The 72,089-nt window shown below is 38.6% G+C and overlaps 2 protein-coding genes across 2 annotated transcripts; both read left to right on the top strand.

Moving 5' to 3' along the window:
* Nucleotides 1-26,428: 26,428 nt before the first annotated feature.
* Nucleotides 26,429-46,191, top strand: OOSP1 (oocyte secreted protein 1). Its single transcript, XM_058438217.1, has 5 exons — nucleotides 26,429-26,527; nucleotides 30,832-31,013; nucleotides 33,775-33,872; nucleotides 36,330-36,458; nucleotides 45,910-46,191. The coding sequence occupies exons 1-5, from the start codon at nucleotides 26,452-26,454 to the stop codon at nucleotides 45,914-45,916; spliced, it is 492 nt and encodes a 163-aa protein (XP_058294200.1). The 5' UTR covers nucleotides 26,429-26,451; the 3' UTR covers nucleotides 45,917-46,191.
* A 5,280-nt stretch (nucleotides 46,192-51,471) lies between these two features.
* Nucleotides 51,472-57,752, top strand: OOSP4A (oocyte secreted protein family member 4A). Its single transcript, XM_058439616.1, has 5 exons — nucleotides 51,472-51,538; nucleotides 52,972-53,150; nucleotides 54,510-54,607; nucleotides 56,562-56,696; nucleotides 57,460-57,752. Exons 1-5 carry the CDS (start codon nucleotides 51,472-51,474, stop codon nucleotides 57,533-57,535), a joined length of 555 nt encoding a protein of 184 aa, XP_058295599.1. The 3' UTR covers nucleotides 57,536-57,752.
* Nucleotides 57,753-72,089: the final 14,337 nt, after the last annotated feature.

Below are 72,089 nucleotides of genomic sequence, written 5' to 3' on the forward strand. Positions count from 1 at the left end.
TGTGTGTCTGTGTCTTCACGAGGCTGTGCTCCTTCTTCTTATAAGGGCATCAGTTACATTGGATTAAGGGCCCACCCTACTCCTGTATGACCTCATCTTAACTAATCACATAGGCAATGACCGTATTTCCAAACAAGGTCATATTCTAAAGTACTAGGGGTTAGGACTTCAATATATCTTTTTGGGAGACATAATTCAATCTATAACACCAAGTTAGATCATGGCATCCTCTGCAGAATACCCCTCATTCTATATCTATCCAGCTCACAGTAAAAGTCATATAGTCTTTATTATGGCCCACAAAGCCCTAGCACTCTGTATTGTCTCCCAGGGAAGAGGGCTAGAAAGTGCCATCCCTTATCTACCTTGCTGCTCCATCCTCCTAACTCAACTTTAATTACCTGATGTCCTTGCCATTCATTGAATGCATGCTCCTGCCTTAGAACCTTTGCATCTGATGTTCCTTCTGCCTGGAATTCTCCTTGGCCCTCTGTATTAGTCTATTTTCATGCTGCTGATAAATACATACCTGAGACTGGGCAATCTACAAAAGAAAGAGGTTTAATAGACTTACAGTTCCACGTGTGTGGGGAGGCCTCACAATCATGTCAGAATGTGAAAGGCACATCTCACATGGCAGCAGACAAGAGAGTTTGTGTGGGAAACTCCCGTTTCTAAAACCATCAGATCTCGTGAGTCTTATTTACTATAATGAGAACAGCATGAGAAAGACCCTCCCCCGTGATTCACTTACCTCCCACCAGGTTCCTCCCATGACACTTGGAAATTTTGGGAGTTACAATTCAAGATGAGATTTGGGTGGGGACACGGCCAAACGATATCATTCCACCCCTGGGCCCTCCCAAATCTCATGTCCTCACATTTCAAAACCAATCATGCCTTCCCTACAGTCCCCCAAAGTCTTATCTCATTTCAGTATTAACTCAAAGGTCCACAGTCCAAAGTCTCATTTGAGACAAGGCAAGCCCCTTCTGCCTATGATCCTGTAAAATCTAAAGCAAGTTAGTTGCTTCCCAGATACAATGGGGGTACAGGCATTGGGTAAATACAGTCATTCCAAATGGGAGAAATTGGCCAAGACAAAGGAGCTATAGGCCCCATGCAAATCCCAAATCCAGCAGGGCAGTCAAATCTTAAAGCTCCAAAATGATCTCCTTTGACTCTATGTCTCAAATCCAGGTCACACTGATGCAAGAGGTGGGCTCCCACAGTGTTGGGCAGCTCTGCCTCTGTGGCTTTGCAGGGTACAGCCTCCCTCCTGGCTGCTTTCATGGGCTGGCGTTGAGTGTCTGTGGCTTTTCCAGGTACACAGTGCAAGCTGTTTGTGGATCTAACATTCTGGGGTCTGGAGAATGGTGGCCTTCTTCTCACAGCTCCACTAGGTGGTGCCCCAGTAGGGACTCTGTGTGGGGGCTCTGACCCCACATTTCCCTTCTGCACTGCCCCAGCAGAGGTTCTCTATGAAGGCCCTGCTCCTGCAGCAAACTTTTGCCTGGGTAACTAGATGTTTCCACACATCTTCTGAAATGTAGGTGGAAGTTTCCAAATCCCAGTTCTTGGCTTCTGTGCACTCACAGGCTCAACACCACATGGAAGCTGCCAAGGCTTGGGGCTTGCATCCTCTGAAGCCATGCCCAAACTCTGCATTCAGCCATGGCTGGAGTGGCTGGGATGCAGGGCACCAAGTCCCTACACTGCACACAGCATGGGGCCCTGGGCCCCCAGCCCACAAATCCACTTTTTCCTCCTAGGCCACTGGGCCTGTAATGGCAGGGGCTGCCATGAAGTCCTCTGATGTGCCCTGGAGACATTTTCCCCATTGTCTTAGGGATTAACATTTGGCTCCTCATTAATTATGCATATTTCTGCAGCCAGCTTGAATTTCTCCCCAGAAAATGGGATTTTCTTTTCTATCACATTGTAAGGCTGCAAATTTTCCAAACTTTTATGCTGTGTTTCTGTTATAAAACTGAATGCCTTTAACAGTATGCAAGTCATCTCCTGAATGCTTTGCTGCTTAGAAATTTCTTCTGCCAGATACCCTAAATCATCTCTTTCAAGTTCAAAATTCCACAAAGCTCTAGAGCAGGGGCAAAATGCTGCCAGTCTCTTCGCTAAAATGTTAAGAGTCACCTTTGCTCCAGTTCTCAACAAGTTCCTCATCTCCATCTGAGATCACCTCAGCCTGGAATTCCTTGTCCATATCATTATCAGTATTTTGGTCAAAGCCATTCAGCAAGTTTCTAGGGAGTTCCAAATGTTCCCACATTTTCCTGTCTTCTTCTGAGCCCTCCAAGCTATTCCAACCTCTGCCTGTTGCCCAGTTCCAAAGTTGCTTCCACATCTTCAGGTATCTTTTCAGCAGTGCCCCACTCTACTGGTACCAATTAACTGTATTAGCCCATTTTCATGCTGCTGATAAAGACATACTCCAAGACTGGGCAATGTACAAAAGAAAGAGGTTTAATAGACTTATAGTTCCACATGGCTGGGGAGGCCTCACAATCATTGTGGAAGGTGAAAGGCAGGTCTCACATGGTGGCAGGCAAGAGAAGAGAGCTTGTGCAGGGAAACTCCCATTTTTAAAACCATCAAATCTTGTGAGACTTATTCACTATCACGAGAACAGCACAGGAAAGACTTGCCCCCATGATTCACTTACATCTCACCAGTTTCCTCTCACAACATGTGGGAATTGTGGGAGTTACAGTTCAAGATGAGATTTGGGTGGGGACACAGCCAAATGATCAGTTCCCTTGACAATTAAAGAACTCTGCTTAAATTGCAGCTTCTTAGTGAGACCTTCCCTGACTAAAAAAATTACTTAAAATCCTATCCTCTGTACCACATTAAACTTTTCACCTACCTTATTTTTTCATAGTATTTATCACCATCTAATGTGATATATAATTTCCTTATTTTTTATTGTCTGTATTCTTTCATTATAATGTCACCTACATGAGATTTCCAGTGCATAGAACAGAACTGGCAAATGATATATTTCATCCATTCTAACATGGACAGTTTTTTACACAGTAAAAAAAAAAATCATAATTCTAGAAAGTTTATAGTCAGCTATATATAATGATTGGTCAGTGGACAGGAATGCTGTAGCTGTCATCATTTGCACATGGAGAACTTGGTCTGAAACTTTCTGTTGGCCCCTTTTGGTAAGGTCAGAGAGTGCTGGCATGAAAATTTGAGAAATAAGTACCACCAATTGGCATACAACCTGGAGAGAAGAATGAAGCATTCTTTCAAGAGATATTGCATCACCAATGGTGGTGATGGCTCAAAGAGAGATATATTTGTGGATATTTGTGGGGAAACAGGAACATTGATGACTGTGATCCAAGAAGTGATTTAGAAGAGTGAGACTTACTGTAAAAATATTTTAGGGTTACTTTAACCAATTAATTTTGTTTATACTTGCTTTTGTATACAGCACAAGACTGATATGATTAAAAATGTCCATAAGAACTCTCTCAATTTTTATAAAATGATTCAAAGCCTAAGTAGTAAATTGTGCCTGATTCATTGGTAGTTTCTTTAATCTTTTTTTTTTTTTTTTTTTGAGACAGAGTCTCGCTCTGTCGCCCAGGCTGGAGTGCAGTGGCACAATCTCGGCTCACTGCAAGCTCCGCCTCCCGGGTTCACGCCATTCTCCTGCCTCAGCCTCTCCGAGTAGCTGGGACTACAGGCGCCCGCCACCACGCCCGGCTAATTTTTTTGTATTTTTAGTAGAGACGGGGTTTCACTGTGGTCTCGATCTCCTGACCTCGTGATTTCTTTAATCTTAAAGATATAAAGTTTCCTTAATCTTCGTATGAAAAATAGTGGTATAGTTAAAGCTTAGATTCAATGAAAAATCGGAGGAGATGCTCAAATATTTGTTAGATGAGTGAAATTCACCCCAGACTCTTTTTTTCCTTCCAAAGGGCTCTGTGGCTTCCTTCCTCTAAACCCATTAAACAGTGCCATCTGCAGGGAAGGCAGCTCATGACATCATGTTTAAATATTAGAACATTAACAAGGTAAAAAAATTGGCAATGCCACCATTCAACTCTCTGTGTCGCTTAAAACTAGAAGTTTATTCTGACCCATCCATGAGTCAGATCTAAGATGAGCAGTTATTATCCTTAGGCAAGACTGAGTCGGCACATCAGATAGATAAAGGAAAGAGAGAGAAAGAGTTAAAATATTTGTCCAGCCTGCATTTTTCTGGCTAACAGCCACTAGGAAAAGCTGGATTGAGAAAGACCTACATTAATTTTCTTGTGTTCTAGTAACTACACTTTTGGGCAAAGCCTAAGAGTATCCTGTTTAAACCAACTGTTTCTATCTAGGAAGAAATTATAATGATACGGTATGATGGCAAAGCTATTTTTGAGGCCTGGACTCTCCAGTAACCACAGCAGTTTAGCAGAGAACAAGGTCTCTGCCACAATCCATTATCCTAAATTAGCACGTGAGTGTTGGGGATGGGGGATGGCATGACAGCTCCATATGAGTATTAGGGGTTAATAAATGGAAAAGGCTGCTGCTGCTAAATCTAGCCCTGTAATTACGTTTTGGTCTCTGGGTCAGTTCCAGGTCACTAGCATCTCAACTAGCCTAAAACCCATATAATGCTTATTTGTAATTTTAATTTTTAGTTCCATATTAATGGCATTTTATATGCCCCCCAGTCATAATGGAACAAGAGTGAATTTGGGCATCAGAAATGCTGATTTTACTACTGATAGAATCTCAGGCCTAAGTGCTGTCTGAATGCTCATGCAGTTGTTGTAGATACTGTACTTTACCTTTTAGATGGTGAGGGTGTTGAAAAGGTATTTTTTTCATTTCCATATAGATGCTCTTATGACCATAAAATCAGTTTTATAATTAAAGTGATGCCTAGATTCCTGCAGTACATCTCTTTTCAAGAGCTTTGTTTAGTAATCTCTACATGCAATAAAGGAATTGCATCTCTCTCTTTTGTGTCTGTCATGGACTTTCTTCCTTCCCCTGGTGCCCTCTGCTGCATTCTTCCTTCTTTGACTGCCAGTCCTGGTTTCTGACAATGCAACCTTGGCTGGAACTTAGGTGATGATTTTGCTTTCCTTGTTTGGTTGAGTAAACTTGTAACCCCAGGAACATGTGGAAAAAAATAGGTATAAAGTGTGCATGTTGTGTTTATAGGGATGTGGTGAAACATTTTCCAGTCATTATGCTGCTTTATTGGTGCTGTGACTTAAGATGCTTAAGGGGATTTGAGCTACTAAATATCTAAGTTTCAGTTTGTATTTATGAGTGTGATTTAAGTCATTGGGAGAGTTTATTCTAATTAGTAAGTCTGCTTTGTTAGAAATTTGAAACATTTGAGAGAATCAGATATATTAAATATGTAACTATACTTAAAATATCTAAGGATATTGACATTAAATCACATCAAATGAGTAGGGAAGATATCATTTGTAAACTTGGATTAATTGTACATTAATCAAAGAAAAAGTCAAAAAACGTAATGATTTTAATACTTGAAAAAGTAGGATTTATAGGTTGAGATACTTTAAAAAGTTTTACATATGTTTAATCAAAATAATACTTATTAGAACAAAATAAAATTAAATTTTTCATGCACAGAAATGCCTTTAAGATAGTAAAATGTCAGTAACAAATATCACATACTTAAAATTTAGTTTCATAGAAATATGTGATCTGGGAAACTGCAGTTTCTTAACCAGCCTGTGCTATCTTGGAGAAAATGTTTGTCTAAAAGGTAATAGCTTCATGAAGGAATAAAGGATTAATACATCCTGAGTATGGAAACAGGACATTGATAGCTAGGAACACCTTCTCAAAAAATGATGGGTATCTTACGATGCCTTTGGGAAAAGGCGTCTACTGAGGTGGCCGTATGATTATTCTTTTTTTTTTTTTTTTTTGAGACGGAGTCTTTCTCTGTCCCCCAGGCTGGAGTGCAGTGGCACGATCTCGGCTCACCGCAACCTCCACCTCCTGGGTTCACGCCATTCTCCTGCCTCAGCCTCCCGAGTAGCTGGGAATACAGGCGCCCGCCAACACGCCCGGCTAATTTTTTGTGTTTTTAGTAGAGACGGGGTTTCACCGTGTTAGCCAGGATGGTCTCGATCTCCTGACCTCGTGATCCGCCCGCCTCAGCCTCCCAAAGTGCTGGGATTACAGGCTTGAGCCACCGCGCCCGGCTATGATTATTCTTTTTTATTCTATTTATAGTCACTAGAAATTGTCATAATTTTCACTCGATATTGAGGCCTAGATTGTTATTTTTTAAGTCAGCATTTTGAACATGAATTTTTTTCTACTGTTCTCCCTATTTCCTTCTGATACATCAGCCTTCATTCTTATTACTCTACTATTTGTAATGTGTCTGTATTAGTCTGTTCTCACACTGCTATAAATAAGTATCTGAAACTGGGTTACTTATAAAGAAAAGAGGCTCTGCAGGCAGTACAGGAAACATGACTGAGAGGCCTCTGGAAACTTACGATCATGACAGAAGGTGAAGGGGATGCAAGCATGTCTTATGTGGTGGGAGCAGGAGAAAGAAAGAGTGAAGTGGGAGGTGCTACACACCTTTAAACAACCAGATCTTGTGAGAACTCACTCACTATCATGAGAGCAGCAAGGGGGAAATACATTAGCATGATTGAATCACCTCCCCACCAGGCCCCTCCTCCAGCCCTGGGGATAACAATTTGACATGAGTTTGGGAGGGGCCACAAATCAAAGCCATATCAGTGTCTTTTTAAAAAAAGCTCGGGAATCTTTATATATTTCTTGCTTGCAGCAGGAAAATTGTCTTTGTACTGGCACTTTAGTTGCACCTTGTGTAGGCATTGCATTTCTCCATCAGGTGGGCAGCTTCTGGATGGTATGGTTTATGATATGACCTGTGGAACTCTTGATCACGTGTCCTGCCCTGCAGTTCTTGTTATAAATGAGTCCATTGGTCTAGCATGATGTTATCTGGGATCCATGCTGGTGGTGAATTAAATACTCTAAACCCTTGGATAGTAGTGTTGACTAAGGCCCTGCAGGCAAACCTATAACTGGTAGGCATATGATGTGGTCAAATTGTCACCAAGTTGCTGATTGGTCTCTTCCAGTGATATGTGATCTCAGGGCCTTAGGGTTATTGTCAGGTTGGACATTTGGTAGCAGCAGTAGCTCGATTAGTTTTAAGTCAGAGCCCATGCTATTAAGCCAGATATAGCCTCTGTCCTATTCTGTTCGTGTTCTCTTGTGCTAACGGTGGCATGGCTAATGACAGAAACTGGCCAATGTCAACTGGCCAAGTCATTTTGTCCACCTATTTGTATAGAAATTCTTCCATGGTGGATGCTCCCTGGTGGATATTAACAAGGGTTATGCTTTCATCTTCATGGTGGGAGATGCAAGACACAATTATTTGTCCTTTACAGGAAATGTCCCAGCATGTTCCAGACCACTGGACACAAAAATTTCCATCTGTTTGCACCTCTGAAACTTTATAGGGTTTATCTCCTCTCTTTGGAACTCAGGTGTCTTACCAATTCTTCCAATGTGCCAGCTACTTCTTGATTATCCAGCTCAGTTAGTACAATATTGTCAGTATAGTGTGCCACTGTGATATTCCTTGATATGTTCACATGGCCCAGGAATCTTTGGAATATATTATGGGAGGGGGTAGGAGTGTTAATATATCTTTGAGATAACACTATACATGTATAGTGTTGTCTGTTCCAAGTAAATGCAAACAGTTTCTGATTGACCAGATCCAGGCAGCAGCTGCATACTATGTCATTGAGTTTGGGGTATCATCTCTAGCAGATATACCACCCTTGGCACAGAGCTGCAGTATGTATTGAAGGTGGTATTATTTCCAATCTTCAGATGTACAAGGTCACTTTTAAGAAGGACTGCAGTTTTCAGGTGGGAACTTGTGAGTGTTAGAGCTATGGCTCCAGAAAGGTTTAATTCTTGCCTTAGCACTGGGAACTGAGCAAATGGGTAACCAAAGTATCACTCAATTAGAATCAGGGACAGTAACTAAACTAATAAAAGTTTTTTGTGAGCATGCAAATTTCTATTTCATACCAACATCCCAACCTAAAAGTTTCCACCAGGCAGATTTGTTTGGAGAGGCAGTGGAAGAGGAGGGAGAGCGGGTAGAGAGAGAGTGAGCTTTTACTTGGGCTCTAAAAGGAAAAAGATTGCTCAGGTTTCTTAACACAAGGAGACAGATGTTAGAGAGACAGGTAGAATTTGGTTGCCTATGCTATGACTCCAAGCCTTCCCAAATATACCCCAAGGGGTTCTCCCTTGCAAATGTGACAGGTATGTGCCAGTTCTAAGTTGGAAACTTTGGCCTGGCCTATAAAGTCTTTGCTCTTTCATATGATGTGTGTCCCCTTTAGTGACTTTGAAATGGGGAACTCTTACGTTTTTTTATTATGGACACTTTCAACCTTATAATAGCCTACATTTATGTATTGAATCCCCGTATACTTATCACCAAGCTTCAAAGTTAAAGTATATCAATATTTTACCAGCCTCGTTTTATTCTTTCCCCTTTGCAATTTTATCTCTTATGCCTACTTCTCTCTGTAGCTGCCACAATATTTTCTTTCCTCCTGTTATAGCTACACTACTCTGAATGTTGCCAATGCTCTTTCCAATTCCTTTCTTCCCCTTCTCTCTCAAACTCATTTCAATTGGACTTTCACTCCCACCCTGGACCCAAACTGCTTTTTATTAAAATCACCAATTGCTCTCCACATTGCTTCACCAATTACCCTCCACATTTGCTAAGTCCAGGAATTGCTTTGCAGTCCTCATCTTGCTTTATCTATCAGTAGCACTTGTCTATTTTCACTACTAGTATTCTATCTTGACTTCCAGGCTGCCACACTTTCTTAATTTCCTCCAGTATAACCTCACTGACTTCTTCTTAGTGTTTGCTGGTTCCTCTTCATCTCCCTGACCCCTAATATTAGAAGGCCCCAGAGCTCAGCCTTTGACACTTAATCCAACTTTTACTAAATTATAGACAGTAATGATAGACATCTAATGAGATAAAATAAACTTTATTCATAAACATTGTCTTATATAAAGTTAAAAATGAAGAAAGTGCCTACTAAAAAGGGATTGTGAAAAGATACCTGGCTATTGGGAGCAAGCCCCCAAAATCTGGCCATAAACTGGCCCCAAAACTGGCCATAAATAAAATCTCTGCAGCACTGTAACATGTCCATAATGATCCTAACACACAAGCTGGAAGGTTGTGGGTTTACAGGAATGAGGGCAAGGAACACCTGGCCTGTCCAGGGTGGAAAACTACTTAAAGGCATTTTTAAGCCACAAACAAAAGCATGAGCAATCTGTGTCTTAAGGGCGTGTTCCTGCTGCAATTAATTCAGCCCATCCCTTCATTTCCCATACGCGATAGCTTTAGTTAATTTAAAGCTATAGAAACAATGCTAATGACTGGTTTGCTGTTAATAAATATGTGGGTAAATCTCTGTTCAAAGCTCTCAGCTATGAAGGCTGTGAGACCCCTGATTTCCCACTTCACACATCTATATTTCTGTGTGTGTGTCTTTAATTCCTCTAGCGCCGCTGGGTTAGGGTCTCCCTGACTGAGCTGGTCTCAGCAAGTGGCATCTAACATGGGGCTCGAATCCAGGTCAAAGGGTCACCTGAGTGACGGTTGGAACGGAAGACACCCAAGTACTCTTAAAGCAATCCCCATAGTGAGTAATAAGGGGAGCTCGGAAGCATCAGGGTAACAATGGGACAGGTTTGGGGTCTGGTTTGTTCCACCTTGGAACTTTTTCACAGTGATGAGGAGAAAGAACAAGAGTATAGTGCAGTAACAGAAGAGGTTACAGAGCATGTTTATTTGCCAGCTAAAGCTAAAGTGGCAAAGGACGGAGAGGTTCATCCCTACCCTTCTGCACCCCCTCATTATTATTTTGAAGAAAATGACCCCCGAGATCTTTCTTTTCTGGAGGACACTGGGTGAAAAGTAGTTGCCCCGGTGACTGTTTGAGCAGCGCCTCAAGCAACGGCTCTTAGTTCTATTCAGGCAGGAATTCAGCAAGCTAGACAAGAGGGTGACTTAGAGGCTTGGCAGTTCCCTGTTAGAATACACCCCCCCGATCAAGAGAGAAATATTACAGCTACATTTGAACCTTTTCCTTTTAAATTAATCAAAGAATTAAAACAAGCTAAAATGAGTATGGACCAGGTTCTCCTTTTGTAATGGGACTGTTAAAGAATGTTACTATTTCCAGTCGGATGATTCCTACTGACTGGGATGCTTTTACTCAAGCTTGTCTAACTCCTGCTCAGTTCTTACAATTTAAAACTTGGTGGGCAGATGAAGCTTCCATTCAGGCTGCTTGTAATGCTCAGGACCAACCTCAAATTAATATAACTGCAGACCAACTTTTGGGGGTTGGCGGCTGGGCTGGTTTAGATGCACAACTCGTCATGCAGGATGATGCCATAGAACAGATATAGATAGAACATAGCCATAGAACAGAGTGTGCATTAGAGCTTGGGAAAAAATCACTTCAGGTGGGGAACAATACCCTTCCTTTAGTGCTATAAAACAGGGACCTGGGGAACCATATGTTGATTTTATAGCTTGGTTACAGGAGTCTCTTGAAAAGATGATTGGAGATTTGGCTGCTCAGGATATAGTGTTGCAGTTATTAGCTTTTGACAATGCTAATCCCGATCGTCAGGCTGCTCTGTGACGTATTAGAGGGAAAGCACATTTAGTTGATTATATCAACGCCTGTGATGGTATCGGAGGTAATCTGCATAAAGCTACTTTGTTGGCACAGGCAATGGCAGGACTGAGAGTGGATAAAGGAAATGCTCCATTTCCTGGAGCTTGTTTTAACTGTGGGAATCATGGTCATACTAAAAATAATGTAGAAAAAATCAGCAAGTCAGGCTTCCAGATAGGTGAAAAAAGAAAACTTTTGAGCCTGAAATATGTCCAAAATGTAAAAAAGGAAAACATTGGGCTAGTCAGTATCACTCTAAGTTTGATAAAGAAGGGAACCCAATTTCGGGAAACGCCATGAGGGGCCCGTCCCGGGCCCCATTCTAAACCGGGGCATTTCCAGCTCAGGCCATTCCCTCAACCCATGCAGTATCTGTCACCTGCCACAGCCGGCAGTGCCACAATAGATTTACGCTGCACAAAAGCTGTAAGCCTTCTGCCTGGGGAACCCCGGCAAAGGTCCCAACAGGAGACTGTGAACCCTCGCCAGTGGGGACAATAGGATTACTTTTAGGAAGGTCTAGTTTAAGTTTAAAAGGCGTACAAATACATACAGGAGTCATTGATTCGGATTACAATAGTGAAATTCAAATTGTCATATCTACTTCTGTTCCCTGGAAAGCAGAGCCAGGAGAGCCCATAGCACAGCTCCTGATTGTGCTGTATGTGGGAATGGGAAAAAGTGAAATTAAACAGATAGGAAGATTTGGAAGCACAAATAAACAAGGCAAAGCAGCTTATTGGGTAAATCAATTACTGATAAATGTCCTACCTGTGAAATAACTATTCAAGGAAAGAAATTTAAAGGTTTGGTAGATACAGGAGTGGACATTTCAATCATTTCTCTACAACACAGGCCGTCCACGTGGCCAATTCAGCCCACTCAATTTAACATAGTTGGAGTTGGTAAAGCTGCTGAAGTATATCAAAGTAGTTATATTTTGCATTGTGAGGGGCCCAATGGACAACCTGGGACTATTCAACCAATTATAACTTCTGTACCTATAAATTTATGGGGAAGAGATTTATTACAACAATGGGGAGCACAAGTTCTAATTTCAGAATGATTATATAGCCCTTAAAGTCAAAATACAATGCATGAAATGAGGTATGTCCCTGGTACGGGACTAGAAAAAAATTTGCAAGGTTTAAAAGAACTGCTTCAAGTGGAAAAACAAAGTTCCCACCAAAGATTAGGAAATAATTTTTGATGGTGGCCATTGTTAAGCCTCCAGAACCTATACCTTTAAAATGGTTAACAGATAAGCCAATTTGGATAGAATAATGGCTACTAAGTAAAGAGAAACTGGAGGCTTTAGAGAAATTAGTTGCTGAACAATTAGAAAATGGGCACATAGCTCCAACATTTTCCCCTTGGAATTCTCCAGTTTTCGTAATTAAGAAAAAAATCAGGTAAATGGAAAATGTTAACTAACTTAAGAGCCATCAATTCAGTTATACAACCTATGGGAGCATCACAGCCAGGATTGCCTTCTCCTGCTATGATTCCAAAAAGTTGGCCTTTAATAGTCATAGATTTAAAAGACTGTTTCTTTACTATCCCCTTGGCTGAGCAAGACTGTGAATGGTTTGCATTTACAATTCCTGCAGTAAACAACCTGCAGCCTGCTAAGTGTTATCATTGGAAAGTGTTGCCACAGGGCATGTCAAACAGCCCAACAATTTGCCAGACATATGTGGGGCAAGCAATTGAACCTACTCGTAAAAAATTTTCACAGTGTTACATTATTCACTACATGGATGATATACTTTGTGCTGCCCCCACTCGAGAAATATTACGCCAATGTTATGATTACTTGCAAAATTTGATTTCTCATGCTGATTTAATTATAGCTCCTGACAAAATTGAGACTACTACTCCTTACTCCTACTTGGGGACCTTAGTATATGACACTACCATTGTGCCACAGAAAGTGACCATAAGTAGGGATCAACTAAAAACATTAAATGACTTTCAGAAATTACTAGAGAATATTAATTGGATATGACCTGCTCTAGGCATTCCTACCTATGCCATCAGTAATCTGTTTTCTATCCTTAGAGGAAATCCTAGTCTCACTAGCCCTCAGCAATTAACAAAGGAGGCGGAGGCAGAGTTAAACAACTGATTGAGAAGCAAGTCCATAAAGCTCAGATAAATAGAATAGATCCAGAGAAGACTCTAGATTTGCTCATTTTTTCAACTCAGCATTCACCTACTGGTGTTACTGTCCAAGAACAGGACTTAGTATACTGAGTGGCTTTTTCTTCCACATACTAATTCACGGACTCTAACTCCTTATTTAGATCAAATCGCTACTGTGATAGGGATTGGGAGAACTCGGATTGTTAAATTACATGGATATGATCCTAGAAAAATTATTGTCCCTCTCATGAAAGCACAAATACAGCAAACTTTATAAATAGTCTTACTTGGCAAAAAATAGCTGACTTTTTGGGTATTCTCAATAAACATTGTCCTAAAACGAAATCGTTTCAGTTTTTGAAATTAACTAATTGGATTCTCCCTAAAATAACTAAATTTAAACAAACTGAAGGTGCTGAGAATGTTTTTACAGGTAGGTCTAGTAATGGTAAAGCTTCTTATTCTGGCTCAAAAAATAAAGTTTTTCAGACGTCCTACACTTCAGCTCAAAAAGCAGAGCTTGCAGCTGTAATTGAGGTATTGACTGCTTTTGATACGCCTATTAATGTGATTTCTGGTTCTTCATATGTGGTTCATTCCACACAGTTAATTGAAAATGCTCAGTTACGATTTCATACAGATAAACAACTAATGATGAAAACAAAAGAGGAGGAAGAATAGGGATTACAGGACAGCCCATACACAATTGAATCAGCATTATTTGGTGAAAAGATCCAATAACAAAAAGTTGGGAAATAGGTAAAATAATAACTTAGGGTAAAGGTTATGCTTGTATTTCTCCAGGCCAAAATCAACAGCCGATTTTGATACCATCAAGACACCTCAAACCTTATCATGAGCCAGATGCCAAAGAAGAGATTCCAGGAGGTTCCCAAGGACCTCCCGGTTGCAGCCATGTTGAGACTGATGCTGAGGAGGACCCCAGCTGTCAAGAGCAACACCCGTCGAACACAGCCACCCACCTGGGCACAGATCAAGAAGCTGTACAGATGACAGAAGAAAACCTGAGGAAAGCAGGACAACCAGTCACAATGAATAATTTAATGGTAGCTATGATAGTTGTTATCACCACTGCCGTTAAGTATTCCTTCATTAAGCACTGGCAATAATGCCTGGATGCAATCACTCTATGACACAGTTACACACGCTTTCTGATCTCAGTATTTACCATAATAAATCTGCTCCTATAATTGAGGCATACCACCCTCAAAAACCCACTTGTAAACAGGATTGGACCCAGTAAAAAAAAATGAATGTACTCATTTAGGAAGATTGCTTTGCAGAACAGGCAGAGGTGCTGCACAATGATTCCTATGGAATCATTATTAATTCGTTCCCTAAGGGGATGTTTAGCTTGAATTGCACCTCTCAGTCTGCATGCCACGGTCACACTATGTTCAGATGATCTGAACAAAATGGTCAGATGATAGCTGTAATAAAAAGTACAGCAAAAGTTCCTATTATCTGGAACCATGGCAATATAGTGGCATCTCAACCTCAAATGATATGGCCTGCTCTAGGAGCTAAACATAAGGATTTGTGGAAACTATTAAATGCTCTTAATAAGATCAAAATTTGGGAAAGAATAAAAAAGCACCTAGAAGGACACTCTACAAATTTGTTTTTGGGTATAACAAAATTTAAAAAAAAACAAATATTTAAAGCATCCCAGGCACACCTGACCTTAATGCCAGGAACTGGAGTGCTTAAAGGAGCTGCAGAAAAATTAGCAGCTAGTAACCCATTAAAATGGATAAAAACACTTAAAAGCTCTGTGATTACAATGATAATGGTGCTTTTAATCTATGTTGTTTGTCTTTATATAGTCGGCAGATGCGGATTCCGACTCCTGTGAGAAGTAGCTCACCATGACAAAGCGCCCTTGCCTTTATCTCTTTGCAAATCAAAGAAGGGAGACATGTTGGGAGCAAGCCCCCCAAAATCTGGCCATAAACTGGCTCCAAAACTGGCCATAAATAAAATCTCTGCAGCACTGTAACATGTCCATAATGGCCCTAATGCCCAAGCTGGAAGGTTGTGGGTTTACAGGAATGAGGGCAAGGAACACCTGGCCCACCCAGGGCAGAAAACCACTTAAAGGCATTCTTCAACCACAAACAAAAGCATGAGCAATCTGTGTCTTAAGAGTGTGTTCCTGCTGCAATTAATTCGGCCCATCCCTTCATTTCCTATAAGGGAACTTTTAGTTAATTTAATATCTATAGAAACAATGCTAATGACTGGTTTGCTGTTAATAATTATGTGAGTAAATCTCTGTTCAGGGCTCTCAGCTCTAAAGGCTGTGAGACCCCTGATTTCCCACTTCACACCTCTATATTTCTGTGTTTGTGTCTTTAATTCCTCTAGCACCACTGGGTTAGGGTCTCCCCAACTGAGCTGGTCTTGGCACCTGGCCATCTAATTTAAAAGTAAATTATTTTCTCAAGTGGAAGACAGCCTATGGAATAATTAGTCCCAGCTTCCTGAAAATGACTAAGTAGCTCATCTGATGCATAATCCTTAAGCAGTGATGGAAATTGGTGTCAAGGTACGATTTGGTCAGAGTTGTATCTTAAAAAAATATGCAACGATGTTTTGGAGGGGAAGAGAGGCAATTGGTTAAGGGAGCCCAGTTAAGAATGTGTGGTTGAGATACCAGCAATGGCAAGAGAGTGTCATGTGGAAGAGCAGATAGTCCAAGGATGACTTGGTAGGAAATTTTAGTAGCTGACAAGTAGGAAAAAGTAGGAGGAGAAGAGGAAATACCAGTTCTGAGAAACCTCAGAGAAAATAAGAGAAACTTGAGTGGAACACTCTCTTTCACTCAATGGTATTAGCTGGACCCCAAGGGGAAAAAAAGCATAGGACTAAGAAGAATAATTGAGTTCCAAACCTTTAGGATGGAGCCATCAGGTTCTAGCAACTACAAGCCCCATGACTCATGGTCACTGAGAAACTACCCCTTCAAGGCACCATAAGTCAAGATCCACTCTTATACCCTGCCCAGAACACATCCAAGTCAAGGAAACAAGTAGAAATAGCAGTCCTCCTAATACCGCCAGAGTCTTCATTATGCTGGATCATGGGCTAAGACCTCTTGAGGCAACAGCAGTTGGAAGGTGCTAGAAAGCCTGAAGTGTTTTTAGAGCCAGTGCCACACTCAGATGTATTCAATTAATCTAATTCAGAGACAAGAGAGAAAATCTTTCACATATTGTCAACTCCACCCCCTAACCTTTTCTTGATCACTTTGGTATAGGAATCCATAGTGTTATAATAAGGGGACACAACAAAGCATTATGTAGTGCCCATAGAACTGTTATTTAAGCACTTTTGAAATGCCTAAATAGATGTCATTTGCTGGCCAATTTTTAATACTATATAAGCTCATTCAGAGATGCAACAAAACTTTGACCTGATGATGTACTTGTACTTCACTACCCACTGCTAGAGCCATTTTTCGCAGTCTCTGAATTATATTGTATCTATCTCTATAATGATAATATATATTAATCTTACATAAACACCTCCCCTGTAAGATTAAGAACTTACTTAGAGGCTGGGCATGGTGGCTTACGCCTGTAATCCCAGCACTTTGGGAGGCTGAGGCAGGCGGATCATGAGGTCAGGAGATCGAGACCTCCTGTCTAACACGGTGAAACCCCATCTCTACTAAAAATACAAAAAATTAGCCAAGCATGGTGGCGGGCACCTGTAGTCTCAGCTACTTGGGAGGCTGAGGCAGGAGAATGGCGTGAACCTGGAAGGCGGAGCTGGCAGTGAGCAGAGATTGCACCACTGCACTCCAGCCTGGGCGACAGAGCGAGACTCCATCTCAAAAAAAAAAAAAAAAGAAAAAAGAACTTACTTAGAATGCTAGTAGTAGCTGCACCAGTAGCTGCAGAATTTACCTAATATTTGCAAAAGTCCTCCTTGAAGAGTCCCATTCACTTAAGTGATTTCTGAATGTCCTCCTCGAGTCTAACCCTTAGATTTCTTTTTCTTTTCTAAAAAGGATTTACACATCCAAGAGACACTGTGGTGTGCGAGAGACACTGATGGATGCTTCTAGGTGAACAATGTGTATCTCCTGAAGAGTCTGTTTAATCTGAAGATTCTCAAAATTCCTATTCTATGAAAAGCTTAAGTTTCCTTTAAGTTGATTCCTGTGAAAATATTTATTAATTCCTCCAGTAGTGTTCCTTTTTCTACACTGAGATTTGTACAGGCTCAAGAATATGCTGTCACTGTGTTTGGGGATCTTTGGGGTGTCAATTTTATTTCCAGAAATTTCTGTGGCCGGTGGTGCCTTTGCCTGGGTTCTTGTCCTATATTGAGGAAGAATGAGGTGTGCAGACAAGTGAAGGGTGAGGAAGACCACAGGGAATTTTATTTAGTGTTAGAACAGCTCAGTGGAGACCGACAGTAGGTAGCTCCCCTCTGTAGGCAGGCAGGTCATTTGTGGAGCATTCTTCTTTCAGCAGGGAGGGTAGCTTCTCTCTGCAGCTGGTCCTCTGGATGGCTACTGCTCTCAGCAGAAAGGAGGTCCTGGAGAGGGTAGCTCCTCTTCACAGGCAGGTTGTTTGGTTGTCTCTGCAGGTCTCTGAAGCTCTCAGCAGAGAGGGTAGCTCCTCTCTGCAGCTGGTCATCCTGTGTCTGTTCAACTCTGGCTGAACCCAGGGCTTTTATGGGCCTCAGAGGGGAGGAAGTACATGCCAGTTGGCCCATGGGTGGCTATGGGTGGGACTGGAAAAGGCACCAGCTCCCTCTTGGGTCTGTGGGACTGGCAGCCTGGCCCCCAACCTTCAGGCCCTCCCTGGCCTGAAGGAGGGACCTTACTGGAAACCCACCCCCTTCCACTTGGAACTCCGTCTGCCTCCTGCTGTTCATGGTGCCTGGGCTTGGCCTGACTTTGCTCTGAGATTGGAGCAGGTGCCAACAGCAGGGATAAGCCAGATGGTGGGGGCAGGCACTTTCGAGCCTGTGAGAGCAGAGTGGGGGACCTTTCTCAGACCCCAAGAGTCAGGCATGCCTGAGGCTGCAGCCACAGTTTGGGCAGTTGCAGTCCCACCCAGGAGGGCAGGGCTCCTGCCTGCTGAGTGGAGCATGCAGCCCTGGTTGTGCCTCCCTGCTGTAGCCGGGATGATGGCAGGTGAACTGGAGTGGCTGCCACCATCAATTGTACCACAATATAGTCAAAGAATGGATATGGCAAAATTTCCCAGAGAGTCTATTAAGAGAGTTGCTTAATGACTCATTTGGACAATTTAAAATGTTATTTAAAAGGTAAATTAAAAGGATGCTGTTGTAGAAAGGAAAGGAAGATGCCGATGAATAATTAGAATAAAACTGTATTTTAAGCCTGCTGCTTCCAGCTATAACCCTATACACTATGTTGTTTATCTTTTTTCATTTCAGAAATAGTTAAAAAGCATCAGATAAGTAGATCTGAAAATGTCCTTAATTTTAGAAAATGATTTAAAAGCTATATCAGGTGAAGCAAATCCAGTACCTAAGTTTTAAGTATATTTCAGTCAGAAGTTGGGGGCAGGGGAAGTACTATTGAAGACAGGTGGCTTTAAGAAAATTCATGAAATAATATAAAATGCAAACAAGACAAAAATGTTAAAGATAAAAAATTAAAGTCTCATCTAATACATTCCTTGGTGATAGCCATTGTGATAAATTTTTCTAAATGTTTTCATAGTGTATGTATGCATATATATGAAATTAATATAAATTTATATATAAGTTATATAGACTAATTTATATATTAATTATATTATATCTTCTATGTTAACATTTAATATATTAATATTCACTATATTATATATAATAAATTATATGTAATATATAATATATATAAAATTAACAACATAGCTCTTGCTAAGAAATATGTATACATACTGTAGAAAACTTTGTATATATCTGTGTATGTGTACTGTATATATATGTATACTATAGGTATGTGTGATAGGCATATATGTTATATATGTTATATATATACTGTAGGTATATAGATTTACTTTGCTATTTTTAATTGCTGAATATCAGTGCATTGTATTCATATACCACAATTGATTTAACTCATATCAAATTATGGATTGTTGAGTTGATTCTATTTTGCTAATATTGCAAAGAGTACAGTAATTTATATCTTTTAAGATAAACTGTTGCAATCTCATATCAGTATTTCTATGGGACAAAATAATACATTAGGAATTGCGAGAAAGAATAAACATACTAAAAACAGTATTTATTGCTAAACTGTCCCTGGAAATTTATCAATTTACTTCATCATAGGAAGTAAATGATATTATTTCTTTTCTAAGAAAACTGTCATGACTGAATGTTAACAAACTTCTTAAACATTTTTCCTCAGAAGGGTGCAAATGATACCTATTTATTTAAATTTGATATTTTTTTGCCTATTGTTTTTGCTCAGCAAGTTTTTTTGTAGCACAGATCCGTTTCATAAAGGCAGACCCATCCCTGAGTTGTTTTTTCCTTATGGGTTTGATTTTCATGTCATTGAAAATGTTCTTCTCCAGTTAATTTATTAAAATAGTCATTGGTTGTTTTTAGGTCTTTTTTGTTACATTAAAAATCATTTAGAGGTAACTGTAAATTCATACACAGTTGTAAGAAACAACACAGAGAGATCCTATGTACTTTTCACCCAATTTTCCCCAATGGTAACATCTTGCAAAACTAAAACACAATATCACAACCAAGATATTGACACTGATACAGTCAAGACACAGAACATTTCCATCACCACAGTGATCCGTAATATGACCTTTTAAGAGCTACATCTACTTCCCTCCTGTCCCCATCCCCTCTTAAACCCTGGTAACCACTAATTTACTCTGTTTCCACGTTTTCATTTCAAGGATGTTATATAAACGGAATAGTATAGCATATTACCTTTTGGGATTGTTTGTTTTCACTCAGCATAATTCCATGGAGATTCATGCAGAATGTTCCAATAAAGCAATAATTTGTTCTTTTTCTTGCTAAATAGTATCCCATGGTGTAGATTACTATAGTTCGTTTAGCCATTCATTAAAAAAAAGGGCATCTAGATTGTTTCCAGTATTTTGCGACTATGAATACAACTGCTAGGAACATTGGTGTACAGGTTTTTGTGTGAAAATAAATTTTCATTTATTTGAGACGTGCCCCTGACATATCATTTGCATAATAGATATCTTTGAATAATTGAATTAATAAATTGTGAGAAGAGAATAGAAAACAAAGTGTACCACGTGTAGTTATTTTTATTAATTTTCTAAAATACCTGTTTGTGAGAATTTACTGTTCCATTAAAGAGGTCATTAATAGGTCACATTTCTCTATAAAAACACGAATCTTATCACCACAGTTTGTATTCTCTGTGCTGAAGATCCCAAAGGCACTGCAGTGAATGCACAGGGGTACCAGGGGATATTTTAAAAATTTCGGGGAGACAGTGAGTGATACTTGATAACTGTCAGACATGATGCAAATTACCAGCTCAAGGTAGTCCACAGTTCCACTTTGGTGGCACTACATTATTTTCCATTAGTCCACAACTTTGTGCAGCTTGGGATCTAGTGGTTGCTGTGATGAAAAGCCAAAGCAGTCACTGTGGGAAAAATCCATGTGGAACAAGAAATGAAGATGGTGATGTCCAGTCTGATTTCAAGAGCTGAGATGCTGTGCAGTGTCAAACAGTCATACACATATTATTAGTGATTGTGGTTATTTAAAGAATAAAATAAAAATATTTTCTTCCAATGTATGTGTTTCAGTGTTTTCAAATGGCTACTAAGTTGTCAGCACAAAAATACTTAAGTTATTTTGATGTAACAACATAATAAATGAAGCTGTTATGTATTTCTTTTGATGAAAGGATGCCACAAAAAACAAACAAACAACAAAAGTTACTGTATCATTAAGAGAACTATGTGAATGTTTGGAACCCTTTGCTATAACTAGTCACATACCCTAAAAATTTTCTAAGGGAAATACTTCTTTTTGTAAAAAAAGAAAATTTGGCAAGATAGAAGTGTAATTCTCTAAACCTAAGGCAAGAAAAGAGAATGCAGATGTGTATAGGAGAATTACCCAGTATCTTCAGCCTCTGAAAGGGAAGGCTGGTTGAGCCCCGGTCCAGAGATTTATTGAGAGTGAGACTGAAGTATCCTGTTTCTCTTAGTCAGGGAGACACTTCTGTAGGCCAGACCATTGAACACCTTAGCTAGTGAGAGGATTCTTTCTTATTTTTTTCTGTCTGAATAAATGTGTAAATGGGGACATAACTGCCATATTTTAGTGTTGCTAGCCATTTAACTGAGAGTTAATTTGAATCAGTTAGGTGTCTGGGGATCCCCCTGGATAGAGACAAACAAATGACACAGTTAGTAGTGAATTATCAGCCCTGTACTGGTCATTCTCCAGTCGAAGTAAAATGCTCAATGTGTATTTAGCCTGCTTGTATTAATTATTGTATTAAATAGGTGTAAGCGAGTCTGTTGTAATTATGACTCAAGTTCCAGAAGCAATAAGTAAAATGTGACCAAATAGAATCTGAAGCAAAAATTAAACAAACTTTGATGGCAAAAATACCACAAGCAAAATCAAAAGACAAATGACTGCCTAGGAGGAAAATATTTGCACTTATATCACAGATAAAAGGATAATCTCCCTATAAAGAGCTCTAAAACATAGAAAAAAGTAGGCAATGGAAAAGCTGTAGAAATGTTCTTAAGATTATAAGATTTTTAACTTCATTTATTCTTGCCAAAAAGGTTTGAGTCTAATTATGAGGAAATAATCAGATACTGAATGAGAGTCTTTACTCAAGATAGCTAGCCGAGACTCTTCTGAAAAGACATTTCCATACAAAACAAAAGTCATGAGGTATAACTCAATAAGATGAAAAATAACTCAATAAAAATGAATACAATGTTTGAATAAATACTTCCTTAAAAGGATATGCACATGGCAGGCCGTGCACAGTGGCTCACGCCTATAATCCTAACACTTTGGGAGGCTGAGGCAGGCGGATCACCTGAGGTCAGGAGTTTGAGACAAGCTTGGCCAACATGGCAAAACCCCGTCTCTACTAAAAATACAAAAATTAGCCAGGTGTGGTGGCAGGCACCTGTAATCCCAGCTACTTGGGAGACTGAGGCAGGAGAATTGCTTTAACCTAGGAGGCAGAGGTTGCAGTTAGCTGAGATTATACCACTACACTTCAGCCTGGGCGACAGAGGGAGTCTCTGTCTCAAAAAAAAAAATAAATAAAAATAAAAAGAGAATCATATGAAAAGTTGTACAATATCATTAATTATTAGGAAAATCTAAACCACAAAGGGAGACCACTACGCACCTCCTAGAATGGCAAAACTTAAAATGGCCCACAACACCAAGTGCTGGTGATGATATAAAGCAACTGGAAATTGCCATGTTTCTGGTGAGATTCCAAAATAATGCAGTCACTTTAGAAAACAGATTAGCAACTACTAAAATTAAGTATATATAACCCAGCAATTCCACTCCTGAATATTTACCTAAGAGAAATAAACACATATGTCTATACAAGGATCTATATATATACAAATATTTATAGCAGCTTTATTCTTAAGGGCCAAAAAGTGGAAACAGTCTAAATGGCCATAAACTTATAAGAGATTATACAACTTGTGGTACAGCCACACAATGAAATACTCTATGATAATGAAGAACAACCTATAGTTACCCCTAACAACTTGGATGAATCTCAAAAGCATTATGAAACCAAAAGAAGCCAGATACAGAAGTCTACACATTATATGATCTAACCTCAATGACATTTTGGAAAAGAAAAATTATAGACACAGAAAACATGCAGTTGCTTGGGGCTGAGGATTAGAGAACAGGTGACTACAAAGAGACATGTAGGTACACTTTGGGGTGACGGAAATGTTCTATATCTTGATTGTTGCAGAGGTTAGGTGACTGTATACATTTATCAAGATTCATGGAACTGTGTACTTAAAAAGAGTGAATTTTATTGTTTGTAAATGATGCCTCACTTTAAAAAAAGTAAAAAGAATAAAAATTCACACTGGAAAAGGAAGTCGGGTGTTAGATTTTAGTATGTTATTGAAAATTGAAGTGATATAATAACTGAAAACAACGCATGAATCTTTATTGTAGTCAGAATAAAACAAATAACAGTAAATAGTTATTAAAAGACTGGTGGGGGAGGAAATGGGGACAGGTAGGTCAAAGGCTACAAACTTGCCATTATGTAAGATGAATAAGTCTAGAGATCCAATGTACAGAGTGAGGAGTATAATTAATAACATTGTATATGTACTAAAAATTTTCTAACAGATAAGATTTTAGGTGCCCTCCCGACAGACGAGGTAACTATGGAAGGGGATGGTTATGTCAATTTGCTTGTAGTAATCATTTTGCTATGTATATTTATATCAAAACATCAGGTTATATACCTTAAATATGTACAATAAAAAGAAGGCATATTGAGAACAACGGGAAAACCTTAAATTTGGTTTTTATATTAGATAATCACCACCCCCCAATAAATCTGGAGGTTTCTAGCATTTCAAAGTTGGAAAAGAGGGGTAGGTCCTATCTTGACTTTCAGCTATTTCCTATGCTACCTCTTTTTTTTTTAACAATTTTGCTCCAAAAATTGAAATATTTTTTCATTAAAATATATATTATTAATGGATTTAGTGTTTGTAAGTATTTAAAATGTAGTTTAAAACATTAAAAAAGTTTATTTTAAAAAGAAGACTTTTTTTCAGGACATGAAAGCAATCATAGATTTATTATAAAACAAATTAAAAAAAGATGAAAGCCTGAAGACAGAGGTTTGTCAGGTTCACAACTACGCCAAATGTCACGTTGAGGTCTGAAAGGAGTGGGTGGATGAGCAGAACACTCAGGGGGGCTGTAGGCAGGTGAAAGATGATTTTATTTAGCAGCAGCTCTCATCAAGAGCTTTCTCACACTGTCTGCCCTGTCTCGGCTGCTTGGTCCAGAGGCTTCCACACAAAGGCGCACGACTGGCTCTCCCTTGCCTTCAGGGTCAGCTTAACTCTTTGTCTGGGCACGAGCAAGCTGAGCTGTGTCCTGGCTCCCCTCTGTCCATCTGCAAAGATGGACAGCTTTGGTTCTCTCTCTTTCTCTGGGTGCCAGCACGAGCAAATGTACAGTGTTAGCAGGGCAATTATACCTTTTACAGACAACAGTGGCTTAGAGCCAAGTGGTGGTCTTCCCATGTTATGGCTACATGGCTGTGGTAACAACGGAGTTATACACCTGTGCCCTAAACTCGCTGAATCACGAAGGGTGTTAATATCCTACCTTGGCTTATCCTTGACTAAAGCACTGTCATGTTCCTTATAAGGCTCATGGGTAGAAATAAAAAGGATAATAGAACTTTGGGCAACCGCCTCTTCAATGCTTCCATCCTCACCTTGAAAGTATTGCTCTTCCAGTGATTTAACCAGGTAATTTTAAGATTCAAACCACCTATTCTTTACTAGTTTATTGACAATTTGATAACAATAGTAGTTTTGCAGATTGTCAGATACAGGAGGCTAAGACAGAGTGGCTGAAAGTGGGAGACATTGCCTTGTGCATCCTTAGGTACCTGTGGACAAGGTTTTGACATTCATTTGGACTGAACCTTAGCACTGTCCACCTAGATAGCAATATATCTGAAATGATGTTTTAATGTACTTTTCATCTCAATACACGTTAAATTTAAAAAGCATAATTATTAAAATTAAAATATATTTGTGTCTTTAACACAAGTGAAATGTAAACATTTCAAAAACTTAAAAAGAGGCCAGGCACAGCGGCTCACACCAGTAATCCCAGCACTTTGGGAGGCTGAGGCAGGCAGATCACTTGAGGTCAGGAGTTCAAGACCAGCCTGGCCAAATTGGCGAAACCACATCTCTACTAAAAATACAAAAATTAGCTGGCCATAGTGGCGGGCGCCTGTAATCCTAGCTGCTTGGGAGTCTAAGCAGGAGAATCGCTAGAACCCAGGAGGCAGAGAGTGCGGGGAGCTGAGATCATGCCATTGCCCTCTAGCCTGGGTGACAAGAGCTAAACTCCATCTCACAAAAACAAAAACAAACAAAAATTTTTAAAAGGAACAAATGCTAACTAATTATTTCTATTTTTTTCTTCTTTCTCCTGCCATCTTTTATTGGGCACCCATTTTGTGAAACTTGGGACACACAAAAATACAGGGGAATGGTCTCAACCTTTGAAGAGCTCATCATTTAATGGCATTTTAGAACTTTTAGAACAGACTAAATTTAATGATAAAATTCAGATAATATCAAGGATAGTTAAATGCATTTATATAGTCTTTTCTATTTGTCTTTGGTAAGCTTCTACTTTCCATGTTCTATTAACGTAGGACACAGTTGCTAAACTCTAATAACTGGTTATTAGCGAAAAAAATCAGAATATATTTGAACCAAACATTCATTTAGGCTTGTTTTGGTAATGAGATTTTGAATTTCTCATTTTTAAGTTGGCATCTTCTGTTTTGAAAAAAGGAATCTAAACGTGAGTAACTATTTACACGCATTGCTACTCACAACGTAGTCTCCAGAGCAACATCCCTGCAATCTTAAAATACAGAATCTTAGCCTTCACCCCAGACATTCCGAATTAGAATCTGCACTATAAAGAGAGCCTCAGGTGATGTGTATGCTCCTTAAAGTTTGAGAAGCAAACATCGCTGCTAATGGGCATCAACACAGCATGCACTCTGAAGGCAAAACCCTGTAGACCAGGGATTCTCAAAGTGTGGTCCCTGGGTGGTCAGTATAAGCATCGCCTGGGAACTTGTGAGAAACCTCAATTCTCAGGTCCCAGCCCAGTCTTAGTGAATCAGAAAACTAAATGACACTCAGCTGTGCTTCAATAAGCTCTCCTGGTGATTCTGATATCTATTAAGTTTGAGTACCACTGTTTAGTTGGTGAAAACAGGTGAAAGTAGATGAAATCTTTCAATTCCCATGTTCTCAGGGCTTTGCCTGCTGAGATGCACAGAACAATTAAATTATCCAGTTATTTCTTTCATGTTCAGTTGTGGAGACAGATGTTATAGGATGAGAGGAAGTTTTAATAAAGTAAACCTTAGTGCATAAAAATAACTATATCTGATGCTTTGGACTCTAAAGCAAGTGAAGCCTTCTATTGTACTTCTATTGCACATTTTGCTTTATCTTTGCTCTTGTTTTTTGACATTTGAGTAAAATGTGTAACATCTTAGAAAATGAAACAAAATTATATTTATGGCACGTGTGTGCTGTCCGAAGTTGTAGTTAATTACCCACATCTGTGTGTGGCTTCAGGCATTTTGGCATATAAGGCTATCTATTCTCCCCAACTTCCTGTTTCCTGAGTGAGGTTTGGTTTTCAATCTGGGCAAATGAAGACCATTCTGGGGTTCAAAGGGCTCTTTTATCTGCATTCCTTGATATGGACCTGTGCTGGGGACTGGTCAGGTATAACTTATGACTTGGGGAATAGAAGTTTCTTAAAGAGGGCTGAAAGATGTCGCTTTGGATTCTTTACAATTGTGGTCTGGTTGAATCTTAATAATAGCCAAGGACACATGGAGGGGTGGTGCCTCTTTTTGATGTGCAATCTTGAGATACCATGTTTTTCTCTTGCATACCGGCACTGAGACTGGGGAGTGTGCCCTAACCTGAGACTGTTTTTCTCCAACTCCCCTTTCCTTTTGATCTTATTCTGACCATATCAATTCTTGGGGCTCAAGTACTTGAAGTGGGTTTAATATAAAGAGTGTGGAGTGGCCTGGAAAGCAGAGGAATGGGTGGTGGTAAGAACTCGGGACTCTGTGGTGTGTCACATACAGGAAGAAAGCCTTATAAGGCTTAGCCTTTCTTTACCTTATACTTCACAGATCCTTTTCATTTCAGAGGGAGCAGTCAGTGCCCCCTAAGTGCGGTGAACAGTGGTCCAGGTTTTCCCATTACTTTTCCTGTGTCAGCCCCAAAAACCTCCTGTTCGGAGCAAACCAGAATGATTGGTAGCCCTGAGTATAAACTTGGGCTGTCAGTTTCTCTCTTCCTGTTTTGCTGCTTCTCTTTCTCTTTTCCTTTCTTTCTCTCCTCCCTTCTTTCTCTCTTCCTTTCTTTCTCTTTCTCCCTCATTCCCTCCTCCCTCCCTCTTTCTTTTCTTTCCCTTCCTTCCTCCTTTCCTTCTTTTCTTCCTTTCTCTTTTTTTGAGACAAGAGTCTTGCTGTCACCGAGGCTGGAGTGCAGTGGTATGATCTGGGCTCACTATAGCCTCTGCCTCCCGGGTTCATGCGATTCTTGTGCCTCAGCCTCCCAAGTAGCTGGCACTGCAGATGTGCACCACCACATCCAGCTAATTTTTAGTATTTTTAGTAGAGATGGGGTTTTACCATATTGGCCAGGCTGGTCTCAAACTCCTGGCCTCAAGTGATCTGCCCACCTCGGTCTCCCAAAGTGCTGGTATAACAGGCATGAGCCACTGTGCTGAATGCTTTTTTCTGTTTTCTTTTCTTTCTTTCTCTCCTCTCTTTTTCTTTTTTCCCTTCCCTTTCTCTTCCTCTTCCCTTTCTATTCCTCTTCCCCTTCTCTTCCTCTTCTCTTCCTGTTCCCTTCCTTGTCCTTTGCTCTTCCCTTCCTCTTTCTCTTTTTCTCTTTTTTCTTTTTCTCTTCTTTCCCCTTCTTTCTCATCTTTCTCTTTCTTTTCTTTTTCCCTTTCTCTTCTGTTTCTCTTCTTTCTCTTCCTCTTCTTTCTCTTTCTTTTGTTTTCTTTCTTTCTTTGTCACCCAGGCTGGAGTGCAGTGGTGCCATGATAGCTCACTGCAGCTGTGAACTGCTAATTAAAAAAAATTTTTTTGTAGAGACTTGCTATGTTGCCCAGGCTAGTCTCCAACTCTTGGCCTCAAGGAATCCTCCCACCTTGGCTTCCCAAACTTTAGGATTAAAGGCATGAGCCACTGCTTCCTGCCTGGGCTGTCAATTTCTAAGGTTAAGATTTCAGAATTGCAATGAAAAGTTGTGTATACTTGTCAAGCTACCTGTTCAACAAGACAACCTAGACCTGACATGGGTACATGTTAGAATCTTAGTGTATTCATTATGCTTTCTTTTTTAGGAACTATTTAAAATAGATAACTAAGTTTAAAAAAGCAGGTAACTATAAGGAATCATATCAATATCCACTGACCCCCTCTTCAGCTTTATTAAATCCATAATTTGCTACATTTGCTTACATTTTATTTTCTAATAGAAGTTCACGTAGAGTTGAAGTCCCTGTGGTCATTCCTGATCCTATTCTCTTCCCTCTTTGCCCATATGTGAGTTTGGTAATTATTCATTTTCCTGTGTGTTTTACAATTTTATGTCAAATTTGTGGATCTGTAAATATGTTTTGCAGGCATTTATCTTCTATTTCTATTTAATTCTACAGTTTTTTTGTTGTCCATCACTTGGAGATTTACATTTGTAGCTTTGGTTTATTTTAATTACTATTTAGCATTCCAATGAATAAATGCATTGCAAATTGTTTCTGTTCTCATGTTGATAGAATTTTTCCAGTGTTGGGCTGTTAAAAATAATGTTTGTATTTGAGTGGTTTCTTTTTTTTTTTTGTGCATATCTAGGAATGGAACTGTGAGGCCACAGGTGCAGATCTGAAAAGTAACTCTCTTGCTCAATTGTTCTTTAATTCTAATTGGTGCTCACAGATGTCTTACTTTTTGCTAATGTGGGTATGAATAACTGGGGCTTTTACATTTAAGGAAAGTCTTATTTTTAGGTAATTGTAGATTCACATGCAGTGTAAGAAATAATACAGAGATCAAGTATACTATTTATTCAGCTTCACACAATGGTAACATCTTGCAGAAATATAATACAGTATTACATTGGGATATTAATATTGATGCAGCCAAAGGACAGACATTTCTATTGTAATCAGCATGCCACTTTTAGAACCACTTCTACTTTCCTCCTGGACCACTCATGCCAAACCTTCTGTCTCCGCTTTCCTTAATTTTTGTCAAGCACAGATCTGTTCTCCGTTTCTACAATTTTGTCATTTCAAGGGTGTTATATAAATGGGCTCAGCGTTTGTAACCTTTTGGAATTGGTGCTTTTTTTCCCTCAGTGTACTTCCTTGAAGATTCATCCAAGATGTTGCGTGTATCAATACTTGATTCTTTTTATTGCTGAGTGGAATTCCATGGCATGATTGTACCATGGTTTGTTTAACTATTCACCCACCAAAAGACATCTGGGCTGTCTTCAGTTTTTGACTATTACAAATAAAGCTATTGTTAACATTTATGTACTTTTTTTTTTGAGACAGAGTCTAGCTTTGTCGCCCAGGCTGGAGTGCAGTGGTGCCATCTCGCCTCACTGCAACCTCTGCCTCCCAGGTTCACGTGATTCTCCCGCCTCAGCCTCCTGAGTAGCTGGGATTACAGGCACGTGCCACCATGCCTGGCTAATTTTTGTATTTTTTGTAGAGACGGGGTTTCACCATGTTGGTCAGACTGGTCTTGAACTCCTGACCTCGTGATCCACCCGCCTCGCCCTCCTAAAGTGTTGGGATTACAGGAGTGAGCCACCTCGCCCGGCCCATTTATGTACATTTTATGTGAACATACATTTTTATTTCCCTGGGATAAATGCCGAAGAGTTTAATTGTTGAGTCATATGGTTGTTGTATGTTTAGTTTTTAAAGAAATTGACAAACTGTTTTCCGGTGTGGTTGATACATTTCACATTGTCCCAGCAATGTATGAGTGACCCAGTTTCTCGGCATCCTCACCAGCATTTGGGGTCTTCACTATTATTCATCTTAGCCATTGTGATAGGTGTGTAGTGATATTGTGATTTGACTTTGGATTTCCATAATGGCTGATGATATTAAACATCTTTTCATATAGTTATTTGTAATATGTATAGCCCCTTCTGTGAAACGATTGCAGATTTATATTGCTTCGGTTTCTCTGCTGAGTTTTCAGTATCTCCTGAGAACTCAGGCTCCTTCTAGTATCTTAAGAGCAACTGATAAAATTTTCCTTTAGTGTAGTCTAGAAGAATAGCCAAACTTACTCTTAAAAAAAACAAAAACAAAAAAACTCATGCCTACCCAGTCTCACAATTTCTAGTTTGTTCTAATTCTCTTTGCCTGGGACCTAATTCAAGTAGCAGATTATATCAGAAACTTATTTCCATTTTCAGAGTAAAAACACTTAATGTCCAGATATTTCAAGATAGAAGGGAAAGGATAGCACTGTTTTCACTCAATTTCTGTAAATCCTGGTTTCTAGCATGAGTTTTCTGGACAGGTCTTTATATATCATGAAACTGTGGGTATAAAAATGGAAACTTGCTTGCTTCCATAGAAATGGAAGAGCTTGCTTCAAAGAGCTTCAGTTGAACAAGGGAGACAGAAAATGCTCTATACTTAGTATAAACATTATAATATAGATATAGTCTTGTGATTCTAGCTCTACAATAAGTGACTTTGGAGGGTTAGATGAAATCGTATTTTGTATTGATTTTTCTCCCTACATATAGATTCACTAAAGAATGTGTTTGAAGGATGAGTATATGTGTGAATATTTTTAGGGGATGAAGTAATAATACAGAGACCATCTTTTGCAAACTTGTTCACCTCTTAAGACATTTTGTTTTAGTAAGGGATGATCTCTTCATTTGTATTAACAGGGTATGCTAAATTTTTTTGAGCTGATCTATGTAATTGCATACTAACAAAGTTTCTCTTTTCTGCTTTTCAGCTGTTCAAGTACACTGCACCCAGTTTTGGTTCTTTGCCAGGATTAAACCCACGATATTTTACAATTTGTATATGAACCCCGATGAAGTGTTTCTAGGAGATGGCTGCGGTGTAACTTATGTTTTGCCAAATGTCTACTATGAGTTTTTCTACCATCCTCATGACTGTGGTATTGTAATTCAAGTAAGAGAAATGGCTATCTTACTTAAAACCCAAGTGTCCCAGTGTGTGATGTTCCCCTTCCTGTGTCCATGTGTTCTCGTTGTTCAATTCCCACCTGTGAGTGAGAACATGCGGTGTTTGGTTTTTTTGTCCTTGTGATAGTTTGCTAAAAATGATGGTTTCAGCCGGGCGCGGTGGCTCACGCTTGTAATCCCAGCACTTTGGGAGGCCGAGGCGGGCGGATCACGAGGTCAGGAGATCGAGACCACGGTGAAACCCCGTCTCTACCAAAAATACAAAAAATTAGCCGGGCGTGGTGGCGGGCACCTGTAGTCCCAGCTACTCGGAGAGGCTGAGGCAGGAGAATGGCGTGAGCCCGGGAGGCGGAGGTTGCAGTGAGCCGAGATCGCGCCACTGCACTCCAGCCTGGGCGACAGAGCAAGACTCCGTCTCAAAAAAAAAAAAAAAAAAAAAAAAAAAAATGATGGTTTCTAGCTTCATGGGTCCTGTTGTGGGGTGGGGGAAGGGGGGAGGGATAGCATTAGGAGATATACCTAATGTTAAATGATGAGTTAATGGTTGCAGCACACCAACATGGCACATGTATACATATGTAACAAACCTGCACGTTGTGCACATGTACCCTAAAACTTAAAGTATGAAAACAAAAACAAAAAACCCAAGTGTCTTATGGTTCCTTCAGCATACCTACAAACTAGAAGTCACTAAGTGTCTATTTGTAATATGGCCAGACTCTTTAATGATCACATTTAGGACAGAAGCAGTTAAGAAAGGAGATGCTAAATACTTTTTTCTTGTTAGGTGGTAATTGCAGACACGAATTATTCATTAATGTTTAATGAAGAATACAAGGCCAAGTGATATGGTTTAGAATCTGTGTCCCTACGCAAATCTCATGTTCATTGTAATCCCCAATATTGGAGGTGGAACCTGGTGGGAGGTGATGGGGTCATGGGGGTGGACCCTTCATGAATGGTTTAGCACAGCAGTCCCCAAACGTTTTGGCACTAGGGGCCAATTTTGTGGAAGACAATTTTTGCACTGATAGGGGGTGATGGTTTGGGGATGCAACTGTTCCACCTCAGATCACCAAGCATTAGATTCTCATAAGGAGTGCGCAACCTAGATCCCTTGCATGCGCAGTTCACAATAGGGTTCGTGCTCCTATGAGAATCCAGGAGAGCAGGAGAGTTGAACCTTTTGAAGGAAGGAAGTATTTTCCATGCATCACAAGGTTTTTCAACAGTTTCTCTAACTAATTATTTATTATAATTTATGAAGTTTGGTCAATTGCAACCAAAAGGAGGGAGTAACACTAATCAAGCATCAGAAGCCTTTTTAAAGTAAATACTCAGTAATCTCCCAGCCCTAGCCCCTACTCACCAGATATTTTGGGTATACTAAGTCATTGTGTATATCACTGATAAAAGTATAACTGGAATTTTAACTTAATTTAAAAAGTTTTTAAAGTTAGTAAAATCTTGCTATGATATTACTTATTTTTTTCATTATCTCAAACAAAATGCTAAGAGAAGTAATAGAACTTGATTAGGTTTAGATAAATTCCACAGATTGGGTAACATAGAAAGCAAAAGCAAAATTTGAGGTAGAGCTGAGTGTGCGGAATATTAAGAAGTGCTTTTGGGAGAAAGAAGATTGGGCAAAGGGCAAAGCTGAGCTGTGATGCTGGCTCAGAGACAGCTTTGGCTGTCCCTGCACAGGGCTTCACATTCTTGCTGGGTAGGTGATCAGAAGTGGGCCAGGGAGAGGAGTGTGGCCAGGGGTAAGACAGCCCTCAGCAGCTACACAATGCCTGGATGGGGTGAGAGCTGAAGGCTGAAGGCTATCTGGTAACAGCATATCCGGCAGCTGGGTCAACAAGCCCTTATGGGATCTGGGAAGCACGTTAGAGGTCTAATATACCACAGCATGTATTAGGGGGGCACTATCAACCTTGATATAAATTGGGGGGGTGGGAAATATTCAAATGTTAACTTAAGAATCTGGGTGGTGGTAGTATGTTAATTTCATTTTATCTATGCTTATATTTTCAAATTATCCAAAGACAGCAGGATATATCTGAGATAGGAACATTTAAAATTATGTAATGAATATGGGTATCCCTGAATCATCGTATCCTCCTATGCTGTCAAAGACTGGGCCTTATATTGAGAACCATATGCTAAATGTTCTTAGAAAAAAATTAACTCCATTCCGCCCCACCCCCCTGAAAACAGGTATTCTTCCTGTTAGGTATTTACTATATGCTGATAACTTAATCACTATTATTCTTTACCACCATAATTATTGCTTTTTTTTTTTTTAGAAATAAGAAAACAGACCTAATTGTTTAAACACGATTTCCAAGATTCATGATGAATAGAGGCAGCTCCAAGATTCCAAACGTGATTCACATGATCTCAAAGCCCATGCTCGCTTTGAATAAGCAATGCATCACTACAACTGTGTGTCTCAAAAAGAGATGTCAATTGCTTTCTTGAATGTGAATCACAAAGCTCCTTTCTCTTTTAACTAACAAGTATTGCTTGCCTTTTATGTACAAGCACTGTGCCAGATTTTAACCCATCTGTCAGTTTGGAAACTGGTCCTGTTTCCTGTGAAGAGATGCTGTTTATAGTTTAGTGAGAGTGTGACCATTTTTAGAAAGTTTGATGTATCTATAAATTCTTATTTAGATGCCTGTAAGTTTCCTGAGATACTTGAGACAAACATGGGTTTAAAACCTCTCTTTGTCTTGTAGCCTCTCCGGGGAGTTCTTCTGCTTAAAACTAAAATCAAGTATATCTCAAGAGACTCTACTGTCCGATCTGAAATGCCTCTGTCGTGTGTTGTCCACAAGTGAGTATGGAATGCCAGACCCCTGCCCTAGCCCCTGGCTTCATTTACTGTCTAGATGAAAATCCCAAATCTGAAAGGTTAAATGGTACAACCAGTGATGGGAGTGTGGGAGACACCAAACCCTAATGGGAACACAGATCTTTTGATCCTTGGTGTCTTAGTCCTCTGTTGTATGGCTATAAAGAAATGCCGGCTGGGCGCGGTGGCTCACACCTGTAATCCCAGCACTTTGGGAGGCCGAGGCAGGAGGATCATGAGGTCAGAAGATCGAGACCATCCTGGCTAACACGGTGAAACCCCGTCTCTACTAAAAATACAAAAAAAAAAAAAAATTAGCTGGGCGTGGTGGGGGGTGCCTGTAGTCCCAGCTCCTAGGGAGCTTGAGGCAGCAGAATGGTGTGAACCCAGGAGGTGGAGCTTGCAGTGAGCTGAAATCGTGCCATTGCACTCCAGCCTGGGCAACAGAGTGAGACTCCTTCTCAAAAAAAAAAAAAAAAAAGAAAAAAAGAAATGCCGGGTAATTTATAAGAAAAGAAGTTTAATTGGCTCATTGTTCTACAAGCTGCACAGGAAGCATGGCTGGGGAAACCTCAGAGTTTTTTACTCATGGTGGAAGGCAACAGAAGGCAAAGCTGGAGCAGGCACACTGACATGGCTGGAGCAGGAGGAAGTGGTCGGGGGAGGTGCTACACACTTTTAAAAAACCACATCTCCCGAGAACTCTATCATGAGACCAGCACCAAAGGGATGGTGCTAAACTAGGGGTCCATAACCCCTGAGCCATGGACATGTAGTGGTCCCTTGCCTGTCAGGAACCTGGCAGCACAGAAGGAGGTGAGCAGCAAGCCAGCATTACCACTTGAGCTGTATCTCCTGTCAGATTAGTGGCGGCATTGGATTCTCATAGGAGCACGAACCCTATTGTGAACTGCGCATGCGAGGGATCTAGGTTGCGCATTCCTTATGAGAATCTAATGCCTGGTGATCTGAGGCGGAACACTTGCATCCCCAAACCATCACCCCCATCAGTGCAAAAATTGTCTTCCACAAAATTGGCCCCTGGTGCCAAAACGTTTGGGGACTGCTGTGCTAAACCATTCATGAAGGGTCCACCCCCATGACCCCATCACCTCCCACCAGGTTCTGCCACCAATATTGGGGATTACAATGAACATGAGATTTGAGTAGGGACACAGATTCCAAACCATATCATCACTTGGCCTTGTATTCTTCAAAAGTTGTTACAACTGTCCCCTAGAACATAGGAATAGTAGGAATATTATTGAAAAGTGAAATGATGACTTATTTTTTGATATAAGTGTCAGGGTCCCTGAAAACCTGATAGGTTTTCACCAACCAAATCAAGTTATTTAAGTTATTTAAACTTGAACCCATATGCAAGTTTCCTGAAGGCAATAGAGAAAGCATAATGAAGTCTAAAAGATACTGAACTCATCAGGTTGTCAAGATCAGCATGTACTACGCAGGGCTGACAGTGTTGGGAGAGAGACATCTTAAAACAGGATTTGTGGGTTAAGATTGGGTCTTTTTTTTTTTTTATTGACATCTTGAGAAAGTCTAAGTGCTTATTTCATATTAGATGCCTGTATCAAAATATCTCGTGTACCATATCTATCTATCTATCTATCTATCTATCTATCTATCTATCTATCTATCTATCTATCATCTATCTATCAATCATGTACCCACAGAAACTAAAAATAAAAAAATTTAGAAAATTAACAACCATTTTGATTAGGTCTTAGCAAAAGTGTGATATATTTGGCAGGACTTTGGACAATTTTTCAATTAGGTTTTTCTGGTTAAAATCCTGAACTGAAAATTTTTTTCCCTGAGTAATTACAGAAGAGCCATATTACATAGAGCTCTTCTCACAGATAATTATAATAGCAGCTAACATTTATTAATCACTTACTATATGCCTACACTGTGCTTGTATGAATGTATTTGTTCCTTCTGCTAACTCAATGAGGTAGATATTATTCTTTTTTATTTTTTTTTATTTTTAAGTGGTTGAGCCTCCTTATTTTGCTCAGGCTGATCTTGAACTTCTGGGTTCAAGGAAGTCTCTCTTTTCAGCCTCCCATGTAGCTGGGACTATAGGTACCCAGCTGTGGTGGTAGATACTATTATGCCAAATTCAGGATGAGAAAATTGAAACAGAGAAATTAAGTTACTTGGTCAACATCATTTGCTGGCAGATGGTGGAATCAAGAAGTGAACCCAGAAGTCTGTTTTTTAAGTCTTTGCTTCTTAGCACCACAAATACTGCCTGTGATGTTCTGGGGCGGGGTGTGTTGGGGAGTGGTGGCAGGAAGCAGAAATCAATACATCTACTAATAATAGGAATTTGGCCCCAAGTTCAGCCTTGTAAATGCTAGGATCTGAGTAGATCTTAACCACTATGTGATATTTTTCTATCTTCTCTTATTTTAGTCAGCATCGTCTTTTAAATGCAGTTGAAATGAGAGATGGGGAAACTGACAATGTTAATGCATGGGAGATAGAGGTGAGAATACACATTGCGAATGAAGACATGGCAGTAACTTCTGCAACACAATCTTGGTAAGAATGCTTTAAAACTGGCATCTTATGATTTTTGTCCAGGTATGTCCTAGATACCAGTCAATACAATTGTCAAGGAAATGGCACACATTTGTGTTAAGGTGCATTGTGCCTAAAAGGTTTCCGGTTCAAGAATGCAAATTCATGATTTCCTATGTTTGTTGAAGATTTTATTGATCATGGTGGTCTTGATAATCTGTTACTAACTGGGAACCCCATATAACTAAGAGCTATCCATTTTGGGTATTATGTGAAATACTATAATTAACTTAAAAAGAAAATACCTATCAATTTCAATATCAATAAAGTTCTGAATTGTAATAAATGAGTATTAACACTGAGCCTACAAAGTGGCTTAGATATGTTGATGATCCCTGGGAAAGTGAACTCAGAAGTGTCATAAGTCTGTGTTGCAACTTTTTCCAGAAAGTACCAAATGACTGTAAGGTAGTATAGTTTTTCATTCTTGAGCCCCATATGAAGGTATATTATGAAAAATCCACACATATTAATATCTGGCTATTAATAAAAGGATGGAGCTGTGTTTAATAGAGAGTAAACAGGATACCTAGAACATTTGGGATGTACTTCATAGCTTAGAGGGCAAAAGTATCCTTATTCACTTATACATACATCGCACTTGAATCATTAAACACTTAAGGATTACAGTCTCGAGGATAGAACATATACTTTCTTTCTTCTCCTCCCTTACCTCCCACTTACACCTTCTCCTTCATTTCCATACATGTACATTGCTTCACTTATGAATAACAGGCTCTTGGAAGTAGGGAAGTAATGTTTACATTGGGACATATATTTTACTGTCTTTCTTCCATTTCAGTAAGAATCTGACTGCTACACTCCCTTGTTCATCAAATGAGTACCTTTACTGCAAGAGAAGAAACTGTTCTGTCCACTCTGATATTGAGAGGCAATTTGGAATCTCTGCCATGATTACTTAGGACTGAGGATTTAATGTGCTATTTTGTGAAAATCTGAAAAGCAGGAAGGGGATTTAATGCTCTCAGCTGTTATCCATCTGAAAAACCTAAATTGTGATTTTAAATAAAATGCAGTCTGCCTTCCACTATTCCCTTTTTAAAATAGGAACTGCCACTGCTTTTAACTTTATGAAGTTTTATTTATGAATAAAGTTTATACTATTATATATCTGTTTCTAGTTATTGCAAGACTGACTTGTATGTAATTTTAAGCTTCAATGCTCATTAGAAATAGGTTTTTAAGGGTACAGTTACTAACTCGTCTCAGTTGCTGATTCATGCCCTTAGCTAAGGCTTAGTTGTGGTTGGTCCTGGTAACAGTGCCTAATCATTCATTTATTCCACAAAGAATCCCTCATGGAGTTCACACTTTAGTAGGAGGAGGCAGAGTATACACAAAAAACATACTCTATGGTATTTTAAGAAAGAGTAAATGCACCTTAGGGAATAGAGGCAGAGTAAGAAGATAGGGAATACTTGGGTGAGGGTTGTGGTCCTTAATATGGCATCAGGGAAGGCATCCCTTGAAGGTGATGATTGAGGAAAGAGCTGGAGGAAGTGAGGGAATGAACCCTGCAGATCCTGGAGGGAAGGCCGTTTGCATATGTACCCTAAAACTTAAAGTATAATAATATTAAAATTAAAAAAAGAATATGGGAACAGCTGATGTAAAGTCGCTGAGTGTTTGCAGAACAAGGCCAGCATGATTGGAGAGGGAAAGTCATACAGATGAGGTCTTAAAACAACAACTGAAACACCTAAAACAATGAGTGGAGTACCTCATCTAATGTCTCAAAGTTGATGGACACACTTGGCTTTTGTTTGAAATAAGATGGGAACCCCCTAGAAAGCTCTAAATGGAGGAATGACGTGATCTGACTTGGATTTTTATGATCAGGATCACCCTGGCTGCTGGATGGAGAATGGATACCAAGAGGAAGCAGGGACTGAAGTAGGGAGAGGAATTAGGTAGTAGTGACTACAAGGCCAACGGTCTTCAGCCAGGGGCAATTTTACCCTCTGGGGAATGTATCTGGAAGCAGCTTTGTTCATTACAGTGATGGTATTAGTGTGCTACTGGCATCTGTATAGACCTAGGGATGCTGCTGAACATCTACAGTGCCTTAGACAGCCACTGATGACAAAGTTTTCAGGGCCCAGAGTCAATAGTACTGAGGATGAGAACCCTGGTTTAGATGTAGCATGGATTTCATAGGAAGAGTTCAAGTCAATTGATCTAAGGATTTGCAGACAGCTAGAGATGAAGTATGTTAGAGGAATCTGGAGAGTTTAGGATTTATGAGCTACTATAAAGTGGGAGATGCTACTATCTTGGATAAAAATGTGGAAGATGTTGGTTTGGAACCTTATTTTGAAAATGCCATGTTTAAGATGCTGCTTAGATCTCCAAGAGGAGAGAGCAAGTCAGTAGTTGAATATAGAGGTCTGGAGTTCAGAGGGAGAAGGTCCAGACTGGATGTAGAACATTAGGATTCATCAGCACATACTAATACTTAAAGCCAGTAAGATTGCATGAGTTCAAAGCAAAGAAGTGAGGAAAATGAAGATAATCAGTCCAAGGTTTGGGTCTTGGCATATCCAATGTTAAGAGGTTGCTGAGAGAAGGCAGAATCTTTGAATGAGCCAAAGAGAAGACAGTAGGTCAACTGGAAGTAAAACCAGGGCAGAGTGGGGTCCTGGGAGCCGTGCAGGTGGAGCTGTCAGCTATATCTTCTGTTGCTGAAAAGTTAAGTGGGATGAGAACTAAGGGTTGTCCATTAGATCTAGCAATGTGAGGGGCATTGATGACTTTGGTAAAAGACAGTTTTGGTGGAGAGGTGTGGGTGAAAGTTGGTTGGATCAGCTTTAAGGAAGTATGAGAAGAAAGAAACCCAAAGGTATGAGTACAAGTGGCTTTTTCTAGGAGTATGGCTGTAAAGAGAAAAATAGAAATGGAGTCATTGTAGGGGAAAGTGGAGACAGAAACTAGCGTATCAGATAAGTACCTGCACATGGTAATAGTTTTTTTTATAGATTACCATGAATTTCTGAATACTTTTTAAAGAGATCCAGATGTTTAAGAAATGATTAAGAAATTTTGGTTTCAGAGTTGTATCCTTGAATAAAAACTGCCTGCATTACTATCACATGATAGCAAAAAGTCCCAAACATTTATAATAATCACTACAGCTATTTATGATAAATTATCAAATTGCAAAAAAATCCAAACTAGTGTACAGGTGGAGGGATAAGATGGATTGCTGAAATGCTGAATATAAAAAAAGGTGGGCAGAAGGTTCAGGCACATCAGTGTCAGGTGGGGTCACCTCGTATTGCTTAAATTACCTTCACAATAACAGATCCTAAAATTAAAAAAAAAATGGCATGAAATTATACATACTTACTTTTCTGTCACTACCATAGACCTAAAAAAGAGAGAGATCGCTGAGCACAATTTTCATGCTTACTTTACCTACTCTCTTGAACTTTGGAGCCCAGGTAATCAGGAAAGGCTACGATTTTTAGAAAATTGGGCTGAGTACATGGTACAGCATTAGAAGGTGTGCATATGCAGCGCCTGAGTTCATTGCGAGCTGTAAAGTCACGCGAGGCAGCGGGCGGGCTTCATTTTGTGGTCTGCATCCTGAGAGGTCGTTGCTTTGGATCTGGCATCATGAAGGCTCTCTTGGAGATAGCTTTAGTTCATCTTCTTGTTGCTGTGATTTTTCTGGGTGTGGAGAACCAAGCAGTATAAATCATACATTTCAGAAATTTGTTCAAAGAGGTGGCTTTTGTTGACAGGCTCAATGTGCACGTTGAACGAATGAACTGCATTTTTTTTTTTCTTTTGAGATGGAGTCTTGCTCTGTCGCCAGGCTAGAGTGCAGTGGCACAATTTTTTTTTTTTAGCTGACAACCATTATTTGGACAGGTTTCCAAAATCATGCTTCCATCTTTATAATTTAAAAAGAGTCAAACTTCCTAACTGGTCAGAATGCAAAAATTAATCAGCCTGACGAGTTCCAGAGGATTGATTGGTCAGCCAAGTAATTTCTTACTTTAATTTGAATCAATATCTGTGAGAAAAAATATTTTTAACATTCCATTGATTCATGTTATATTTGGTATAATATGAATCAATGGAATGGAATCAATAGTATAACATGAATCAATATTTAAAATGGAGCACTAGATATCAAGACCTATTATAAAAGCATTTGGTTAAGGTGGTGCCTGTCATGTTGTAAAGTTATTTGTTATTTATTATAAAGTTATTTATCAGAGGCAAAAAATAGTATTTTGTTGGGAGGATGCTTAAATATCCTATTTCTTCAATATGGAGATTCCTTAAAGAGCTAAAAGTAAATCTATTTGATCCACCAATCTTACTACTTCGTATCTACCCAAAGGAAAATAAGTCATTATATGAAGAAGACATGTATGCTTACAGCCACACAATTCACAATTGCAAAGATGTGGAACTAACCTAAGTGCCCACTGACAAATGAGTGGTAAAAAAAAATGTGGTGCATATATATACCATGGAATACAACTTGGCCATTAAAAGGAATGGCATAATGTCTTTTGCAGCAACTTGGATGGAGCTGGAGGCAATTATTCTAAGTCAAGTAACACATGAGTTGCAAACTAAAAACCCTCTGTTCTCACTTATAAGTGGGAGCCAAGCTATTAGTACACAAAGACATGCAGAGTGATATAATGGACTTTAGAGACTCAGAAGGCGGGGAAGTTGGGAGGGGTGCTAGGAATAAAACATGACATGTTAGGTACAGTGTACACTACTTGGTCACGGATGCACTAAAAGCTCAGAATTCACCACTATCTAATTCATCTATCTAACAAAAAAATCAATTGTACCCCCAAAGCTATTGAAACCAAAAATATCCTGTTTCTTGTCAAATTTTTACTAGTTTTAGCACCCACTGATTTTTGTTCCAAGTAATTATTAATGTGGTGGCTGCAAATATTGATTTCCGCCCCACCTTTGCCCCCCTTCAATCATTCCTTCTATTAGTTGGCATTCTTAGATAAGTTAGAACTTGCCCCTTCCCATTTTCCATTATGTCTAATGTAGCTATATTAATACACATTTTCCTCTGGTTAGCATGTATGCTGTCTTTTTCTATTGGTTTACTTTTACATTTTTCTGTCTTCATGCTTTAAGCATGACCATTTCCTCCAGTGAGTTTAATTTTCCTTCTGCCTATGGCTAGAAAATGTCCTTGTTCTTAGGAACTACTTCAGCCCCTTGATTGTTCTGGCTTAGAGCAGGAGTCCCAGATTGAGCTTCCCTACCTGCTGTTGTGAGTTTTAGTATTTACAAAGGACTTTTGCTAGAGGAATTGGGTCCAGAGCAACTTTTCCCTTGTTGGCTTCCTTGTTGCTCAGTTTCCTGCTACTCAGGCTCTGGTCTCCTGACTTTGCTGCCTTGCTTCTGTTTCTAAAATTTCTCTCAGATCTCATATATATGCATATATATTTTTTCTCTCTAGGAAGAGAAACTGTTTCCTAAGACAGAAATGCACTGACGTGTTCTTGTTGGATCTTTCAGACTTTGACATATACTGTACTCTTGACTTACTTCATGTCAAAATTAAAGCACTGACAGTTGATGACTGGTATGTGCTTTCTAATGAGGTGTCTCTGGAAAGTGGGTGTTCTGTAACCAATGTATGGCAAGACTTTTTGTATGTTTCCGTACCCTACAACTGACGGTGGCATCAAATCTCAGATAAGAGCAATTGCTATTTTTCTTGGTTAGGTTGTTTGGGCAGCCCAGGAATCAGCTGCCTCAGAGATGGTCCTTGTAAAGCAAGGCTAATCTGATTTTTATAAATATATTTTTTCAGAACATAGGAAATCAACATGTAATATAGATAATAGTTCCTTGCCTGTCAGTCAATGAATTAAACCTCTTAAGCATATTGAGCTCTAGGATAGGGATTGGCAAACTTGTTCTGTAAAAGTCTCCATAGTATAGTCATGAGTTGCTTACTAGTGGGAATATTTTCTGAGAAATGCATTGCTAGGCGATTTCATCATTGTGCAGACTTCATAGAGTGTACTTACACAAACCTAGATGGCATAGCCCACTTTACACCTAGGCTATATGGTATAGCCTGTTGCTACTAGGACACAAACCTGAACAGCATGTTACTGTGCTGGATATTGTAGGCAACTGTATCACATTGGTATCTGTGTATCAAAACATATGTAAACATAGAAAAGATAAACAGGGTACACTTGTATAGAGAAGCTCCATTATAATCTCGTGGGAACACAGTCATATATGCGGTCTCTTCTTGACCAAAATATCATTGTGCAATGTGACTGTATGCATTTTAGGCTTTGTAGATCATAAAGTTTCTGTTGCAACTACTCAGCTCTGCCCTTGTTCCATGAAAGCAGACATGTGCAGTACGTAAACAAATAAGCATGGCCACGTGTATTCTAATAAATTTTTTTTTACCAAAATAGGTAGTGGGCTAGATTTGGCTTGTGGGCTGTAGTTTGCTGAACCCTGCTCCATGGTATCTAAGTTAAATTGAACACAGAACTTGCTCTGAATATGTTGACAGTTCTGCAGAGAGTATCGTTTTTATTTCTCTATTTACAGCAAAATCACTCATCTAGTAGTTTTAAATTCAATGTAATTGTTGAAATAGTAGAAGTTAAGTCCATTTTCTACCAGAGAAAAGTGAAGGGACTTTATCTATCTATCTATCTATCTATCTATCTATCTATCTATCTATCTATCTATCTATCTATCTATCATCTATCTATCATCTAATTATCTATCTAATCATCTATCTATATATTCTTCTATAAAAATAATAGCATCTTTCATTGAGTTTACTCTTTCCCTGAGTTTATACTAAGCTTCTCGAGGGTTGGAGGGAGAACACTGTAGTTTTGAGGATTCATGTATGATCCTCATATAGAATTATCTGAATATACATCTATACTTGTCAAATTCTGAAGCCCAATTTAGATGTGGGCCTTTTTTTCTTTAATCAGGCTCTCCTTTTGTTTTCTTCTTCTTTTTTTTAACGTGTAAAAAAATTGTAAGAATTTATCTCAGAAATCAAGAATCATTTTGTTAGACAAAGAGAACATATAGAGGTGCTATACAAACATGAAACTGAGCCTATATCTAGTAGTGGTATCATGAGAACTTTTTATTATGATTTACCTATTTTTTCCTAATACTGTAGAATTTGCATACCTTCTGGGAAGAAAGCACAAAAAAACACTTTATGGTTTACATTAGAATGAGATAAAATTCATCAACTGGCCAAAGGAAATCAAGGACCCAATATTATATAGAAAATAAAATATTTCAGTGAATGTGCTTATTAAAGCATTTCATCAACCGTTAACTATCTTTTTAAATCCTTTCAGTCTAATTGTGGATATTATTTATATTGACTTCTTAAGGGCCAATATCTTCATGAATTTTTCATATCTTTATGATTTTTTTTGTCTAATACTACAATCCTATGAATCTGGCATTGTCTCATTTCATAGGAAACCATGACTTTTAGGAAGATAGAAATAGTAAGCTATTCAGGGAAAATACAAAATTTAAACAAAGAATAAGCCCAATTATACAATAAATGATTTAATTGCTTTTTAAATAATGGTATTTGAATAATTATGTTGTATCATAGAAGCAATAGATTTAGATTAAATTAAAACTTACTAGGGGTTCCTACTTTCCTACACAGTGTGCCAAGTTTAATAGATCATCTATTTTTTTTTTTTTTCTTTGAGACAGGTCTTGCTCTGTTGCCTGGGCTGGAGTGCAGAGGCATGCTCATGGCTCACTGCAGCCTCAATATCTCAACAGTGCTCGGTGGGCTCAAGCAATCCTCCCACCTCTCAGTCTCTGAGTAGCTGGGACTACATGCTCACGCTACCACAACTGACTAATCTTTGTATTTTTTGTAGAGGTAGATTTATGCCGTGTTGCCCAGGTTGGTCTTGACTCCTGGGCTCAACTGATCCTCCTCTTTTGGCCTCCCAAAGTGGGGATTACAGGCATGGGCCACTGTGCCTGGCCAGATCGTCTATTTTTATTTATTATTTTCATTTATTCCATTTATTGAATAGAACAAAGTATGTGGAGCTGTGCTAGGTGCTGTGAGACAGTGCCACTCAAAGAATGACATGTGATTAATGGACTAGTACACCAATCTGTGACCAGCGGATACAGAAATGGAAGGCGAACTACTTTTGTAGCAATTGGATATCCAAGAATGCCCTCATTAGGCTTGCAGTTTTCTTTCCTCCCTCCCTTCCTCTCCTCTCTCCCTTCCTTCTTTTTCTTCTTTTTTTTTTAAAGTAATTCATTTTCATTGTCAAATGTATTAGTTCAAGGTGGGTTGTGGACCAAAATCATGATAGCAATAGCAGTTTCCTTGGCTGAGGACATTTGCCTCAGGGAGTCATGGCTAAATTAATCACGTGATTTGCAGGGCGGCCAGTCTCCCCTTGTTTCCCTCCCATCTTCTTTCTTTTTATTTATTTATTTATTTATTTATTTATTTATTTATTTATTTATTTATTTTTTTGAGACGGAGTCTCGCTCTGTCGCCCAGGCTGGAGTGCAGTGGCGCAATCTCGGCTCACTGCAAGCTCCGCCTCCTGGGTTCACGCCATTCTCCTGCCTCAGCCTCCCGAGTAGCTGGGACTACAGGTGCCCGCCACCACGCCCGGCTAATTTTTTGTATTTTTAGTAGAGACGGGGTTTCACCGTGGTCTCGATCTCCTGACCTCGTGATCTGCCCGCCTCGGCCTTCCAAAGTGCTGGGATTACAAGCGTGAGCCACCGCGCCCGGCCCTCCCATCTTCTTTCATCAGAGCCCTAAGATAGTCCTGAGATCTCAGGAGCCCTATTTAGTATACACTGCACTATATTTATAGTCTTTTATCCCTCACCCCTTTCCCACTCTTCCCTGAGTCCCCAGAGTCCATCATGTCTTTCTTATGCCTTTGCGTCCTCATAGCTCAGCTCCCACATATAAGTGAGAACATACAATGTTTGGTTTGCCATTCCTAAGTTGGTTCACTTAGAATAATAGTTTCCAATCTCATCCAGGTCACTGTGAGTAGTGTTAATTCATTCCTTCTTATGGCTGAGTAGTATTCTATTATATATATAACAGTTTCTTTATCCACTCATTGATTGATGGGCATTTGGGTTTGTTCTGTGATTTTGTAATTGCAAATTGTGCGGCTACAAATATGCGTGTGCAAGTATCTTTTTCATATGACAGATCATCTAATTTTAAAAACAAATATGCCTTTCTGTTCACTTTAACCTAAATTTGTTCGTTTTAAAAACTTTGAATGCTTCTTTGAATTCTGTAAAAATTTAACTGTAATGTAATTGATAAATCTACTTAAAATTTATTTTATACCCTCAGGTTTTAAAAATGAAGGTTACTTTTAGATCTCTGCTAATATTTATCTCAAGAACATTACCAAGGCGAGGACTCATGCATATTTCATGTGCTGTTGAGCGAGATGGATCTTCATCACACCCTGCCATTTCATTTATCCATCCAAGGTACTTGTCTTCGGAGAGAACATTAAATGTCACCCTGGAATGTCTGTTTAATGATGATACTGGTTTCTGTTTTAAAATGTGTCATCATACATGTTCTTTGGATCTTCAACCACCTATTTTCCAAATAAAATTCTGAAAATGAGCTGAAGGGGCACTTTCTTTTTTTTTTTTTTGAGACAGAGTCTCACTCTGTTGCCCAAGCTGGAGTGCAGTGGCGTGATCTCGGCTCATTGCAAGCTCCGCCTCCCAGGTTCATGCTGTTCTCCTGCCTCAGCCTCCCGAGTAGCTGGGACTACAGGTGCCGACCACCACGCCTGGCTAATTTTTTGTAGAGACAGGGTTTCACCGTGTTAGCACGGTGAAACTTAAACAAATTGTTAGAAGCTTAAACAAATTTACAAGAAAAAACCAACCCCCTAAAAAGTGGGCAAAGGGCATGCGCCCAGCACTTTAGGAAGCTGAAGCAGGTGAATCACCTGAGGTCAGGAGTTCGAGACCAGCTTGGCCAACATGGCAAAACCCCATCTCTACTAAAAATACAAAAATTAGCCAGGCGTGGTGGCATGTGCCTGTAGTCCCAGCTACTTGCGAAGCTGAGGCAGGAGAATCACTTGAACCTGAGAGGCAGAGGTTGCAGTGAGCCAAGATAGTACCACTGCACTCGAGCCTGGGTGACAGAGCAAGATTTCGTCTCAAAAACAAACAAAAAAAGAAGACATACATGCGGCCAACAATCATATGGAAAAAAGTTCAACATCACTGATTGTTAGAGAAATGCAAATTAAAACCACAATGAGATACCATCTAACACTAGTCAGAATGGCTACTATTAAAGAGTCAAAAAATACAAATGCTGGTGAGGTTGTAGAGAGAAAGGAATGCTTATACACTGTTGGTGGGAGTGTAAATTAGTTCAGCCGTTGTGGAAGATGGTCTGGAGATTCCTCAAAGACCTAAAGACAGAGAAACCATTTGATCCAGCAATCCCATTACTAAGTATATACCCAAAGGAATATAGAATAATATATATTATATTATAAAAACATGCATGTGTATGTTCATTGCAGTACAATTCACAATAGCAAAGACATGGATTCAACCTAAATGTCCATCAATGATAGATTGGATAAAGAAAATGTGGTACATATACACCAGGGAATACTATGCAGTCATAAAAAAGGACAAGATCATGTCCTTTGCATGGACATGGATGGAGCTGGAGGCCATTATCCTTAGCAAATGAATGCAGAAACAAAAAACCAAATACCACATGTTATCACTTATAAGTGGGAGCTGAATAATGAAAACACATGAACAGGTACAGGGAAACAACACACACTGGGGCCTTTTGGAGGGTGGAGGGTGGGAAGAGGAAGAGGGTCAGGAAAAATAACCAGTGGGTACTAGGCTTAATGCTTGGGTGATGAAATAATCAGAACAGCAAACCCCCATGACACAAGTTTACCTGTGTAACAAACCTGCACTTGTACCCCTGAACTTAAAAGTTAAAAATACACAAAAGGCCAGGTGCAGTGGCTCATGCCTGCAATCCCAGCACTTTGGGAGGCTGAGGTGGGCGGATCACCTGAGATCAGAAGTTCGAGACAAGCCTGGCCAACATGGTGAAACCACATCTCCACAAAAAATACAAAAATTAGCCGGGCATGGTGGCCCTTGCCTGTAGTCCCAGCCATTTGGGAGGCTGAGGCATGAGAATCACTTGAACTCAGGAGGCAGAGGTTGCAGTGAGTCGAGATCACGCCACTGCACTCCAGCCTGGATGACAGCATGAGACTCCATCTCAAAAAAATAAAAAACATACACAAAACACAACAAATGAAATATAAAATAATACAGCCACTGTGGGGGAGTTTGGCAGTTTCACTCCTAGGTTGTCATGTAAGGACTAATAGTAAGGCCTGGTATCATGTGCTATCTCAGCATCTGGTAAAACTGGAATGGCTATAAAGGCGTAACTGCATATTTATCTCCCTCCTCCGCTCCTGAAGATAAGGTCCCCGCTAAACAGCTCTGCTTATCAAGGAGACCAGATACAGTTCCTGCTTATCTCTGTGAACAGTGGGTTTCAGTTCCCTGGCAGCCTGCAGAATTATTCAGACAAGCCAATCATACGCTCCTGTGGGATCTAGAGGTCACCTCACCCTCTTGATATTACAAAGCTTATGTCCCAGAGCCCCTGGTGGTTCCCTCTGCTCCTAAGTGCAGTCCTCGTGTGGACCTATGTGCTATGTGGTGTTCTCCTATGCAAGGCTGTGAATGTACACACCAATGAATTGCTTTGGAGTGCTTCTGCTCAGTGTCAGGTGTTGTGTGTTTGGCTATCACCATAGCCCTAGGATAGGAATCTCTCCCTCAGCAAGGCAGTGAATAGGAGGCAATTAAAGCTGAGTCAAATACCCCAAATAATCGAAAACACGAATTCAAACAAATGTTGAACAAGAGCTTTCAGAGTAGTACTATTCTCAAAGATGGAAACAACCCAAAATTCATCAATGAATGAATGACTAAAGAAAATGTGCTATACCCATACAACGGAATACTATACAGCCATAAAAAGAAATGAATACTGATTCATGGTACCATGTGAACTAAAAATAAAATTCTGCGCCTTCAACTGATTGACTGAACCCCCATCTTGGCCAAGAGGACCCCAGAGAAACCTTAAGAACTATGTTCCCAGCCATGATGGGGTGGGGGGTTGGACATGCCTTGTTACACCACTTCCCTTCTGTGGTTTAGACACAACACCTGACTAGTATTAATGTTAAAAAAGAGATCAGGCTGGGCGTGGTGGCTCATGCCTATAAATCCCAGCATTTTGGGAGGCTGAGGCGGGCAGATTGGCTGAGGTCAGGAGTTTGATACCTGTCTGGCCAACATGTTAAACCCTGTCTCTACTAAAAATACAAAAAAAAATTAGCCGGGCGTGGTGGTGTGTGCCTATAATCCCAGCTACTCTGGAGACTGAAGCAGGGGAACTGCTTGAACCAGGGAGGTGGAGGTTGCAGTGAGCCGAGATCGCGCCACTGCACTCCAGCCTGGGCAACAGAGTGAGACTCTGTCTCAAAAAAAAAAGATCATAAGTCTGACACTTGTGGCAATAACACACCAACTTATAAACAGGACCCAAGGCCATGCCAAGTAATGGTTAAGTCACGCACCCCTACACTTACAGAATAAACTTTGTTCTAACTGCCGCAAGGTTTTTCTTTTCCTTTTCCAGCAGCTAAACAAGCACTGGCCTTGAGATAAGCAATATTAAAACAATGACAGCTCGCCCACTGCCAGAGGCTAACTGACCCTCCTGTGCCACAAGCCATAACTACAGCTTTGATTGGACAAGGGACTCATTTCAGCAACTTTCTCCTGATAAGAGACCACTGAGCAAGAACTGGTTCTGGCCAGTTTACAGAAGTTGCACACTTGTATAACTTTGTGTCCTGGAAAGACCTTCAGATGTATAGGGCCTAATTGTAATACATTTAAATGTTAAGTCTCCACCCCAAAGTGAACATGGGTCATATATAACATGCATGTTTATTCAGCATTTATGTGTTAGAACCACCTTAGTGAATATTCATAGCTCTTCCTATAACCTCATATAAATTCATATGTTAATACATATGCTTGGCCAACCCATTCAGCATAAATTCCCATCTCACTCCTCCCTCCCTGCAACGTGCCTGCCTTTCAGGCTCTGCTGGAGGCTCTGCATCCCAGCCTGTTAGGATGGCCATCTTGCAGTCTGTAACGCTTTATAAGAAATAAAGCCTCTTTTATTTGTAAATAAATAAATAAATAGCATGATTTTTAAAGTTAAGAGTATGATTTGATTCAATTTTTACAGTGTCCAGAATAGGTAAATCCGAAGAGACAGAAAGTAGCTTGGTGCTTGCCAGGGGCTGGGAGAAAGGAGGAGTGGAGAGTTGCTTAAGAAGTATACGTTTTCCTTTGGGGTGATGATGAAAACATTTTGGAACTATAGGGGTGATGGTTTCACACATGTGTATGTACCAAGTGCCACTGAATTATATACTTCAAAATTGTTAATTTTATGTGAATTTAACACTTATAAAATTAGTGGTTATTTCAACAGAGGAGGAAAACATGTAAGCTATTGGAATTAGAAATTCCAGTATTATTTTATGTACTTCTATGTAGTTACCTATTTAAAATAACCATATATTTATTCACCTCTTAAATAAGAAAACAGATAAGTATTTTCAAATAAAAACCACTGAAATATTCTTCATAAATTTAATCTACTGTAAGGCTCTCATTCCCAAATATAATTTAAGTGATAGATACCTTAACATAAAATCCTACTAATTTTAAAGAACATGCAATATAATAAAAACATTTAGTAGAAAGGACTTTGAGGTTTCTGATGTTCACAGATGTTACTTTTTGCTTGCTCTGTTACATCAGTTCTTAATCCTAGAGATTCCTATAGCTAAAAACAATTATTTTGTACTTAGAAGCTGAGGCAATCTATGTGACACACTACACAATTTCTAAAAATAATTTATTAGGCTTTTACTTTTACTTTTTGAGAGGAAGTTTTTTGGAGGTTGATTTCTGCCAAAATGTAGAACCCGGTGATGCTGTTATTCTTATCTATTATCCCTTTTTCTCACAATTTTTCATTACTAGATTTAATTGTCCAAAAATGCCCTTAGAGAATATTTCTTTAGATCTCTAGATATCTGCACATTCATAATAAAATGCTTGTAGGGAAAGCAAAATTAAACCAGAAAGCATTGTTTTGCCAAAGCTTAGACCACAGGTGTGTGGATTTGTTTACCTGAATCAAAACCTCCTGAAGCTAATTACAAGCACCGATCAGTGAGTGCATCTCGTCCCAGGTTTACTGGATCTGAATCATTGGTTGGGAGGTAGAGCAATAGCTTTTTTTTTTTCTTTTTTCACAAGAACCCAGAGTGAATATAATATGCAATATTGCAATATTGTTAATCAGTTCATAAATAATTCTTCTGTATCACCACTTGAATTTCTCAAATCATCTTGCAAAGTCCTACTTTAACAATTCAATAGACACATATCAAATATTATGTCAGACACAATTTCAGACACATCTCCATGCTTGAGAAAAAAGACATGGTGGTAGGGGATGCAGCCTAGAACCACTTTCCACATGTTCTTTCCTGAGTTTCTGATTTACCTTTCAATGGCAAAACCCGCAATTACTTTTGTGCCAACTTAATAACTTCAGCTGTGAGGACGAAAAGCCAGAACTATGCTAAGGGGTTCTCAGTGCTTTCCAGAATGGTAAACCATCACCCACAGCTGAGGAGGCAAGAGGTTTATAAACACCTGTGGAGGCCCACTTCCCTAGGTTTTCTGTTTCCTGTGATACCTTGGGCTGGAATCTGAAGCAATGAAGATCTCGTGTGTGTTGGGAGAGCTCCTCATGCTTTTCGAGTTGATTCATGGTCTCCAAGATTGTAAGAAAAAGAGGGAATTTTTGGAGGTGGCAATTTCAAACAGCAGGGCTTTCTTTCTTTTTTTTTTTTTTTTAACATATTGTTGACTTTGGGAGTTTGTTTTTTTATAACCTGGTGATCAACTGCTAATAACTAATGATCGCAAAGTTATAGCCAGACACAGTTCTATCTTTATCCCTGTACTTCCTCTTGAATTTTTCTTCTAAGCTGATCTCAAGGTGCTGTTGTTTTTTATTTTTTCTTACATGCAAAATATTTCCAGGTTCTTTCTCTGCTGGAGACTAGCTTGTTACTTTGCTGAATGTGAAATACTTATAGTGACTGCCAAAATCAGGAGAGACCTGCCCAGTGCCTAAGAGAGGAGGTTACCTAGGTCTGCATTCATGGCCATGGGGTATGAAGTTTGGACAGAGAGTAGTCAGCTGTATTCAACTGTATATGATTCCTTTTCAGAGTTGAGGCTCTGAATAGATTTTGCATAGATTTTAATCCTGATCTGCCGTTTAATAGCTGTGTGACCTTAAAGTTATCCATGTGTAAATATGGGATAATAATAAAATCGACCATCGAAATGTACTGAAAATGAAGTAAGACCTCAAACCAAAATTTAACATAGTTGGCAATCAAAATTATCGGAGTAACTGCAATATTATTTTGTTTCCAAATCCTTAGTTTCACATACCAATTAATATTTATTGGCTCAGCTATTTTGATGCAAAATAAAATTTTAAGTGGAAGCACATGATATATTTTTCCATTGTGTGCAACCAAACATAAAGCTTTTTCTTGTTTCTCTATTTCAGATAGATATCACTTACACCTAGATATATTTCGAAAATGTGTTCATGAGACCTGTTAGTAAAATTTGAACAATCCCTACAAACAAAGTGTGCATGTTGGGATATTTGACTTATTTAGCTTAGAAATTCTCAACTATCGCAAGGACAAAAATCCAAACACCACATGTTCTCATTCACAGGTGGGAATTGAACAATGAGAACACATGGACACAGGAAGGGGAACATCACACACCGGGGCCTGTTGTGGGGTGGAGGAAGGGGGAAGGGATAGCATTAGGAGATACACCTAACGTTAAACGACGAGTTAATGGGTGCAGCACACCAACATGGCACATGTATACATATGTAACAAACCTGCACGTTGTGCACATGTACCCTAAAACTTAAAGTATAATTTAAAAAAAATGCTCAAGAAGTACTCCTATGGTTTTTCCACATTCTGATGAAAAAAACTGAGACACATAGAGATTAATTGACCCAAGATCTCCCAGTGGAAAAATATACAAATAGGAACAAAACATTTTCATTCTACAGTTGGGAATTCAGCTCAAGAGGTTGAAAGTTTCCTGAGCTCTTTGTTTGGGGGCAGACGTACTATTTGATGTTTTCCCTTTTTAAATTTTCTTTCAACAGTGTCTATAACCTGTTCTGAATCCTGGCTCCAGGTCAAACTTAGACGAACGCCGCTGTTAAATGACCTGCAACCTTTGCAAAACGAACTCTCTCTAGGAATTGGCTGTCCTGTAAACATGGTCGAGGTGGATTTCTTTGGGTTCCTGTATCTTCTAACTTTTTGTGGCATCAGAGTGAGCGTAAGAGCAGTTATTATTTCAACCGATAATATATCTTTTGACTGTTTCAGGTTCACAAACCAATGACTAAAACTGCAGTATTCACATTTTAATTGTCAATTTAATAGTTCATGTAATATTGAGTATTCTCTTCAACATTTTTGGATATTGCTTCTATCTGTAGGAAAGACAAATAGGATTTGGGATCCCAAAAACTATGCATTCCTACTTCAAAAACTATTTTTTTTGGCAACAAATCTCTTTTGCCTGTGACAGCGGTTTTTTGTTGTTGTTGTTTTTTAAAATACTCTGTGTTAAATTTAGTTTGAGAGAAACATTTCGTTTTGAAACAGTACCACAAATACCCAACTCTTGTTGTTGACCTAAAATTTTGATGCAAATGGGGCATATCAGTTTATATAGTTCCTGTATTAATAAGAGAGAAATCAATCTTTCCTGTCACCAGAAAACTTTTTTTTTTTTTTTTTTTTGCTTTATGTTAAATTGTTGCTGTGTTTTGTAATTGTAGCCTAGTTTTTCCTTTTTGGAATCACATCTGTTTCTAGTAAAGATTATTTAGGTGAACTGATTCTATTTTTGGATCCAAGTGCATGACTTTATCATTTGTTTGCTGCTGTATCTGTAGTATAAAAAGAAGTCTAGTATTTGGCAAGTACTCAATTTAGCATGAGGCTGACTCAACTGCTTTTCTGAAGTTGTCATATATCTAGCCAAAATTCACACTGAATAATTTAGGTCTGCCTAAATCAGACTCTGACTCTTTTTTTTTTTTTTCTTTTTCTTTTTGAGATGGAGTCTTGCTCTGTCGCCAGGCTGGAGTGAAGCGGCACAATCTTGGCTCACTGCAACCTCCACCTCCTGTGTTCAAGCAATTCTCCTGCCTCAGCCTTCTAAGTAGCTGGGACTACAGGCATGCACCACCACGCCTAGCCAATTTTTGTATTTTTAGTAGAGATGGGGTTTCACCTTGTTGGTCAGGATGGTCTCGATCTCTTGACCTAGTGATCTGCCCACCTCTGCCTTCCAAAGCGCTGGGATTACAGGTGTGAGCCAACGTGCCTGGCCCAGACCCTGACTCTTAAACAAATGTAGTGATCAAAAGTTGTCTATGCAGTCTCAACTGCCAAATACAATGTCCCTGCTACTATGGCAGGGGCTATTAATGTCTACTAAAACCAGGGATTTTTATCACTTAGCTCTGCTCTTCTATTATATACTGTGCACTCATACCTACTTTATTTCATAAAGTAAAAAATAAAAGTAAAAATTATTTTGTATTTAATCTATATTTTTAAAATGGAATTTGAAAGCATTTGAAAGAGATATAATTAAGATAATTTATATCCTTTACACCTTTAGGAACATGGAGTGGGTATTCTCATTGAAAGTTTAATTGTATATGAACCAACAAATTTTGACTTCAATTTACACATCCCAGTATCATGCTATGTGCAAAGGTAAGTGCAGTGCACTACTGAGATTAAGGCTATCTAACATTACCCTTGGCTTCTAGGTGTTCTGATTAGTTAAACTGCTGAATGTTATGCTAAGGTTGGACACTGGATCAAATTTGATCTATGGTGTTCTGTTTGGTCATGTGAGTAGGTGTAAAATAATTGATTCTCTCAATGTAGTTTCTGCACGAGTAGATGAGGCTCAGTTGCTATATGAGAATTGAATTCTACAGTCACTAAAGAGATTATATCAGAAAGTTTTTGTTAGTAAGCTTTCCTTTATTGCGGTGTTCCTTGCCTGCACCTACCCATACTGCCTCATCCATGGCTATTATAGGAGCTCTTAAGTTTTTGTACAAACCATACCACCTTTCTGCAGATGTGGGGAGGAGCCAAGAGATTCAAAATCAGTATTTTCTCAATTTTAAAACTAGAATTGAGTCAGTCTCTGATTTGTCAGTTTCTGCTATATATATATATATATATATATATATAAAATCAAGACTTGCTAATGACCAAAATTCTCTCTTTGTTGGAGAAACTTTTCTGCAATGAGAGAATAACGCAGGAGAGCTTGTTGATGAAGGTGAAGGCAATTCTGCTTGTGGCCAAATCCCTGGGTGAGCTGTTCACAAGGCCCAATTGCATGTGTGTTCTCTCTGCCCCTAGAGTGTTCATTCCAACCCATTTTGAACAGTCTGACCTCTGGAGACACAGAATTTAATGGCCATATTTATCTTATAACCACTGACTTCAACTATACTGTGTGATATCTGCTTTTCTTATTCATTAACGCATCTTTGGTCCTTCTCATTAGTGAAAATCAAGTCAGGTCCCTATCTCCAATGTTATATCAAATTTAGGTTTTCTTTAAGACTCCTAGAGTTTTACAGAGCACACAAAGGATTTGGAGAAGAAGAGGGTTTAGTATAATCTGAGTAGTACATTTCCCTCCGCTGCTTTTATCTTCATGTTTTGCTGATATGACAGGATGAAAGAGATTGGATCACAATTTTCTCATGGTTACATGGTGCAATTGTGGTCCATTTCCAGCAATGCTGGCTAGATAATCATACCTTCACCCAGAACTGTATCTCGAATTATGGATGTGTGAGTTTTTTGGAGTTCTTAGAAAGGGGGTGGTCATCACAACTGCATATTTCCTGATGGACCAATCTAAAACAAGGCTTACTTCTTCGTCCGTACAACTGCCACCGTAGGCTTCCACGCAACCTGTTCATTTCCTGTCTTGGTTGTTTTTTATTCCAGTATCTTGACTTCTTGAGGTCCCCTCTCCAGTTCACAGGTATTCTTGAGTGAAATCCTGGAAATACGGCTGAAATGTTGGTACCTGCGGGGGAAATTACTTAGTCATACTACAATTCATGGTGGGAGAATATGCCCTTTCTGTCCCCTTTTCTACACCTCCATGTCTCTCATGTGTCATTCTACTGCATAGGCAGATAGTTGGGAGTAAAATATCAGCCTCTTGCTGTAGGAAACTCTGTGTTGGAGAAGCTGATAGAAACACCTTTATTTGGCTTCATTAAGGGAGGGAGAATTTTAGTGACCCCACTTATCCCTCTGTCATAGGCTAAGAACTCAGAACTGCATGCCCCTAATCATTCTCTGTAGATGTCTGTTGAGATGATTAGAGATAAGAGCTGCTTCAGCCACTTATTAAGAGTTCTTGGTATTTGGCATTCCTATGAAATTAGCTTCAGGTCACAATAGTACATTTTGGGATAATGAAAAGTTGTATTCAACCATCTGTGAATTTTTTCTCATATTCTGTGAAACAACACATTTTCATATTTGTCTCAGCTAGCTGATTTGGCATTCTCTCACAGCTGGAAGAGATCTGTTTAATTTAGTTTTTCTCCACATTTCAACTTTTTCTCCACCTCCAAAAGCATCATACATACAAAGCTTAAATCTATTCTTTTCTCTTTTTCAGAAGGTTTCCAATAATCTTAGTGATGAGAGGGAGAGAGAATGATAGCCGTCGTGAATGCAGAAGGTCAGTGGGACAGCACCGCTCACTATCACATGAACTTGAAGACTTGGAAATCCGTCCAAAAGTGTCCTATGTGTAAGAGTATTTTGAATTAGTACCATAAATGTTTACAGTACATTTATATAAAAAAGGCCAGGGTTTAGTAAGGTGGTGGCATATGCCACATTTTGTGTACTATTGCCCATACGATTTTAGTTCAGGATCATTGGAATACTGCATTTTTTATGTTTATTAGGGATATATTTTATCTTGGCATTTCTCATTATTTCCTTACATAAAACATATTTGCAATTGTAACCTCAATAGTTCTTTTGTATTAATTTACTTGAGCTAGAGATAAACCATCTTTGGTGCATATAAGTATGGAATGGGATCATGGATTCCCACAAAGATAGTAATTGATATCTCTGTTAACTCTAATTCCAGCTTTTTGTTCTAAAAGAACTAAATGTCAGCAAGAGAAAACTCAAATGGCCATAAGAATATTCAAATAGGCTATAATCTTTGTACTTTAATATGCTAGAGGGACAGGCCCTTATTCCACGTATCAACTGACCCTCATAATTCTAAACTTGAGAGGGTGTCCTCATGTAAAACTTATAATCATTTACTAAGCATTTGTTAACTAATAGCTACATATACACATAATATGTATGTGTGTATACATGTGTATATATAGTATTTGTGATACTTGAATCATTAGAATATTATAATGGTTCCTGGGGTTTAAAATTGATATCTTTTTCCCATGTTCCCACTTTGTTGAGCCTCAGTGGATAGTTAGATAGTAGTTTCCCACCAGTACAACAATGTAACTGTTTCTTTTCCATCATTACAGGAACAGTGTTCCCTTGTTGAGCTACCTAATTGTATCCCTTCCTAAGTGTAAGAACAAAGCTATACATTCTGGATGATGAGGCCACCCTACTTCACCTGGTACTGTGGCTGCTTGAGGATTTCATTGCCTTTTAGAAGTTGGACTAGTCACTGGATATTGTCTTTTATCATTTCAAATGTGATATTTTTAAATGAAAAACCTGCTCTGTTGTCCATATTTATGAACTGTTGGGGTAGGGAGAAAAGCCTTCCCTTCCCAGATTTTAAACTCGTAATAAAGGTATTCTTAAATAAGGTTTTACAATTCTTAATGGTTATTTATATTTTTAAAAGAAAGCTTCAGTCCTGATTCACAGAGCATTATAAAGTGTGAGGCAATTGCATTTTGTGAATAGGCTTACCCATCATCATCTGTTTTGGGTAGCAATTGAGTATCTAATACACAGTAGTCTTTCCTTATTCAGTTTTGCTTCCCATGGTTTCAGTTTCTCGCCATCAACTGTGGTCTCAAAATACTAAAATATTCTTAATATCTTCATGGAAATTCATAACTCCATTTCATACTTGTTACATACTCCAAAGAAAGAGAGACACATTCACATAACTCTTGTTGTAGCATATTTTATGATATATTTTATTGTTAATCTCTTACTATGCCTAATTAAACTTTATCATAGATATATATATATAAGAAAAATTATAGTGTTTATACAGGGTTTGGTACTAACCACAATTTCAGGAATCCCCTGGCGGTCTTGGAATGCATCCCCTATGGATAAAGGGAACTACTGTATTATAATCTAATTCTCCAGTTGTTCCCCATTTCACTGACTTCTAATGATATGTCTAAAATAAGATGAAATCAGAATTTTCTTTATAAATGGTTCAGAAAATAGCCTATTTTAATCTCTTCTGTATTTTTCCCCCTATGGATCTCTTTCCTTTTCTGTGTGTTAGCAATTTCAAATCAGTTTGGAAATGTAGGTTCATCCATCTGGTCATATAAAGAGGCTAGAATTGAGAGGAAATAAAATTCCAGTTGATTTCTGCATTATTGATGATTGTTTCAAACCAAAAGTGAATCTTCCTTGTCCAAATATCTCTAAAGGCAAATGGCAGCATTTGAAAAGAATGTAAAACTCTTTTGCTTTTAGGGATTCTCTTGAAACTCTTCACTCCTAATCTCTGGATTATGGATCAGTTGACAAAAGTAACAAGGGGTCATAATCGCAGCATACTCTAGTCCTGATAAGGCTGTCAAACAGTTTAGAGCCCTGGATAAATAAGACTTCCTGCAAATCTCTGCCCTTTCTTAATCAGTCAGAGGGAGGAAACTCTGCCTCAGAGTTTAGAAGATGTCAAGGGCCTGGGGCCAGGAAGATTTCCAGAACAGCAAAAATCCAGGCAGGGCTGTAGGGTGACTCTGTTTCTTCTCACCAGTGGATTAAAGATTGAATTTTCTTATGAGAAAAATTGAAAGTTGAAGTCCGTAAATGTGTCTCAAATGCTGTTCTTTCTTGGGTAATGTAGTAAATAAACATGGTCCCCTAATACTATCCTGTTCTATTGCCCTTTATTTCTGTTTATTTCCCAGAGCATTTTCCCCCTTTTAAAATAAGCCCCTAAAGGAATTTACTAACACAATATGAACTATTTCAATGCTTGAATATAAGAACATGAGTTTCATTTTAATTCATGAGACATTTTTCATTTTTCTCTAGAGAGAAATGTGTTACCTATTTTAAATTTGATAATTTAACTGAGTTGCTGTAATTTCTTGTTTTAACGAATGACTCATACATGTATATGCTCTCTGTTCCTCAATTCTTTCAATTTAAGTGTCTTTTTGTTAGATTTATGTTTTAATTTTAGAAAACCAAGAGTTGAGAAATCCTACAGAGCAGTTTTCTTTTTTTTGTGCATTTCACTCTTGTTGCCTAGGCTGGAGTGCAATGGCACGATCTTGGCTCACTGCAACCTCTGCCTCACGGGTTCAAGTGATCCTCCTGCCTCAGCCTCCCTAGTAGCTGGGATTACAGGTGCACACCACCATGCCCAGCTAATTTTAAAAAATATTTTTAGTAGAGATGGGGTTTCACCATGTTGACCAGGCTGGTCTCAAACTCCTGACCTCAGGTGATCCACCCACCTTGGCCTCCCAAAGTGCTGGGATTACAGGCATGCACCACCATGCCCAGCTAATTTTTTATTTTTAGTAGAGATAAGGTTTCACCATGTTGGTCAGGCTGGTCTCGAACTCCTGACCTCAGGTGATCTGCCTACCTTGGCCTCCCAAAGTGCTGGGATTACATGCACGAGCCACCACACTAGGCCTAAAAGCAAAGCAAAAAGGTTTTCTACAAATAAGTGTCCTTTGTAGAAATCATCAGTACAGGACCTATTAATATTGGTCCATCCCTCCCAGAAGTGTCATAGATGAAAGATGATCCAACCACATTTAAGTCTACATACAGCAAGAAAGCAAGAGAGAATAAGTGGGGAAGGGTTTTGAAGAGAGACAATGCATTTAGGATAGGGTAGAGGCAGAATTGAAGGACCATGTTACTGTAATCCTCAAATATGCTCTGTCCTTATCTCTGCTGCATCATCTTTCTGCACTGATTGTGATTATGAGATTATAAGAACCTGACCTGAAGATTGAAAAAGTCGGCTCCAGACACAAGGTGCTCAAGGGCAGTGACATGCATTTGCTCTATCAGAGTGTTACAGGGGCAAGCTCCATGGCCAGAGCTGTAGCTCACCAGTTCATGTGATATACTGCCATGGAATTTGTACAGTGGAGTAAAAAACATATGAGGGCCATAATGTTACCATATTAGGTATCACCAATAGGTGGGCAATGTTATACAGATGTTAGGTCAATATATATATACACACACACGCATATGTGTGTGTGTTGGCTCAGATCATGGAGGAGGCTAATTCCCAAGATCTGCAAGCTGGAGATCCAGGAAAGCTCATGGTATAGTTCCAGTCTGAGTCTAAAAGCCTGACAATCAGGAACATTAATTGTGCGAGTCCCAGCCTGAGGGCAGAAGAAGACCAATAATATCTGAGTTCAAGCAGTCAAGTGAAAAAGAGCGAATTCTCCGTTCCTCTGTCTTTTTGTTCTATTCAGACCCTCAACACATTGGATGATGCCCAGCCAAGTTGGGAAAGGCACTTTGCTTTACTCAGCTTACCTATTCAAATGCTTATCTCCTCTGGAAACACCCTTGCAAACACACCCAGAAACAATGTTTAACCAAATAGCTGGGCACCCCGTGGCCCAGGTAGACTGACACATAAAATTAACCATCACACTGACTCATCTATATTTAAGAGATTTTATTAATTCTGCGGTGTTCCACAACCTTCTTCTAGTATTTCTGTACTTAAGATATCCTATAAATTTGCCTGTTATTTAAATCTAAGTTTATTACTTATTGATTTTAACTATTTTCTTTTCTTGCCTTGATAGCACAATTCCATACTCTCAAATAATACAGATGAAACATGTTGTAAAAGTTAAATTGTTACAGAATTATAAACTTGAATGCTAGAAGACTATGGATAAACAGCATTAACATTCAGAAAGAATTTTTGAGAAAACAGATATTTTTGGAAATATATAAACTTAAAATATTATTAACCTTAGATGACTTCTGAAGATGTGAAGATTTCCAGCAGCAAAACAAAATAAGGATTGCAATAGGACTAGAAGTTCTAGCCAGGCAAACTAGGCAAGAAAAGAAATAAAAGTCATCGAAATTGAAAAGGTAGAAGTAAAATTATCTCTGTTTGCAGATAACGTGATCTTATGTATCAAAAATCCAAAGAATCCACAAGAAAGCTACTAGAACTAATAAATGAATTCAGCAAGGTGCAGGGTAAAGGTCAACACAAAAAAGATAATATTCAACATTAAAAGAAGTCTTAATACATTTCAAAGGATTAAAATCATATAGAATGTTGTGTATTTTCTGACACAAAGAATGTCTTTATAATTCAAAAATTAAAAAAAGATATTTTAGGCTGGGCACAGTGGCTCAAACTCGTAATCCCACCACTTTGGGAGGCCGAGGTAAGAAGAATCACTTGAAGTCAGGAGTTAGAGACCAGCCTAGGCAACAAAGTGAGAAGCTGTCTCTACAAAACAACAACAAAAAAGATATTTAAATATCATCATATGTATAAACTGAGGAATAAATGTGTTAATAATCAATGATCAAAAAGTCATAACAATAATTAGAAAATATTTCAAATAAAAATGATTACAAAAAGGCCAGAGTTCCAAACCTGTTAGATGTAATTAAAACAGCATATAGAAAGAGATTTATAGAATGCAATGCATTAGAAAAGAGGAAAGCTTGAAAAGTATACACTAACAAACCATTTCAAGAAATTTGTAGAGCAAAATAGATTCAAATAAAAAAGAAGCAAAAAATAAAATAAAAATAGCATAGATTTTTAAATTTCTGAAAACAAATCACAAAGCTCAACAAAGCCAACTGTGATTCTTTGAATATCAGAAATGAAAAAGAGGCATCAGGTTAGGCAGATAATAAATAACTTTAATAAACAGATTTATTTATTAAATAATTAAGGACATAAACGACAATTATATGCCAACTTATCTAAAATGTTAGAAGATATTGACAAATGCTTAGAAGTACGTTACTCACCAAAAGTAATTACGGAATCATTATTTTAAAACCGTAGTGTTATAACAGTAAAATAAATTAATTATCAAAAACCTTCTATAAATCAAATTCAAGGCCCAGTTTGCTTCATGTAACATTTCTACAAGACATTTAAGAGGAAAATAATTTCAGTCTAAAACTCTTCAAGAAAATTGAAAAAGAAATAATTACCAACTTAGTTCATGAAGCTAGGTCAATCTTGATAACCTTCTAAGAGAAGGAAATGACAGGCCATTTTCATCAATGAATACAGACGTAAAAGTTTAAAGCAAAATAAAAAACAATACTGAAATATATAAATAATAATATAATTTGGTTTGCATCAATAATGAAATTTGGACTAAATATTAGAAAAAACTATTACAGTATCCTTTTTTTCTTTGAGACAGAGCCTCACTCTGTCACCCAGGCTGGAGTGCAGTGAGACCATCAGGCTCACTGTAGCCTCGACTTCCTAGGCTCAAGCAATCCTCCTGCTTCAGCCCCCCAAGTTGCTGGGACTACAGGCATATACCACCATGCCCGGCTAATGTTTTTGAATTTTTAGTAGAGATAAGGTTTCACTATGTTGCCCAGGTTGGTCTCGAACTCCTGAGTTCCAGTGATTCTCCTGCTTTGGTGTGCCAAAATGCTGGGATTACAGGGGTGAGCCACTGCGTTGGCCTTATCACAATATTTTAACAAAATACCAGATTAATGGATAATATAGTCATCTCAGTAGATGCAGTAAACATAGTTGATAAAATACATCAGCTGATGATGATAAAAATGAGCAAACAATACAAAGAAACATCTTTAATTTGGGAAAGTTTAAAATACCCTATATCAAGCATCATGCTTTTACAGGGTAAAATGCTGATACCTTTCTCTCTGATAAGAAATAAGATAAAGGTACCCATGATTACTATTTTTATTAAAGTCTTTGTTGGTGGTTCTAGATAGAGTATATACAGCAACACTAAGGAATAAAAGATAATATAGAAAGAAACTCATTCACAGGTGAATAATTATGTATATAGAAAATACAAAAGAATTTACAGATAAATTATTAGTTAACAGTTAATTAAGAAACTCGTTCACAGGTGAATCATTATGTATATAGAAAATACAAAAGAATTTACAGATAAGTTATTCGTTAATGATCAATTAAGAAATTCATTACAGGTGAATAATTATATATATAGAAAATACAGAAGAATTTACAGATAAGTTATTAGAGTCAACAATCAATTTACAAAAAGCAACTGGAATTTGCTGAACCAGCAACAGTAAGTGAATAGAAAAAATGATAATAGGATGAGAATATCTGATACTTAGGAGTAAATCTAAGAAAATACGTACAAAAACTATAGGAAATTATAAAAATTTACACTGAGACATAAACACAGATCTAAATAAATAGAGAATATGTTCATTGATTGTTAGACTCATGGATTTTGGATTGACTCTAATCTCCTAAAAATCACAACTTTTTAAAAATTGAAATTTGGCAAGCTGGTTTTAAAATTTACATGGGATAGCAATTGGTCAAATACAGTCAAATACTGTCAAACAGAGAAAATGAAGGAGGATTTAATGTATCATATATAAAGATGAAGTACAAATTGATAATCAAGATAATGTGTTATTGGCATAAGAATATACAAAAAAAAACCATGAGTAAAATATAAAGTCTAGAAATAGATATACACATATATAGACTCTTGATTTATGATGAACAGACTGCAGAGAGGTAGATAATGACTTTTTGAAAACAGGACTGAAAATATCTGGACATTCATTTGAATATACATATGGTCATTTACCTTGCCCTATTCAGAAAAATTAATTCCAAGTGGATTAAGAATGTAAATATAAAGAGCTTAATTGTAAAAAACTTTCAGAAGAGAATAGAGGAAAATTTCTTCATGATTTTGGTGTAAGAACTTATTAAAGAAAACACAAAAAGCACTAACCATAAAGAAAAATAAAATATACGTTAGCCTAAAATGTCAATAGTGATGAATTTAGAAACTGTGCTCTAGGTACTTAATACAGGTAGAGATTAATCCTTGATTAGGTTCCATTCTGTACCGTGGAAGTGGCACTTGAGTTATAATACAAATATTTAGTGGAAAGAACAGCCACTTGAGGTTTCTGACAATCGTAGATACCTCTTTTTACTTGTTCTTTGCTATGTCAACACATAGTCTTGGAGATTCTTATTTTATTTTATTTTTTGAGATGAAGTCTCACTCTTTGCCCGGGCTGGAGTGCAGTGGCACGATCTCGGCTTACTGCAACCTCTGCCTCCTGTGTTCAAGCGATTTTCCTGCCTCAGCCTCCCGAATAGCTGGGATCACAGGCATGTGCCACCACACCTGGCTAATGTTTGTAGTTTTAGCAGAGACGGGGGTTCACCATGTTGGCCAGTCTGGTATCGAACTCCCGACCTCAGGTGATCCACCCGCTTCTGCCTCCCAAAGTGTTGGGATTACAGGCATAAGCCACCATGCCCAGCCCAAGATTTCTATAGTTAATTTTGATAATATTCACCAGCAAGTATCCTGCATTTAGAAAATGAGACAATCTATGTAACATATTATGTAATTTCTACAGCTAATTCATTAAACTCTTGCTTCTGAGGTGGAGCTTTTATAATGAATAGTTTCTGCCAAAATATTGAGCCAGGTCAAATTATCATCCTTATCCATAATCCCTCACTCTGCCAGGATTTTGCCTTCCTAGGTTTTACTGGACAAAAATTACTCATGAACTTTTCTTCAGCAACCTGGAGACATACACATTCATGACAAAATACTTTGGGAAAGCAAAATTAAAGCAGACTGGGGCTTTTCAAAGCTGAAACCACAGGTTTGTGAATTTGTTTTCCTGAATCAGAGTCTCCTGCTGCTGGTTGGAAGGACACATTAATGGGCTCACTGGGTCAGAACCATTGGCTGTGAGGCTAGGGAATCACAAGATCCTAGAGTGGTTAATTTGATTGGTAAACAATATTATCAATCAAATCATAAACTAGTCTTCTGTATTATCCCCTTGAAGCTCCTCAAGTCATCCTGCAAAGCCCTGCTCTTAACATTCCAACAGACACGTATCAAATATTATATAAGTCACCATTTCACCCTTACCATGTGCTTGGGGTAAAGAGTGCATCCTAGAACCCCCTTTTTCACATTTTCCAATGGGTTTTCTGAATTATGATTATAATGACTTCAGCTGTAAGGAGGAAAAGCCAATGAGGTGCTGAGTGCTTCTCGGTGCTCTCCAGAATGATAAACATCACCCACAGCTGAAGAGGTAAGAGGTTTATAAACACCTGCAGAGACCTACTTCCTGTGATTCCTTGGTTTACGATCTGCAGCAATGAAGATCTCTGGAGTTTTAGGAGGGGTCCTCATACTTTTTGCCTTGACTCATGCTCTTGAAAATAGTAAGAAAAAACAGAGGATTCTGGAGGGTGGCATATTAAGCAATGGGGTGCTTTGTTACATACTTTTGACTTTGGGGTTTCATAATCTGATGATCATCTGCTGATATCTACTGGCTGTTGTCATTCAGTTTATTCATGCATCTGTACTGCTGTAATTTCCCCTTGAATCCATAATTAGATGGATTATATTTTTTCTTAATCTGCAGACTTTCTGAGGTTCTTATTTTCTTTTGTCTTAGACATGCTTGTCACTTTGTAGTGTCTGAAATATTCACAATAAATTGATAATCAGGAGATTCTGCTCAGTGTCTAGAGTGGAGATTGTTTAGGTGTTCATGCCTTTGGCCATGTGGCTTAGAGTTTGGACAAAGTGGTCAGCTGCTTTCATTTGTAAATGATTCCTTTTCAGAGCACACTTTCAAATGGCATATCAAACTAATATTAACTGGGTCAAATGACCTGCGTCATTTTTTTTTAATATCAAAGCAGCTGATACATTGTTCCAAGTGAGTATAATAGATATTGAAACTTCCATTTCAGATTTGGAAAAATTTCAAAGATGTATTCCTGGGGCCCTTTCCTATGTAAAAATTGAACAAACTCTAAATGACCTGTGGGGAATTTGGCCTATAGCTTCATTGTAACCAACACACACGATTTAAATCTCCCAGACTTTTGGCCATCTTGTGTCCTAATGAAAGCTTAACATTTCCTCTTCCTAAGAAACTGTATCATCCTGGAACTCTGTGTCATTGCGTAGACATGGTCTATACATCTCTGGCCTTATTGATCCCACTTCCTCTTCCAGTTACTGCCTCAGTTTTCTTCTCTTTAAAGTTACTGTATTCACTCTCTCCTATTTCTCTCTCTCTTTTTTTTTTTTTAATTTCACTTTAATGAGTCATTCACCAAAAACACTCCATCAAAAGTTTGCCTGAAACATTGGTGATTTCTACATTAAAACATTTGACAGTTACTCTGTTGTCAGCCCTCACTTACTTGATTTTTGTCATAGCCCATGGGATGGATTATTCGTCTCCTAAAAACTTGCTTTACTTGGCTTGTAGGTCATACTGTTCTCTTCTCTTTTCTCCTGTCTCGCTGACATTTCTTTTCTTTCCTTTTCTAGTGTCTCCTTCATTGCTTGATCTTGGTCACACAAGAATCAATCTCAGAACCTCTTTCTTATTCTATTTTTGTTGTTGTTGTTGTTATCCTATCCAGTGCCATGATATAACATATCCTTTTTACATTCATAATTAGATATCTCACTTTTAATCCCCAGTCTGAGTATTCTTTTTTAACTTCAGATGCATATTTCCCACTATCTGTTTGAATATCTAATGGCATTTCAGACTTAACCTTTCCAAACTGAACTTCTGCTATTAACTGCCACATTTGTTTCTCCCACATTATCCCTCATATCAGCCTATGGTGACTATGTTGGGAAAAAGGTAACTAAAAACAAAATCTTCTCCCAGCCAAGGAAAGCACTCCACAGTGGTAGAAGAGAAATAAAACAGTTCTATTATTGAATAAGAATGTGATAGACATCACAGTCAATCTGCTAAGAGATTGCAAAGAAAGAAAATCTCACTCTTCCATATAGCTATGCAGATACAATTCCCTATATGTGTTCTCAAGTTAAAAAATTAGTCCTTAGGAAAGAGGACTTGACTTGACAGTACCATTTGTCACATATAACTTATCCTATCTTTTAGCTGGTAATGGAGGTAACTTCTTTTAGGTAATTGGCTTTATCTAGAAAAAAACTTTTCATATCTTCATGATAGGACATAGTTTTGCAAATTAGAACGAGGCATCTACTGGAGTTAGGCTGTCATTCTCTCCTAGGAACTGAGATAGGAACACCCTCTTCCTTGATGTTTACATTCCAAAGAGATGGCCCCCAGGTCATTGAGAAAGATGTTCTCAGGTCTTAAAGCTGACAAAAGATCAATTAATTCTTCAAATGGCTCTATATACATTTTTTTTTTTTTTAAAGAGGAGAAAGTACTTACAAGTTTTCTAAGGTAAATGCTCTAAGCAAAAGGAGAGGAGGGAAAGCTTTCCTTATTTTTAATGGGAAGAATTAAACCTCTTGTCTTCAATTTGTATTTACAACTGCACCTTACAGGTTGCTAAAGCTGAAAACTGTGATGCTGTCCTGGCTCCCTTTTTCTCTTACTGTATACATCAGCAAACCATTGATTCTACCTTCAAAATATTTGAAGAACTGGACCATTTTTGATCAACTCTAATGTTACTATGCTGGTCCAAACCATTAAGTATCTTTGGCTTGAATTATTGCACTGTCCTTGTAACTTGTTTTATGTGTCACCCCATCCCCTTGAATTATGTTTTCCACATAGCAACCAGAGAGCTCTCATGAAAATGTAAGCAGGAATGCATCATTCATCTGGTCAAAATCCCCTTGTCCTCCACCCTCTGGCAGGCCCCAGTATGTGATGTTCCCCTCCCTGTGTCCGTGTGTTATCATTGTTCAACTCCCACTTATGAGTGAGAACATGCCGTGTTTGGTTTTCTGTTCCTGTGTTAGTTTGCTGAAAATGATGGTATCCAGCTTCATTAATGTATCTGCAAAGGACATGAACTCATCCTTTTTTATGCTGCATAGTATTGCCACATTTTATTTATCCAGTCTATAATTGATAGGCATTTGGGTTGATTCCAAGTCTTTGCTGTTGTGCATAGTGCCACAGTAAACATACGTGTGCACGTGTCTTTATAGTAGAATGATTTATAATCCTTTGGGTATATACCCAGGTATGGGATTGTTGGGTCAAATAGTATTACTGGTTCTAGAGCCTTAAGGAATCCCCACACTGTCTTCCACATTGGTTGAACTGATTTACACTGTCGCTAAGAGTGTAAAAGCATTTCTATTTCTCCACATACTCTCCAGCATCTGTTGTTTCCTGAGTTTTTAATGATCGCCATTCTAACTGGAGTGAGATGTTATCTCATTGTGGTTTTGATTTCCATTTATCTAATGACCAGTGATGATGAATCTTTTTTCATGTTTGTTGGAGCATAAATGTCTTCTTTTGAGAAGTGTCTTTTCATATCTTTTGCTCACTTTTAGATAGGGTTGCTTTTTACTTGTACATTTGTTTAAGTTCCTTGTAGATTCTTGATAGTAGACCTTTGTCAGATGGATAGATTGCAAAAATTTTCTCCCATTCTGTAGGTTGCCTGTTCACTCTGATGGTAGTTTCTTTTGCTGAGTCCTAGCTCTTTAATTTAATTAGATCCCATTTGTCAATTTTGGCTTTTGTTGCAATTGCTTTTGGTGTTTTAGTCATGAAGTCTTTGCCCATGCCTGTGTCCTGAATGGTATTCCCGAGGTTTTCTTCTAGGGTTTTTAAGATTTTAAGTTTTATGTTTAAGTCTTTAATCCATCTTGAGTTAACTTTTGTATAAGGTGTAAGGAAGGGGTTCAGTTTCAGTTTTCCCAGCACTATTTATTAAAAAGGGAATCCTTTCCCCATTATTTGTTTTTGTCAGGTTTGTAGTAGATCAGATGGTTGTAGATGTGTGGTGTTATTTCTGAGGCCTCTGTTCTGTTCCATTGGTCTATATACCTGTTTTGGTATCAGTACCATGCAGTTTTGGTTAGCCTTATAGTATAGTTTGAAGTCAGGTAGTGTGATCGCTCCAGCTTTGTTCTTTTTGCTTAGGATTTTCCTGGCTATACAGGCTTTTTTTTGGTTTGTTTTATATGAAGTTTAAAGAAGTTTTTTCTAATTCAGTGAAGAAAGCCAATGTTAGCTTAATGAGAATAGCCTTGAATCTATAAATTACTTTGGGCAGAATGGCCACTTTCATGATATTGATTCTTTCTACCCATGAGCATGGATTTTTTTTTTTCATTTGTTTGTGTCCTCTCTTATTTCCTTGAGCAGTGGTTTGTAGTACTCATTGAAGAGGTCCTTCACATCCCTTTTAAGTTGTATACCTAGGTATTTTATTGTCTTTGTCACAATTGTGACATGATTTGCCTCTATTATTGTCACTCATGATTTGCCTCTATTATTGGTGTATTTGAATGCTTGTGATTTTTGCACATTGATTCTGTATCCTGAGACTTTGCTGAAGTTCCTTATCAGCTTAAGGAGTTTTGGGGCTGAGACTATGGGGTTTTCTAAATATACAATAATATCATCTGCAAACAGAGACAATTTGACTTCCTCTCTTCCTATTTGAATACCCTTTATTTCTTTCTCTTACCTGATTGCCCTCACCAGAGCTTCCAATACTATGTTGAATAGGAGTGATGAGAGAGGACATCCTTGTCTTGTGCTGATTTTCAAAAGCAATGCTTCCAGCTTTTGCCCATTCAGTATGATATTGGCCTTGGGTTTGTCATAAATAGCTCTCACTATTTTAAGATATGTTCCATCAATTCCAGCAATCTACAAATTCAATGCAGTCACCTAGCCTACTGAGAGTTTTTAGCATGAAGGACTATTGAATTTTATCAAAGGCCTTTTCTGCATCTATTGAGATAATTATGTGGTTTTTGTCATTGGTTCTGTTTATATGATGGATTACGTTTATTAATTTGTGTATGTTGAACCAGCCTTGCATCCCAGGGGTGAAGCCGACTTGATTGTGATGGGCAGCTTTTTGATGTGCTGCTGGATTTGGTTTGCCAGTATTTTATTGAGGATTTTAGCATCGATGTTTATCAGGGATATTGGTCTAAAATTCTTTTTTGTTGTTGTGTCTCTGCCAGGTTTTGTATCAGGATGATGCTGGCCTCATAAAATGAGTTAGGGAGGATTCCTTCTTTTTCTATTGTTTGGAATAGTTTCAGAAGTAATGGTACCAGCTCTTCTTTGTACCTCTGGTAGAATTTGGCTATGAATCCATTTGGTCCTGGGCTTTTTTATGGTTAGTAAGCTATTAATTAGTGCCTCAATTTCAGAACTTGCTATCAGTCTATTCAGGGATTCAACTTCTTCCTGGTTTAGTCTTGGGTGGGTGTATGTGTCCAGGAATTTATCCGTTTCTTCTAGATTTTCTAGTTTATTTGCATAGAGGTGTTTATAGTATTCTCTGATGGTAGTTTGTATTTTTGTGGGATCAGTGGTGATATCCCCTTGTTTATTTTTTATTGTGTCTATTTGATTCTTCTATTAGTTCTTTATTAGTCTGGCTAGTGGTCTATGTATTTTGTTAATCTTTTCAAAAAACAAGCTCCTGGATTCATTGATTTTTTGAAGGGTTTTTCGTATCTCTAACTCCTTCAGTTCTGCTCTCGTCTTACTTATTTCTTGTCTTCTGTTAGCTTTTGAATTTGCTTAGTCTTGCTTCTCTAGTTCTTTTAATTGTGACGTTAGGGTGTTGATTTTAGATCCTTCCCACTTTCTGATGGGAGCATTTAGTGCTATCAATTTTTCTCTTCATATTGCTTTAGTTGTGTCCCAGAGATTCTGGTACATTGTGTCTTTGTTCTCATTGGTTTCAAAAAACTCATTTATTTCTCCCTTAGTTTTGTTATTTACCCAGTAGTCATTCAGGAGCAGGTTGTTCAGTTTTTGTGTAGTGTGTGGTTCTGAATGAGTTTCTTAATCCTGAGTTCTAATTTGATTGCACTGTGGTCCGAGACACTGTTATCATTTCTGTTCTTTTGCATTTGCTGAGAAGTGTTTTGCTTCCAATTATGTGGTTGGTTTTAGAATAAGTGCTATGTGGTGCTGAGAAGAATGTATATTCTGTTGATTTGGGGTGGAGAGTTCTGTAGATGTCTCTTAGGTTCACTTGGTCTACAGCTGGGTTCATCTGTCTTGTTGATCTGTGTAATATTGACAGTGGGGGTGTTAAAGTCTCCCACTATTATTGTGTGGGAGTCTAATTCTCTTTTCAGGTCTCTAAGGACTTGTTTCATGAATCTGGATGTTCCTGTATTGGGTGCATATTTATTTAGGATAGTTAGCTCTTCTTGTTGCATTGAGCTGTTTGCCATTATGTAATGCCCTTCTTTGTCTTTTTTGATCTTTTTTGGTTTAAAGTCTGTTTTATCAGAGAACAGGATTGCAAGCCCTGCTTTTTTCTTGCTTTCCATTTGCTTGGTAAATATTCCTCCATCTCTTTGAGTCTGTGTGTCTTTGCATGTGAGATGTGTCTTCTGAATACAGCATACTGATGGATCTTAACCCTTTATCCAATTTGCCAGTCTGTGTCTTTTAATTGGGGCATTTAGCCCATTTACATTTAAGGTTAATATTGTTAGGTGTGAATTTGATTCTGTCATTATGATGCTAGCTAGTTATTTTGCATATTAGTTGATGCGGTTTCTTCATAGTGTCATTGGCCTTTATATCTTGGTGTGTTTTTAAAGTGGCTGGCACTGGTTTTTCCTTTCCATATTTAGTGCTTCCTTCAGGAGCTCTCATAAGGCGGGCCTGGTGGTGACAAAATCCCTCAGCATTTGCTTGTCTGTAAAGGATTTTATTTTTCCTTCACTTATGA

This window comes from Hylobates moloch, unplaced genomic scaffold (assembly GCF_009828535.3).
Source record: "Hylobates moloch isolate HMO894 unplaced genomic scaffold, HMol_V3 SCAFFOLD_5, whole genome shotgun sequence".
NCBI classification, from domain to species: Eukaryota; Metazoa; Chordata; class Mammalia; order Primates; family Hylobatidae; genus Hylobates; species Hylobates moloch.

Bases quoted from the DNA above. Each gene is read 5' to 3' on its own strand.
- OOSP4A (XM_058439616.1), top strand. From the start codon at position 51,472: ATGAAGATCTCGTGTGTGTTGGGAGAGCTCCTCATGCTTTTCGAGTTG. The intron at 51,539-52,971 runs GTAAGAAAAAGA...TTCTTTCAACAG, and splicing joins GATTCATGGTCTCCAAGATT to TGTCTATAACCTGTTCTGAA. The intron at 53,151-54,509 runs GTAAGAGCAGTT...TTACACCTTTAG, and splicing joins TTTGTGGCATCAGAGTGAGC to GAACATGGAGTGGGTATTCT.
- OOSP1 (XM_058438217.1), top strand. From the start codon at position 26,452: ATGAAGACCATTCTGGGGTTCAAAGGGCTCTTTTATCTGCATTCCTTG. The intron at 26,528-30,831 runs GTATAACTTATG...TCTGCTTTTCAG, and splicing joins CTGTGCTGGGGACTGGTCAG to CTGTTCAAGTACACTGCACC. The intron at 31,014-33,774 runs GTAAGAGAAATG...TTTGTCTTGTAG, and splicing joins ACTGTGGTATTGTAATTCAA to CCTCTCCGGGGAGTTCTTCT.